This window comes from Solanum dulcamara, chromosome 8 (genome assembly GCF_947179165.1).
Source record: "Solanum dulcamara chromosome 8, daSolDulc1.2, whole genome shotgun sequence".
Taxonomy (NCBI): Eukaryota; Viridiplantae; Streptophyta; class Magnoliopsida; order Solanales; family Solanaceae; genus Solanum; species Solanum dulcamara.
In genome coordinates, this window is record NC_077244.1 from 40,755,277 (window position 1) to 40,827,365 (window position 72,089).

The following is a 72,089-nucleotide window of genomic DNA, read 5'->3' on the forward strand; positions in this document are numbered from 1 at the left end:
AGATTCCAGGGAAACTTGTTCAATAAAACTTCAAAAATCTTTATATGGGTTGAAACAATCAGGGTGAGTGTGGTACAATGGTCTTTGCTAATATTTGCTAAAAGAAGAATATAAAAATGATTCAATTTTCCCTTATGTCTTTATGAAAAGGTCTGGATCTGAATTTGTCATAATAGCCGTATATGTTGATGATTTGAATATTTTTGGAACTCCTGCAAAACTTTCAAAGACAGTAAAATATCTGTAAAGGGAATTTGAAATGAAAGACCTCAGAAAGACAAAAATTTGTCTTGGTCTACAAATTGAATATTTTGCAAATGGGATATTTGTCCATCAATCAACATATACATAAAATATTTTAAGGAGATTTTACATGAATAAAGCACACCCAATGAGTATCTCAATGACTGTGAGATCTCTTGATATTAATAAAGATCCATTTCGACATGATGAAAATGATGAAGAGCTTGTTGGTGCTGAAATACCATACCTTAGTGCAATTGGTGCATTAATGTATCTTGCCAATAATTCTAGACCAGATATAGCTTTCTTAGTAAACTTGTTAACAAGATTTAGTTCTTCCCCAACGCGAAGACACTAGAATGGAATTAAGCATATATTCAGATACCTCCGAGGGACCACAAATATGGGATTATTTTACTCAAATGAATCCACGTCAAAATTGATTGGTTATGCAAATGCAGGATATTTGTCCGATCTCCATAAAGGTCGATCATAGACAGACTACTTATGTACATGCAGTGGTACAACTATATCATGTCATTCAATAAAGCAAACTATGGTTGCTTCTTCTTCAAATTATGCAGAGATAATATCCATTCATGAAGCAAGTCGAGAATGTGTCTGGTTAAGATCAATAACTCAATACATTCAAGAAACATGTGGCATTTCTTTGACAAGTGACGCTCCAACAATATTGTATGAAGACAATGCTGCATGTATAGCTCAATCAAAGGGAAGATACATCAAAGGAGACAGAACAAAACGTATTTCACCAAAATTCTTCTTTATCCATGATATTCAAAAAAAAGGTGAAATAGATGTTCAACAAGTTCGTTCAAGTGATAATTTCGCAAATATGTTCACCAAAGCATTGTCAACTTCAACCTTTGAGAAATTGAGATACAAGATTCGAATTCGTCATCTTCAAGTTATTAAATGATGTCTTCATCAGGGGAGTATAATACGTGTTGCACTCTTTTTTTAGTCTAGTTTTTATCCCACTGGATTTTTCTAGCAAGGTTTTTTAATGAGGCAACAATCAATGTGTATTGAGAATACCTATATATATTTCTTCTTTCACTATTTTTTTTCCTTTTACATGGACATCCAAGGGAGAGTGTTGTAAAGTAATAGTGGTTGCCCAGGTGCCTGGGGCCCACCACTACTTTTTTATGTAGAAATTTGGCCATGAAAAGGCCAATTCTTTGAGAAATAATACACACCAAAATCTCTCAATTCTCCCTCTTTCTCTTACTATCTCTCTTTCTTATTAATTTGTTAAGTTTAGTTTAGTTTATAACAATATTCACCTATTTCTTCTCAAAGCTTGTGACAACCAATGATTTTCCTTTACACTGCATTCCTTTCGTTCTCTGCCTAACTGGATGCAATTTTAAGAAATATTGCTTAATAATTAAAAAATATTATTTTTAAAAATTTACTAAATGTCATTTTTACTTGTTGCATTTATACTTGACACACTCATTAAAAAAATGATTGACAAAACTATTTTAGCACACTATTTCTATTAATTAATAATAATTATTATATTTTTAAAAATAATTTGGAAAAATAAATAATTAATACTAAAGGTAAAATATGAAAAAAAATTGTACTTTTTTTGATATGTTAAAAATAACAAGTTAAAATAAAAATCTATTTTAAAATAATAGATAAGTAAAAGTAAACATAGAGTGTATATTATATTTAAATTTAAGTTTACAAATTCAATTCTTTAGGAAATTATGGAAGTTAGGATCATTAGGAAGTGGAGTAATAAATATTGTAATTTTCAAAGCTAGACGATTTAAGGGTAGACAAAGGAAAAGAAATAGATATTCCACTTTCTCCTTTCATTCATTTACCACTAGGTGGCCCATGCAAAGCACGGTCGTTTGTCGATGATAAAGAAAACATTAGTATTAAATTAAGAAAAAATTATCAAACTACACACCTTTTATTATTATATTTGCTAAAAGTCCCAACCCTTTAAAAAATTATCAAAATCTCTTATTTTTAGTTTTCCCCTTCATCTTCCGGATACATCACTCAAAAAATATTCTCTCTCCTCTAAATCCTTTTCTCTCGTTCTCTCTCCATTTTTAAGATCCAAAAATTTAAGAAATTTACTGAGCATATCCCTAATTTCTCACCTAATATCACTCACACGAGTTAGATGTTATAATCTATCATCTCCTTTTGATTCTCAACTGCATTCTCTCTCTATTTTCATAACTTTTACTGAGCATATCCCTAATTTCTCACTCATGATTCTGATTCTTCTAATAGCGGTGATTTTGATGAAAATAGATTCAAACACCGTAATAAGGCCTTTAATTATGAAGAAATTGCAAAAGGATGCTTGTTCAAGTTTGAAATCTCCAATTCTAATAAAGTTCAAAATCTATGGTTCCAAAAGCTTCCAAAAAGGAGAAAAAAAGTCAAAATAGTAGTTTATTTTCTATGTATCATGTTATTATATTTTTTATGGCTCGGTGAATGTCTTATTTTGAATTGGGGTTAATCTATCACATTTCATGATACATAAACTTATTGTTATGTGCCATGTCAATTATTTTTTTGTTTGATACAGAAGTTTACAACATCCTTCTATTTTTATCATATTCATAGTTACATATTTGATACATAATTATGTCAAGCTGTGTTCTATTTTTTTTTAAATCTCTATTTTTATGATACATTTCAATGTACCTTTCTTAATGTTCCTATTTTGATACTTAAGCTTCTGATATGGTTTTGTTATTGTTGTTCTGATACATAAGGTCTAATATTTTTTTTTATAATTTTCTGATGCATCAAGTACTAATCAAGATACATAAAGCGTTTCTAACTTTTGCATTATTTAGGATACATTAATTTATGCTTTTTCTATTGTTTTTAAAACCTAAAGGAAAAACAAAGTGTCTCATATCAATATACATAAGGTCTATATGTATAATGATTAGCCATGCATCTGATTCATAAGGTTACTTTTGTATCATCTATTTTAATGTATCATATCAGATGTACACTGTATCAAGTTCAAGTTATATTTAATCATTTTCTCTGTCAATGCAGGGACTGAAGTACGTCATCCTGGTCAAGGAGAACCGATGGGTGTTGAGTAATTTTTTAAAATTTTTTATAGTAGTAGAATGTATAATTTTATTTTTGTACCATCAGTAAATATTTTTTTTGGCTATCCAATAATTTAGCAGATGTTGTTGAATATAAATTTTATTGTTCGTATCATAATTCTTTGTATCAGTTATATATCTTTGGGGAATTTTAAAACTATGGTGTGTTGTACATATTAAGTGTAAATGAATATCAATTTTTGTTCATAATACATAACCTTTATTTTGATCTGATTTATTTGTTCTTTCAAGCTAATACACCAATTTTCAATGTATCAACCATAAATCTATCGAATGGTCATGTATCACTATGTATCTGGATTTGTCATATACTTGATATATAAGTTCGATATGTATCTGCTACTCTAATGTATCATATTATGTTCTGTTTCATGAAGCAAATTATGTAATGTATCAGGTAGTATTTTGATCTGATTTCATTTGTTCTTTTAAGCTAATACAACAATCTTCAATGTATCAACCATAAATCTATCGAATGGTCATGTATCACTATGTATCTGGATTTGTCATGTAGTTGATATATAAGTTCGATATGTATCTGCTACTCTAATGTATCATATTATGTTCTGTTTCATGAATCAAATTATGTAATGTATCAGGTAGTATTTTGATCTGATTCATTTGTTCTTTCAAGCTAATACAACAATCTTTAATGTATCAACCATAAATTTATCGAATGGTCATGTATCACTATGTATCTAGATTTGTCATGTACTTGATATATAAGTTCGATATGTATCTGCTATTCTAATGTATCATATTATGTTCTGTTTCATGAAGCAAATTATGTAATGTATCAGGTAGTATTTTGATCTGATTCATTTGTTCTTTCAAGCTAATACAACAATCTTTAATGTATCAACCATAAATCTGTTGAATGGTCATGTATCATTATGTATCTGGAACTTTCATGTACTTGATACATAAGTTCGATATGTATCTACCACTCTAATGTATCATATTATGTTCTGTTTCATGAAGCAAATTATGTAATGTATCAGGTAGTATTTTGATCTGATTTCATTTGTTCTTTCAAGCTAATACAACAATCTTCAATGTATCAACCATAAATCTGTCGAATGGTCATGTATCACTATGTATCTGGATTTGTCATGTACTTGATATATAATTTCAATATGTATCTGCTACTCTAATGTATCATATTATATTCTGTATCATGAAGCAAATTATGTAATGTATCAGGTAGTATTTTGATCTAATTCATTTGTTCTTTCAAGCTAATACAACAGTCTTCAATGTATCAACCATAAATATGTCGAATGGTCATGTATCAGTTATCAATGTATCAAACTCAAATATAAAATGAAAGTTTATGTATCAGATTCTCATGTATCAAGCTTTACTGCTTCTGATACATGTACAATCTATATCAATACAAAATGTTATGTATCAACCATAATTCAGTTGAAAACTAAATTGTTTTTTCATCAGTACATGCCCACTACAACAGGGTTTAATATAAAAGGCACACGAAAAAGCCCTAAAAAATTGAAAAAAGGAAAAAAGAAGAAAAGAAAATGAGATCCACTATCACAGTTTTGTTACAGCAAGAATCAAGCAGGATGCCTCTTCTACTTCTTCTTAGTCTTCAACCTATCACACAGGAAAGTTTTCTCTAATTGATCCACCCTCTGCGCTAGCGAATTCAACATCCGTGTTTGTATTTCATTTTTTTTGCATAATTCATTCATCTTTCTCATCATATTCTCTTTCTTTTCCACCATTTTCTCCAACAACTCTCTGTTTCTTCTACTATCCTCTCCCCTGTCAAGCCTTTGTGACTTTGTATCATGATAATCATCTTGATTCGATTGATGAAATTCAAATTTTGGATTAAAGTTTTTGTTTGATGTTATGCTCTGTTTTTTGAGTTTTTCATGTCCCTCATAACTGTTATGCTTTAAATGGATTATTTCCCTTATTTAGCAAACTAATTAATTGAAATAAGAAATCCTAACTTAAATTACATTGATATCCATAAATAACTCAACAACATTAATTATACTACTCCCAAAACGTGATGTATCAAAAGAACCAGTAATGTATTAGAAATCTGAGAAAAATCAAGGAAATTGGGTAGTTTAAGAAAAATTAGGGATAAGTTATAATTGAGATTTTTCACTATGAGATTTAGGTAAAGTTTACTAAATAAAATCATTAAAAGTTCTACTTGATTATGTCAAATCATTAAAAATCATAATCTTATTCACATAAAATCTGATATGCCCGCTCAAAAAATCTTTTTCCATTTTATGTTTCCAACTTAATGTGCTTTTTTATTTTAAAATTATTTCTTGTTTGAACTATATTAAAAAATTCTAACATTTAAGACTTCCAAATCAATGATTTTATCTTGTATAAATCTTACATAAATTATAATAAAAAAATAAAAATAAATGACAGAATTGAAAATATTAAAGAAAGAGGTTCACGATTGTTTGAATAACCTTTTAACCTTTTTGTATGAAATTCTTATCATTTTTCCTAAGTCAATTTAGATATGTTTATTTTATTCATTTTCCCCCTTTTAAAAAAAAATCTTCAACAATTATACTTGCACCAATTAAGACTACGCGTTCTCCTATTATTCTTTTTTCCCCCTTTGTTCTTTTATTTAATCTACAACAATTTGATTTCTATTACACGATTTTCTAAACTTTAACTCACTAACGATGTAAAATCTAAAACTTTAAGCCTGAAACTCACATACACAAAAATTTCAGATCAAAGATCTATAATAGACATCTTTTTAACTCCAAGGTCCTTCAATTGTAGTAATCATTCAACGTATGACTTCAAATCTACAAATCATGATATGCAATAAAATCTTGAAGTCTAAAAGATCCATATTTGTTTAACTAAAGAAAAAGAAAAAAAAGGAAAAAAAAGAAAGAGATCATAAATATCACACCCCGAGTTTACACCCTAGGCATGACCGGCACTCAAAAATCATTATTGGTCCTAAGCGAAGCTTTGGCCTGGCTGGCTCCTTAGCTGAAGACTAACTCAAATGCAAAAACTTAATAAGATGGTGTCACGATCCAAGCTAGACCCCAGACGTGACACGATGATTAAAATCCCGATAGACTCCAGCCAAGTCTCTTAACATACATAGCAATACATACATGGCATGAGATTGAAAATAAACTTTAAACGCGGAAGATAGTCTCAACATAAAAAATCTCGAATATAAGATTATTCAAACATAATAGCCAAAATAAATGAGACATATTTTTCTAGTCCGACAATCTCTACTATACTTAGATGGGGCATAGGACAAACCCTAGCTCACCCAAAACATAAGAAAATGAAGTAGTCTAAACATGAAGAAATAGCATAACGGGTTCGCCCTCGAATCATGAGGATTCACCAAAATAACAAACTCTAAATGAAAATTGGAACTAGCCACATGGATGGACGGGAGCGTCGTAACCTATATTATGAAAAAATATAGGCAAAAGTATGTGTATTAGTACATGAGTTGTACTAAGTGTGAGAGAAATATGCATAACATGAATAAAAGGATATAATAAGCATGAACATGTGATGCATGACCAAATAACTTGAAAAGCGTGAAGTAAAATATAAAATCACGAGACAAGGTCAATGTATCAAAAACATCATTTAAGAGCTTGTGAGAAAATCATAGTCATTTTTTGGGATATGGACCATAATCGATAATAAAACCATGTGAGCTATAACATGGAATCCGGTGTAACTCCTATACCAAAAATAGATAGGTTACTTTCATGGTAGACTCCGTATCATTATCGTCATGAGCTATTTGTGGATCCACTAGATAAGTCATTTAAGACAACCTATTGGGGCACATAGTTTGGAAATAGAGATTGCTATTAGAGACTCCCTTACCAAGCCTCCACCTCAAGCCCTACCGATGCTAAGTCAAATTTCAACTGAATAGATAAAAATACCATAGCATAACATTAGAAAAGGTAATAATCAAATACAAATCTATATCATGAAAATCACATGAGAGTATCTCCTTTAAGTAATAATTCATAACACCGTTCATATAGACACTTACCTTAGAATTATGTATGTGGTCTTGTTGTACCGATATATAAACATATGTAATATCTGAATCATGATTTCATTAATTTTGTGAGAAAACCTTTCACAATTCATAGTTACATACTTGAAAACATTCTTGAAACAAAATTGAAGATTCATTACTTTCATAAAACATTCGTAAATCCTTCATAAATTTTATAACCAGAGTTCATAAGTTTATACTTGAAAATCATAGACGTAATGCATGGGTCCCTGTAAAATCAATTGAAAATCATATATCATAGTAAATTCATACATAATAATAGATAACAATATCAATTGAATTAAAATAGAAAATACCCACAAATAATTGATATAAAACCATCATTGAGTTGGATGAAATTGATCTTGAATGATTGAGATCTTTTGGGACTCAATGAATGTAAGGAATCCATTGGTGAATTCCAACACACCTGAATAATCAAGGCCCTAAAAGCAATGTTCTAATAGTAGAAACTTGATCTTGATTTGAAACCCTAGCCTTGAATATTGAGAAGAAACATTGGAAGAGAATTTGAGTACCTTAGGTGAATTTTAGGAGATTAGGAGGGAATGAGGTTAGTTTGAAGGGTTTGAGTAGTTATAGGACGTCCAAAATAATCCAAAACAATGTAATTTAGGAGTTAAATGAAAGGAAATTATCCAAAATACCCCAAACTAAAATATGCCGGAGTGACCTATGACTAACACCTACGGGTGGTAGGTCTTTGTACGATATGTCAAAAGGGTTTATAAAAACCCATGTACAAAACAATCCAACTCCTATGAACCTTATCCTATGGGTCGTAGGATGTTCTACAGATTGTGAAACACCTTCGTAGAAATCATGCACCCAAAACAGTAGCTATTGAAATTTGCACATTGATCTTACAACTTCAATCTACTGGGCATAGAAATCTTTACGAATTGTCAAATAATTCATAGAATCAAACATAAATTTCAAGGCTCTGAACTTGCCTTACGACCATTTCTTACGAGTCGTAGGATAGTCTACAAATCGTAGACACCATTCATCATATTGCGCATAGAACCCAAGTCCCTGAACCTCTTCTAAGGGTCTTACCTACGATCTGTAGAACTTTCTACGGTCCATAGCTTGGCCTCGTAGGTCAACCCTCAAAGTACAATTTTTTACAAGTGTCCATGTTTTCTATGACCACCTTAACACGCTTCGTAGGTCTTCCTACAGCCCATAGGTCAGGTCGTAGAGACCTGCACTAGATCCTTTCTAGAGCATTTTCCTTTTCATTCAACCTTTCAACTTTTGAGGTCTTACAATATCTCCCTGTTGGGAACATTCGTCCTTGAATGGGACTCAAAATAGCATGGATAGAGTATGAAAAGAAATCTGCCAACCCAACAAGAATGCAACAACATATAAAAATGCATAAACGAAGGAGTAATCAACTCCAAGCTAAAACAGGACTTTAAAACTCACTTCATGAACATGCATGAATATGAAAACATGAGAATGACTGAAATGCATGAATTTATAAGAGTGAACATGAGGATATATAATACCACAAGATGAAATGAAGGCAAAGAGAAGAGGATAATGCGACAATATATTGGCTTTGGCCTTCCATGTAGCACCCTCAACTAGTGGTTCCTCCAAAGAACCTTCACGGATCAACTTCTTTATTTCTCAACTTCCAGACTTGATGATCTAAAATCTTAACTGCAACCTCTTCATAAGATAAACCTTCCTTCACACCAACGCTATCCAATGTCATAATAGAAGTAGGGAGCCAACATACTTCTTCAACAAAGAGGTATGAAACACCGGATGCACCAATGTGAAATTCGAAGGCAAATCCAACTCATAAGCTACTTTGTCATAGCGTCTCATAATATGATATAGGCCTACATAATGGGAACTAAACTTTCTTTTTTTACCAAAAAGGATCACACCCTTCATAGGTAAGATTTTCAAGTAAACCCAATCATCAACCTCAAATTTAAGCTCTCTTCTCCTTACATCCGAATACGACTTTTGTCGGCTTTGGGCAATCTTCAACCTCTCCTTAATGAGTCTAATTTTCTCCATAGCTTCACAAACTAACTCATTCCCTATAAAAGCAACCTCAAACCATCCAATCAGAGACCTACACCTACTACCATATAAGGCCTTAAATGGAGCCATTTGGATACTCAAATGATAACTATTTTTATAGACATACTCAAACAATGGTAAATAGTCATCTCAATTACCTTTGAAGTCGATCACACATGTTTTCAACATATCCTCCAAACCTTAATGGTACGCTCGACTTGACCATCATTCTGAGGGTGAAATATTATACTAAGCTTAACTTAAGTACCAAGACCCTTTTAGAACGACCTCTAGAACTAAGAAGTTAAATAAATAGCTCAATCCAAAATGATAGACAATGGAACTCCATGAAGCTTAACCAACTCTCGATTATAAAGTCTAGAATAATCCTCGACTGAATAAGAAGTCATAATGGGAAGAAAATATATCGACTTAGTCATTCGGTCCACAATAGCCCAAATAGAATTATGTTGCCTACGAGTATGAGGAAAATCCGTAATGAAGTCTATATTCGAATCTTTCCACTTCTAAGTAGGAATCGTAATGTCTTGAGCTAAACCTCCTTCTTTTTTTGATGCTCAAGCTTCACTTGTTGATAATTTATACACTTAGCCACAAACTCCGCAATATCCTTCTTCATGTTATTCCACCAATAAACCTCTCTTAAATCATGGTACATCTTTGTGGATACCGGATGAATAGAATATTGAAAACTATAAACTTCGGACCATAACATTTCCTTCAAACCATCAATATTGGAAACACATAAACAACCTTGTTATCTAAGTACACTATCTCCCTCTTGAGAGAAAGCTTCAATGGATTTTTTGACAACTTCTTTCTTCAACTCAACCAAAGTCGGATCATTATCTTGCTTTGCCTTCATATTCGACACAAATGATGATTCCAAACCATTTTGAATAACCACACCACCATCCTCGGAATCAACAAATTGAATACCCAAACAAGCTAGTCTATGAACATCACGAATTAACTCCTTCTTCTCATCCTCAATGTGGGCAACACTATTTATGGACAACCTACTAAGAGCATCAGTAACCAAATTTACCTTTTTGTGATGATAGAAAATACTCAAGTCATAATCTTTCAACAATTCAAGACATCTCCTTTGTCGAAGGTTCAAATTATTTTGCTTGAGCACATATTGCAAACTCTTATGATTGGTGAATACAACAACATGGATACTATAGAGATACTGTCTCCATATCTTCAAAGCAAACATAACCGCCGCTAGCTTCAAGTCATGAGTTGGATAGTTCTTTTCATGCACCTTAAGTTTTCTAGAAGCATAGGCTATCACATTATCATTTTTCATCAACACACAACTAAGATTAATTCTCAAAGCATCACAATACATAACGAACCATCAAATCCTTTTGGTAAAGTCAAAACTGGAGAAGAAGTAAGTTGGTCTTTTAACTCTTCGAACATGCTTTAAACCATTGGAATTTCACCTTTTTTGAGTCAAAGTAGTCAAAAGCAAAGCAATAGACGAAAACCCTTCCACAAACTCTCTATAGTAACCAACTAAACCCAAAAAAATCAAAATGTTTGAAGGAGAAAAAGGTCTAGGCTAATTTTAAACGCCTTAATTTTCTTATGATCAACTGGAATAACATCACCAAATACAATATGGCCAAGGAATGCAACCGACCTCAACCAAAATCATACTTGCTAAACTTAGCAAATAATTGACGGTCCTTGAGAATTTATAAGATAATGCTCAAATGATCGACATGCTCATCCTCACTCCGAAAATAGATCAATATATAATCATTGAACACAATGATGAATAATCCAAATATTGCTTAAACACCCTGTTCATCAAATCCATAAAAGCTACATGAGCATTTTTTAGTAAAAAAGACAACTAAAATTTCAAAGTGACCATACTAGGTTCTAAAGTTGTCTTTGAAATGTCGCATTCCCTCGCATGAAGTTGATGATATGTCATCTTCGAAGTTTGATCTTTAATAAATAACTTACACCATGGAGTTGATCGAATAATTCATCAAACCTTGTGATGGAATATTTATTCTTGATTGTGACCTTGTTCAACTGTCGATAATCAATACACATATGAAGAGAACCATCTTTCTTCCAAAAAAAAGAGAATCAGAGAACCCCATGGAGAGATACTTGATCTAATAAAGACCTTTTATAATAAATTCTTTAATTGATCCTTTAACTCTTTAAGTTCCAAAAGATCCATTCTATAAGGAAGGATAGAAATAGGTTGGGTATCGGAAAGAACATCAGTGCTAAACTTTATTTCCCTTTTGAGAGAAATACCCAAAAGATCATTAGAAAATTATTCTGAAAATTTATTCACCACTGAAACCAATTCAAAAGTAGGGGATTCAAAATTTATATCCATAACCCATACAAGATGGTAGATGCAACATTTAGAAATTATTTTTCGCGTTTTAAGGCATGAGAATAATTGACTCTTAAATATGGAATTACTACCTTTCTATTCGAGGATTGACTCATTAGGAAACTTAAACTTAACCACTCAGATACTATAATCAATACAAGCATAACATGCATGAAACTAATCCATACCAAGAATAACATCAAAGTCAGTCGTAGCTAGCTCTACATGATCAACTAAGGTGATTTTATGAAAAACTGAAATAGGAAAATTTCAATAGGAAATTTCTATAGACTCGTTTTACCAAAACTGAACCACCAACAAGAGTATAGACCAAAAAAGGCTCTAACAATATTTTAGGTCTGACATCAAATTTCATTGCAAGATATAAAGTAACAAAAAAAAGATTTGCTCTCGGATCTACCAATGCATAAACATCCAATTGAAAGACTCATAACATACCAGTGACCACATCGGTAGAATTCTCCAACTCATGTAGAGTCTATGGAGCATAAAGTCCATTCTGATTGTAATGATCTAGCCCGTCGTTACTAAAAATATCTGCGGTAAAGATATACGAGTTTCATTTATCATAATATTAAATCAATTCCTTGGTATGTGAGGGTGTTAATTGTGAATTAAGGTTGTACTATGCTCCTATCTTAAAGCTAAGTTGAGAGTATTTTTCCGATTCAGTTTTGAACTTGAGTTTAAACTATTGTCAAATTCAAATAACCATAAATATGAGCCTATAATGAATTAGGTAGCCCATGACCTATTTAATTAAAAATCTATGAGTCTTTTTTCCAACACCACCAAATTTATCTTATTTGGAGTTCAAAGTAGAAAGTTATACACATTTTACTAAGCATTATCTGTGCTGGGCTGTCAGAGAAGGATTAGGCTACCATAGCGGGATCTAACGGACCAGAAGATAAAAATGAGTGTTTTAATTATCTCATTCTTCTCATAAGTGCCAAAATAGATGAGGGTTACCCTAGAAACTCCCAAAAATCTATTCTAGGCTTGGAGAGAAGAGAAGAAGAGACTCTTAGTACAAAGAAGGCTACAACCCACAGATTTCAGGCTCATCACCATAGTTTCTCCTTTTGGAGGTCAGAAATCATGCTATAATCCTTCTATAATTTTTTGACATTCAGGTGGCTAGATTTTCTCAATTGAATAATTATAAATTCATCCCATTACTTAATATAATGTAGATTAATGGGAGATTTAATGCTTAGGCCTTCGAGCATAGAGTCTGGATGGTTAAATGATAGTCAATTATTGTTTAAAGTGAAAATGTATACCGTGGATCATGATTATTATGTGACTAATGATAAAGATCCAATCTTTGAATGTTAAACTTGGTGAAACTGTTTAGAAGGTCAATGACACTTGCGAGATTAAGTGTAGACAATAGTTGGGTCATAACAGAATTTTAACACTTGGGGATTATGGCCTATTGATATATATAGAGATATTTGTTTATACAAATAACTATTTGTGTTTATACTGATTATTCTTTGTGAATTACTTGAGTAATATGAATCATAAAATAAAGAGTGAATTTGAATGACTTAGTGTTGATAGATCTCTTGCCATGAACCTATTTGATTACCTATGACTATAGGTTATGGTTTAGTCTATATCATAGAGAAATTCTTAATAATGATTGAGTAATGTTTTGATGTTTACCATGCATTTAATTGTCGTGGTTGAGTGATTGATATGTTGTTGTGAATGGTCTATAATTCCAAGAGCGTGAAATCTATAATCTTGAACTTGCTTAACTAAAAGTGATGCCTTGAATAGAGAAGGCTTGATGAAATATTGTTATGAAACCAATGAAATGACTATTTGTGAACAATTACATGCAATGAACCTATTACTTGATTGTACAAGTATGTGAACTATTCTTTGTAGACCGTGGTTGTGGTTGTGATTGTGATATTGGATCGGGTGTCACGTTCTGACACATATATAGGATTGAGTGTAATTTCCCAACACATATATAGGACTAGATGTCACATTCTTACATATATATAGGATTGGGTGTCATGTCCCGACATATATATTGGATCAGGGTCATGTTCTGACATATATATAGTTTGGGTATGGGTTCCATAAGAGAAATATTGTGTGACTATCATTTGTGAATTGATCTTGACTATATTGATAGAGAAACTTACCTGAATATATTTGAGCATGCCCATCCTATGTAATAATTAATATGAAAGGACCGAAGGTCCAAGTGTTACCATGTTGACTGTTGTATTTGAGACTTACCCTATAAAACTGTATATTGCTCCTAAAATTATAAATTAATAATGTGTTCATATATATGCCTGTTTGAATTATGTTATAGGTGCTAGATGCGACTGCGTCATAGGTATGAGGTCATGGGTAAATAAGTGGAAAGCAGTTGATGGTTGTTAAGTGAGATTAGTGACTTAAAGTCAGGTATTGCTGATGTCCTATGGGCATATTTGTTAAATGGGGGAAGTTGGAGAGAATTCGGAGATTCTGTCTTCGAGTAAGCCGCTCTGGCAGGAAGAATCCCACTGTGGCGAGGCTGCCAGAGTGGGATAGGTCCCTCTATGGCGGGCTAGTATGATTATGAGAGGAGCCTTAGTCCACCTAAACATTTTCCTCTTTCAAGTGAGATGTTAATTATTCTAGGGCCAAGTGTTGGTGTGAAAGCTAAAGATAGTTGACTGGTTAGATAGAGTTAGTAGTGGCCCGTAGTTCAGAAACTTTTCTATGTGATAAAAAGGCTAGACCTTGATCTGATTTAGAGTTTGTAGAGGACCAATTAAGAGGGATGAGAGTTAAGCTTGAAAGAATTTAATGAGGTTAATGAGAATAATGTAAGTTTGTGCATAAAGGTTTGCGAGTGTATTTCCTTAAGAGCATGTTTTCTTTTTATTGATTTATTTATATTATGCGGTGGGTATCGGGTTGGACGATGATGCCTATTAGTACATATTTTTTTCACTAATACTACTCTTGTTATGCCACTTGGCATAATCTAGTTGAAGGGTCAGTGATGTTTTGTACGTGAAGACGAAGATGATTCTCCAACAGCTTTTACTCTTCCTTCCTTATGGTTGGAGTTGTGTCATTACTCTATTTATGCTCTGTATCATTAGAATCTCTTGTATCTATTTATACTAGTATCCTTGGGGGTGTTAGAATATTTCTTTTAATAAACCTTAGAGTTTTTTTATATTAATTTACAGTGTCTTCACTACTCTTTTAGTCTATTAATAATATTTTGTTAGACTTATGCATGATATTTCTGTAAGGGTTCTCCTATCTAGGTATTAGAGTAGGTGCCTACACGACCTGGTGGGTTGGGTCGTGAGAAGTTGGTAATAGAGCCCAGGTGTAAGACCCCGAAAGTTGAAAAGTCAAAAAATGAGGAATAAAAGATGAAATTTCAGAAAAAACTCAGCTTTTGGGAATCTGGTGGTCTTCACGAGACCCAATACTGGCTGTGAAAGGCTACCATGGTCCATTCCCTACTTAATGGTTATAGATGTGAGGACCATGAAAGGATACCATGATCTTTGGTGCGGACCACAGATAGTTATGGGTTTCGTGGTGGATATCTCTACAGACCCCTCTCAGAATCCCCTTCGTACCTCAAGTTCATGGACCGTAGAAGCCTCCATGGACCGTAAAGGTCTCCGTAGAGGAACTTTTGAAACTCCTTTGCAAACTCCAAAAATTTCAAGTCCAAGGCAACCACCACGGACAGTGGTGCCCTTCAGGGATGTGGTGTGTCCTGTGGTGGGCAGCCCTAGAATACTTTTTAGAATATCCCAAGTACCTCATCACAGAGGGGACCACAGAGAGTTATGCCCTTCATAGTCTATGGTGATGGCCCATTATGGTACCAAATTCAGTTTTAAGGAGGGTTATCTTAGTCTTTTCCCTATACCTCATTAATGTATGTGGACGTTTTTGGGACTAGATTCATTATGTAATCATCCTAAATACTCCCAAGTCTATTCTTTTCCCTCATTAACTCCCAAAAAACTTTAAGACTTCTCTCTCAAGGTTCCTTCAAAGTTCATCTTCTTCATCAAAGTTTTTGGCTATGGTTTCTTCAAGAACAAGTCTCCTTTCTCAATTCCAATCTTGAATTCATTCAAGGTATGTGAGACTTCATACATGGGCACTTTTCACCCATGGAATCCCAAATATTTCTTCTAAAATCTCTTATATATTTCAATGTTATTAGCGTAATTATGCATAATTCACATTATATAGCATGACTTCAAGTTGAATTTCAATGACCCATGATATATGCTAGTTTCAAGTATGATTTTGAGATCATCATGATTTTCAAATTATATTTTATAAGAGCTCTATGCTATGAATCAAAGATGCTTTATGCAAAGGAGTTATGAATGATGATTCTATGATGTTTCATGAAAAGATAAAAGTAGGGCAAGTTAAGTCCTTAAGAATATTTATGATCAAAGATATGTAATGATGGAAGACCAACAACCATCTTGCATGAGTTATATGATAGATGAGCTAATCCTATGATTTTACTATGATGATTCTAAATAAGCTATTTTATGATATTCTGTAAAGATGGATGTATAGGTAGTTACTATCTTTTCCTATGAAGTCCATGATTACTTTTTTATGAGTTTCATTGGGATATTGACTAAGCACTGAAAGGATGTTTAGGTGGGTTTCTTTCTGGTAACGTAGTTAGTTACCCAAGAAAATCCTAGTAGCAACCTTTTATCCCAAACTACATTGTCTATGTAGGCTACATACGCCAATATGGAGAAGCTAGTAGATCCACCTAGCCTAGTTAAATGATTTACTTGTGGAGTATGCCTTGGCAAGGTATCCTCCCCTGTCTCGATGTAGAAGTTATCGAACTCTATGTATTAGCTCACATGGTCTTATATGATGGTTAAAATTTCTATCCTACACAGTTTCAGTTGAGGTATGAGTTTTTATGATGATAATGAGATTTTTTTGATGCATTGACCAATGAGATAAATGTTTTAACATTTTCATGATTTTAGACATGTTTTAAAGATATTGGTCTTGCATCTCATGATTCATATTGATTATATCCTATATTTATTGTTCATGCATATTCTCACATATTTAGTGCATTTTATATAGTAACACATACTTTTTGCCTACATTGTATTATAATGTAGGGGCCAACAATCATATTCATCCTCCTCCCGCTCGTGGCTAGAGTTTGTTAGCTTTTACTGTTTGTGAGTCTTTATGTTCCGAGATGAGATATTTTACTTCTTATGAGTATTTGTACTTCCTTATATTTTATATTGGGTGAGCTGGGATATTGTCACATGCCCCCATCTAGTATTAGAAGCATGTTAGATAGTAGGAGTCTATGTTGTCATTTATTCTCCTTTGCGACTTATGATCTATTTGAGATGTTGCTTCTGTATTGCGATTTTGTTTTTATTTCATTTACCTTATGTGTGCTTTTGAATGTTATGCTAAGAATCTTGGTTGGGGTCCATTGGGATTCTAATCGTCGTGTTACAAATAGGCTCCTAGGTCGGTCGTGACCCAGGTTACCGGTCTCCCAGTATAAGAGAAAGTTGGAATAGACTCCTGCGGATTGGTGTGTTGATGTCTACATCTAATCTTTAGGAAGCTATGTAACATTCTAGGAAGTAATTCCATTTCTTCACTCCTTTCATGCTGTTTTCCACTTTTAGTATGTGTTGAGTCTAATTGGTATCTCTAAATCCTAATAGATATCTCAACGAAGTAAACTTGATGCCATTGTATCAGATAAAGGGACACAAGCAAGAAAAATTAGAACCGAGAAGGTTCCAATTGATATCTAGCCATAGAGGCTATGTAAGTGCATGGATGATGAATGAATGGTCATCCATAAAGTGAATTAAGTTAATGAGTTTGACTTGCTTGTGTGATGTGGTTCCAGATTTTTGTGATTTTTTGCATAGTGACGTCTGCCTAATAGACGATGTATGAATTATGCTTACATGAATAATATGATGTGTGAATTGTTCTTTCACAAATAATATGATGTGTTGTGAATTTTATGTTACCTGAGCTAAATAAAGGGTCATAACTTAGTTATGTGCAATGGTCTAGTGATAAACTATAATGTAATTAATGATCGAATTTTCAAACTTATTAAATGATATACATGTGTGAGAAAATACAACTCTTAATTATGCGTGGACTTACCATTGGTAAAGATGGTAAGGGAAAATAATGATTTATGACTATAGAGAAAATCTAATTTCAAGACAGTTAGGATTGGTTGGGAACCATGTGAGAAAAAAGGCTATTATTTTATAATAGCGAGATTTGTTGTCATGAAAGATTTCCTTGACGTATTTCATAACTGGTTTTAAATAATATGATGCTGAGTTCTTATCTATGCATTGCATAGTTTGGTCTTGAAATGATATTAAAGTCCATATTGTGATGTCATGTGTTTATTAAGTCAAGACTTGAGACTGGGAGTCCAGACTATATTGTACTTATGATCATGATTGTTTTAACTATTGGATTAAGTTTATGGGGGCTCAATGCTTTAGTTATTGCTAAATTATGTGTCTATTTATCATAATGATTTTGACTAGTGGATTCAATTTATGGGAATTCAATGCTTTAGTTATTTCTAGAACGGTGTTTCTATTTATCTTAATGTTATTGGTTTAAGGCGGGTAATGAATAGATCCCTGTAGTGTGCATGTTTGTTTATTCTAAGATAATGGAATTTTTTTTAAGTGTGTGACTGGTCATGGTTTTCTAGTGTCTAGTTGATAATGGCCATAAAAGTTATTGATTTAATATGGGTAATATTGCCTTATTGAGGTGATGGGTTGTGTATTCATATGAGTTGATCTTAATAAATGAACGGGGTTAGTAAAAAGGCAATGTGTCACTATGATTATGATTGAAAAGTGTGAAATGCTTGATATTGACATTGATGTGAATCTTATGGTATGCCTTCATAGTCCCATTGTGATTGTGATTTTGCTTGAACTTGCAGTTTCCTCATTATTGTGTGAACATGCTGAATAGTATTTTATTCTTGGACACCATAATGATATGGAGAGTGTGATGGGTGAGGTTATTTCAGGTAAGAGTATAATGCCGAGGGCATGTTCGGCGAGAGTATGATGCTGAGGTAATTGCCGACAAATATGACTAATGCTCGATTATTAATTATAGATGAGCATCCTTGCATACTTAATTGTGGTGTATTGATTCTTTTGTTTAATTTGTGAGATACTTTATGGTTACTTCTCTTTGAATGGGGATGATGTACTCGTTATAGCATTGGTTAAGTTGTAAGTGCCTAGATAAAGTTTTCCCTAGTATGAGAGTTGACAAGATTTCAGTTAGAATAAATCCCAATGAACTTTATGAATTGTGTGGTTTAAATATATTTGATATCTTGAGGTGCAGCGTTTGAAAAAAATTAGGGTAATATCATGATATGTGAAGGATATAGTATCCCACTGAAACTTTCAAAATGAAATTCGGGTTCGTAGATCTCCAGATATAGCTTTTGACGTAAAATAGGTTAGTCTGGGTTGTGATTTTCCCTAAGTTGTAATGGTGACTCATTATTTATTTCAAAAAACTCTTAGAACGGCTCATGCCCTCTCCTCAATATTTTCATTCAGGGATGAATAAGGGATAAATTGTTATCTATTATAACGATCTAGCTCGTCGTTACTAAACATTTCTGCGGTAAAAATATACAAATCTTATTTGTCATAAGATTAGGATAAATTCCTTGGTATGTGAGTGCATTAGTTATGAATTAAGGTCGTACTATGCTCTTATCTCAAAGTTAAGTAGAAAGTATTTTTTGATTTAGTTTTAGACTTGAGTTTAAACTGGGATCAAATTCAAACTACCATAGCTCTCGGTATATAATGAGTTAGATGTCCCATGACCTATCAAATTAAATATATATGAGTCTTCTTTCCAAATCCACTAAATTTACCTCGTTTGGAGTTCGGAGTAAAAGGTTATACCAATTTTACTAAGCATTGTCTATGCTAAGCCGCCAGAGCGGGATTAGGCTGTCAAAGCGGGATTCGACCAGAAGTTAAAAAAGGCATGTTTTTATTATCTCATTCTTCCCCTAAGTGCCAAAATAGATAAGGGTTACCCTAGAAACTCCCAAGAAGCTGTTATAGGCTTGGAGAAAAGGGAAGAAGAGATTCTTCGCGCAAAGAAGGCTAGAATCCACAAATTTGAAGCCTGTCACCATAGTTTCTCCTTCCGGAAGTCAGGAATCGCACTATAATCCTTGTACAATTGCTTGCGCCTAGGTAGACTAGGTTTTCTTAATTGAATAGTTCTAAATTTTTCCAATTGCTTAATAAATTGTAGATTGATGGAAAGATTTCACGCCTAGGCCTTTGGACACGGAGTCTGGATTGTTAAATGATTGTCAATTATTTTTTAGATTGAGACTATATGCTGTGGATCATGATTATTATGTGATTAGTGATAAAGGTCCAATATTTGAATATTAATCTTGGTGAAGCTATTTAGAAGGTCAATGACCCTTATTAGATTAAGTGTAGACAATAGCTGGGTCGTAATAGAATTCTGAGACTTGGGAATTATAGGCTATTGATGTATATAGAGGGATTTGTATATACAAATAATTATGTGTGTTTATGCTGATGATTACTTGTGAATTACTTGAGTAATGCAAATCATGAAATAAAGAGTGAATATGAATGACTTATTGTTGATAGATCTCTTACCATGAACCTATTTGATTACCTATGGCTGTAAGTTATGGTTTAGTCTATATCATAGAGAGATTCTTAATGGTGATTGAGTAATATTGTGATGTTTACCATGCATTTAATTATTGTGATTGGGTGATTGATATATTGTTGTGATTGGTCTACAATTCCAAGAGCGTGCAATCTATAATCTTAAACTTGCTCAATTAAAAATGATTCCTTGAATAGAGAAGGCTTGATGAAATATTATTAATGAAGGGAAATATAGAATGAAACTAATGAAATGACTATTTATGAACAATTACAAGCAATGAACCTATTACTTGATTGTGCAAGTATGTGAACTATTCATTATGGACTGTGATTATGGATATATATAGAATCGTGTGTCACGTCCCAACACATATATAGGATTCAGTGTCATGTTCTAACATATATATAGGATCGAGTATCACATTTCGACATATATATTGGATTGAGTATCATGTTCTGACACATATATAGTTTGGGTATGAGTTCCATGAGGGAACCATTATATGGCTATCATATGTGAATTGATCTTGACTATATTGATAGAGAAATTGACATGAATATAATTGAGCATGCCCATCATATGTAATAATTGATATGAAAGGGCGGAAGGTCCAAGTGTTACCATGTTGACTATTGTATTTGAGATTTACCCTATGAAACTATATATTGCTTCTGAAATGGTAAATTGATAACATGTTCCTATATATTCCTATTCGAATTATGTTATGAGTGCTAGATGCATCTGCATTGTAGGTATGAGGTCATAGGTAAATAAGTGGAGAGAAGTCGATGCGTTGTTAAGTGAGATTAGTGACTTAAAGTCAGGTAATTCTGATTTTATGTGGGCACATATGTTAAGGAGGGGAGTTGTAGAGAATTCAAAGATTCTTTCTCCGGGTAGGCCACCATAGCCGGAAGAATCCCATTGTGGTGAGGCTGCCAGAGAAGGATAGGTCACACCATGGTGGGCTAGTACGATTGTGAGAGGAGCCTTAGTCCACCTAAATATTTTCCTCTTTCAAGTGAGATATTAATTATTCTAGGGTCAGGTGTTAGTGTGAAAGCTAAAGATAGTGGAATGGTTAGACAGAGTTAGTAGTGGCCCATTTTTTAGAAACTTCTCTATGTGATAAAAGGGATAGACCTTGATCCGATTTAAAGTTGGCAGCGGACCAACTATAAGGGATGAGAGGTAGGCTTGATTGACTTTAATGAGGTTAATGGGAATGATAAGAGTTTGTGCATAAAAGTTTGGCAAGTGTGTTTTCTTAAGAGCATATTTTATTCTTGTTGATTTTTTTATATTATGCGGTGGATATCGGGTTGGCCATGTCACGCCCCGAGAGGTTACCCTAGGTGTGACCGGCACTTGAAGATCAATGCTGGTCTCCATGCAAATCACTTGATTCAATCACACATTCATTCATCAACATTTTATCAGTGGATGACTAAACTCTTTAAGAAAACTACTCATAAGATAAGACCAACAATCTTTCAAATAATCAAATTGACAAGACTAGTATGGATGAAACTAGCCAAAAAGGCAAACCAATTGACAATATAAATAATCTAGTCTATGAAGCCTCTATCAACTGTCTAAGTGATGCTAATGACAGGTTCATGTCTACCTCAAATCAAATGATGAAAACTAAACTCAAAATCTAGAAGGATAAATGTGATATCCTCCGGAAGAAAGGAGGACTCACCAATTAGCTGAATACGAATAGATCATCAACAATGTGCCTATTGATGATCTCTAGTACCTGTCTCTATATTATAAAATGATGCAGGCCCAAATGAACGTCAGTACATGGAATGTACGAGTATCTAAAATAGCAGAATAAAACATGTATAAGGTAGAATAATATCAACTCAAGTAACTTAATCAGGATGTTACAAGTCTGAAACAAGAGTAAGATTTAGACAAAAACCAATCTTATACAATCCAATCCAATTTAATCCAATCCAATCAAATCAGAGTACTATCGAGACCTATTTGAGAGTTTCTCTTATCTGACAACCATCACTTATGAGCCAACGATAGTACAACAAGCCGATGTTGTTTCCACATCTGTTCAATACATTTGCAGGATAAGAACGAATCAACCAATCATGAATCCAAAACCAATCAAGTCCTATCATATTAGGATAATAATTTAGAAAACATCTGACTTAATGGTTCAATCCTCTCCTACGTTTGGCGACGTAGTTATTGGGTTTGATTATTACTTACTTTTACCCAATTCAGTGATCGATACTCCTCTCATGACTCAAAGTTCATAAGATAATCAACCCAATCAAACCAAATCATATAAGTCTTAGATGGACTCGTATAATTTATCAGTTCTATCAAATTAATCCTTTCAACTGATAAATTTCCCAATCGTTCCAAATTATTTATTTAAGAGAATGTTTAAACAATTATTTATGACAACATTCAGTTAAAACCATTCACTTGGGTTCATTTATGATAATATAAGGGCTATTAATTTCATCAACACTACCCTCATTCTCACATCTCAATCACAATCATACATTCATAAATTCAAGGCTCTAGACTCAATCTTTAAGTATATATATGCAATATCTATTAATATGGTATTTGGGTTTATGAAACAAGTAGTTCAAATCATTTGTTCAAGAAACTAATTCGTAGAAAAACATGAATTTATCATAAATCAATAAAACATGTTGACTTTAAGAAAGAATTTCTCAAGAAACAAAATCATAGAGACTCAATCCATTTACAATCAATCTATCACAGTCATGGGCACATGGAGGAACAAAATCCATGTTTTAGTTCAACCTCTCATACATGGACTCGAAGAACAATCAAGAATTTACAGACCTTACTTAAAGAACTTGAACCCTAGCCCTCTTTCTCTTACCCTAGCCCTCTTTCTCTTTTTCAATTCTTGCTCTCAAATAATCTAAGTGTTAATGAGAGCTTTTGTCATTTAAAATACTGATAAAAGACTCAAAATAGTCCTAAAATATCAAGGTTTTGATTTGGGAAGGGTGGGAAAAGAACAATTTACCATCATTAAAACTAAAACTGGTCGTCTATTCATTATTACGACTCATAAGAACTTTGACAAATCATAGGATCCAATCATAGGGTAGGGATGGAAAAACTAAGGGTCTACGACTCATGTCTATGAGTTATTAGCCACTTGACGAGTCATAGATACGACTAGTCCTGCTGGTTTTCACAACTCTAAGAAATAATGAGTCTCTGAAGTTTCTCTATAGGTCATTGTTACGATTAATAGACACTTCTACTATTCGTCAACATCACTCGTAGGAGTGATATTTAAGTTTTTAAATTTGGTTCAGTGTCAAGTATTTCTATGATTCATTTCTACGACTTGTAGGAATCCTTACAAATCGTAATGGAAGTCGTAAGAAGGCTTCTCATAACCCAAAATTTCACCAAGTGCTGGCAGGGTCTACGAGTCATCCCTATGACTTGTATAACTCTCTATGGGTCCTAGAAGACACTCGTGGTCCATTGATCAATTTATTTTTCTCAGCTTTTCTCATGGTTCTCACACTCCGTCTAGGCTAGAATAACACAGGGTGTTACATGCCAATGATGCCTACCAGTACGTGTTGTTTGTATAATACTACTCTTGATCTACCACTTGGCATAGTCTGGTTGCAGGGTCTGTGATGTTTCATAGGTGAAGATGAAGATGAAGATGATTCTCCAATAACTTCTATTCTTCCTTCCTTATGGTTGGATTTATGTCATTACTCTATTTATACTCTATAATATTAGAAGCTCTTGTATCTGGTTAGAGTAGTATCCTTAGAGGTGTTAGAATATTTCTTGTAATAAACCTTAGAGTTTTTTTAATTAATTTACGGTGTCTTCACTACACGTTTAGGTTATTAATGGTATTTTTTTAAACTTAACATGATATTTTTTGAAGGGTTCTCCTATCTAGGTGTTAGAGTAGGTGCCTGCATGGCTCGGTTGGTTGAGTCGTGATAGGTGCTGACCATTATAAGAAGAAGAAGCAGTACCATGCTGTTTGAGTTTGACGACCACCTCCACCTTTACTTGAAACTGAAGAACAATCTCTCACTATATGACCCGTATTTCCACAATCATAACAAGCATCGAAACACGACAAACAATCACCTCAATGGCTCTTCCCACACTTCTTACATGCAGAGGTAGTATGACCACTCGGAGCACTACCTTGAGGCTTAAGGTTAGATATCCTATCCTTGTTGAACTTCAAAGCCAGAGTACTAGAAGAATTCTATCTAGAGAACTTTTAGTGAAACTTAAAACGACCAAGATTTCTGTACCTCCCATGTGAATAGTCACAACCATTGGTCATTGCCCTCTTTGACTTCCTATCTCTTTCTTTAAGCTTTTACTCCTCTATTTGTTTGGCATGAGTCATCAACCTTGAGATATTCATCTCTCTAATCAACATGTCCGTTCTACAATCTTTGGCCACCAAGTCTAAAACACCCAAAAAACACTTGCTCATACGAGGTCTAGCATACTCTCTCTCTCTCATATTACCTTAATTAACATTTATGAACTCTTAAAATTTAACCTTCCTCAACTCAAGGAGAAAGAAACAGGCAAGAAAGGCATCCTTAAACTCCTCCCAATCTAAGAGACCCACATCCATATATCTTTCTCCCTTCCATTGATCAAACTATTTCTGGGCCATGCCCTTCAATTGATATGCATCTAGGACCACCTTCTCCACTAGACCAACTCCCATGATGTCCATGATCTTGCAAATATCCTCTATGAACTCTTGTGGATCCTCATCCCCTTTGAACCATGAAACTTCAAAGGGTTTATCCTCGTGAAGTTATACCCATATTTAGGTTCATGAGAGCTACCACCTCGTGGTTGGACTATGCTGTCATAGCTTTGACGACACTTGGAAAACAGCTCTAAACTTGACATAAGAGACTTGCTCGGCCAAGGGATCATTAGGAGCTTGTGGAGCTTATTGCTCTTCATTGAAATACATATTTATATTCCTTCTAACATAAATTCTTCGGGGAGGCATGATTCTATTATCACAAAGAACAAAGGTTAGAAGATAAACTTAGAGAGTTCAACTCTATCGCACGACTTAAAAATGATGAAAGAAGTGAAGTTTCTTATATGAATCATAGCCTCCTATTCATAGATGTATCGTCTTCATACCGATAAATAAGACTCTACTCAATGCGGCATGTCATACACCCTAGGACACTTGAACCTTAGGCTCTGATACTAAGTTTGTCATGACCAAACTAGAACCTAGATGTGACACAATGATTAGAATCCCTAGGAATCCAACCAAGCCTCTTAACATACATTGCAAGACATATATGACATGAAATTGAAAGTAAACTTTAAACATGAAAGATAGTCTGAACATACAGAATCTTGAATATAAGGAAATTCAAACATAATGGCCAAAATGAATAGGACATACTCTCCTAGTACGAAAATGACTCTACTAGACTTAGATAGGGGTATAGGAAAAGCCCTAGCTCACCCAAAACATAAGCAAAAGAAGTAGTCTAAACATGAAGAAATAGCATTGAGGATTTTCCCTCGAATCATGAGGACTCACAAAAATAGTAAACTCCAAATGGAAATAAAAACTAGTCACTAGATGGCTGGAAATGCCGTGACCTATATTATAAAATAATATAGGCAAAAGTATGTGTGTTAGTACATAAAATGTACCAAATATATGAGAAATATGCATAACATGAATAAAAGGACATAATAAGCATGAACATGTGATGCATGAACAAATAACTTGAAAAGTGTGAAGTAAAACATAAAATCACGAGACAAGGTCAATGCATCAAAAAACATCATTTAAGATCTTGTAAGAAAACATAGTAATTTTATGAGATATGGACAGTAACCAAATGATCTACAACATGGAGTCTGGTGTAACTCCTACATCGGAAAAGGAGAGGCGAGTTGCCAAGGTATGCATCATCATGAGCTATTTGTGGATCCACTAGCTAAGTCATTTAAGACAACCTACGAGGGCACATAGTTTGGTACTAGAGGTTGCTACTAGAGACTCCCTTACTATCATGACCCGACCTAGGGCCTAGTCATAACACGACGATTAAAACCCTGAAGGGATCCAACCAAGCCTCTTGTATATATCACAAACATACATAAGGTAAAGCAAAAGCAAAAATATCGCAAGAGAGTCTAAACTATGAATAGAAATTTAAGAACGTCACATGGCAATTAAAACTCGAAACATTTATCCAACTAGATGCCTCTACTCATGAATATGGGCGGGGGATAAGACATGTCCCTAGCTCACCCCCAATATGAAACATAGCAAAAGTCTTTGAAAAAAATAACTAACTCGATAACTAGTCCCCGATAAATGAGGACTCACTATAAACACCGCTGAATAGGAAAGCTCAACTAGCCACGTAGATGAGTATGATCTTCATCCTCAACCCCTACATCATAGCATACATAAGATATCATACATATGTGGGATAGGAACCATAACCGACAAAAAGACCATGCAAGCTATAACATGGAATCCCGTTGTCTCCCCATATAATGAAGAAAAAGGGGAATTTACTTGTCAAGGTAGACTCTACCCCGCTAGAAAGGTCATACATATGCTATATATGGATCCAATAGCTAGGCCATGAAGGCAACCTACGGTGGCACATAGTTTATGGGATATGAAGCTGCTACTAAGGCTTTTGGTAGGGCCCCCACCTCAAGCCTACTCGGTGCTAAGTCAAATCCTACGGAATATATGCATAGCATAGAAATAATAATTACATATATCATAGTCATGATCATAGGTTTGAAATCATAGAGTAGCTCATTTTCATAACATACTTGTAATGTGAGAATTGTCCTTTCATCATTACAATCATATTTGCATAATACATATCGTTAGGCCTTAGGTCACCATATAGGGCCCTAAGTCACCTTACTTCATACCTTGAATTTAGAGTAGAACTCAATTGCATAATTAATTGACTTTGAAAATTATGTAATTGACTTGAAAACATGCATGATCATAAACTTTATATTAGCCCATACATAATTCATATAGATAATATTCCTTGGAAGTATAATTCAAAATACTCATAATTTACATCATGAATCCTAGAGATCAAAATAGGAGAATTCATGGAAAAACTCTTCAATTTAATGTAATAACCATTAATTTATATCTAAATAGATCACGATCATACTTTGAATCATAATTCATGCAATAGGAATAGAGATCATAAAACCCATAAAATACCATACTTTAATTTGATAGAAAACCTTGAGAAATTGATTGGGCTTCATGGATGAAAGAATCCATGAATCAATACCCACATACCTTAAGTGAGAACACCAAATAATTTGGAAAAACTTGAGAGTTTTGATGGAGAGCTTGAGTGAATTTACTTGAAGTCTTCAATGGAGCCCTTGAGAGTCTTTTATAGAGAGAGAAATATTTGAGTAGGTGAATTGTAGAAGAATGAATAGAATTAGAGGTTTAGGTCAATTTATAGAGCTGAATTAGGTCCTAAAACGTCTAGGTTCATTAGCTAACAATTAGAGAAAAGTCTAAAGTGCCCTTGCTAAAAACTAAATTCAGCGAGAAAACCATCCCCAAGTTTGCGATGCAGAGGCGAGCACATCCGCGATGTGGACTTGTCGTGCACCTTACTAGTTTGCACAGTTCCTTTGAGAAATCTATCTTTCGATCTACGAGTCCTAAAAATCCACTGAGACTATTTTCTGACAATTTTGACCCCCTGATCGATATTTTAAACTCGGATTTTCCAAAAAGATTAGGGATAATGCATTACATGAGCGCCTATTCCCAAGGCATTAAGACACTTATGAGCATTTTGAGGGATATTATAATACCTCCCCCTTGGGAATATTCGTCCTCGAATGAGATCCAACTAATATAGTAAGGATATGAAAAAAGGACTATCAACTCAATATGAATATGAGGACACTTCGAAAAATGCATATGACATATAAACTTCATATTCAACATAAAACATAGTCCTTGAGAAAAAAATTATTTTCATGAATCATGCATGCATATGAATGACATATGGAACTGAAATGTAGAAGTTTAATCGATTTGATCATGAACAACTTAGTACCTTTAGGCTCGAGTGAAAGGAAAGAGATACAAATAATGCTTCATCATGTCTGATTCCGCTTCCCACGTAGAACTCTCTACTTTTTGATTCCTCCATAACACTTTGACAGATGCAATGTCTTTATTTCTTAACCTCTTCACTTGCCGGTCTAAAATCTCAATCGGTACATCCTCATAAGTCAAATTCTCTTCATTACTTACATTCTCCATTGGCATAATAGAATTTGGATTACCCACAAACTTCCTCAATATTCACACATGAAATACCAGATGAACCAAAGCCAACTCAAATGGCAAGTCTAACTCATTTGCTACTTTGCCAATGCGCTTCAATATCCTATAGGGTCCTATATATCTAGGGATCAACTTCCTTTTCTTACCAACCCGCATTACCCCTTTCATAGGTTAAATCTTCAAATACACCATATCATCCACATCAAATTCAAGCTCTCTGCTCCTAGTGTACGAATAGGACTTTTGATGACTTTGAGCCATTTTTAATCTTTCTTTTATGAGACTTACTTTCTCCATTGCATCAACTTCCAAATATGGACCAATCAATGCCATCTCACCTACTTTAAACCACCCCACCATAGACCTACATCTTCTCCCTTACAAGGCTTCAAAAATAAGACATTTGGATTCTAAAGTGATAACTATTATTGAAGGCAAGCTCAATCAATGGAAAATGGTCATCCCAACTTCCTCTAAGATCAATCACATATGCCATTAATATATCCTCCAAGGTTTGGATTGTTCTTGTCACAACCCAACCTCATAGGCTGCGACTGGGGTCCAACTTGGACCCTCCTATATATATCTATCAGATGTGGTTAAGTCAAACTATAAACGACATAATACTATGCATCAGAACCCTATTGGGTGATAACATTTTCATAAACCTATAGCCTCTTTTACTTGTATTATATCATGAAAAGGCACGCAAGACAACAAGGCTTCCATAACATAATAACATGTACCACATATCATACAGATCCAACTGAACCAAACTGACATACACAACCCGCATATACATGTCTACAAACCTCTATTGGGTAGTGACGATAACATATGGCGGGACAAGGCCCCTGCCGTACCTTTGAATAAATAAAAGTAATTATATAAATCAGCGGTCAGTACTAAAAACTAGGCTTCGATACAATAGGGCCTCTTCTAACTGAGCTGAGCGGAATCCTAAGTTGACAGACTCCCAAAACCTGTATCTGTACTTGCGATCATGAAAGGTAGCCCCAAAAAGAAAGGGGGTTAGTACGACATATGTACTGAGTATGTAAAATATAACATAACATATCTTAGATAGAGAAGCAGAGGATAAGATATCATATAAGAAACTTTTGTACCTGTGCACCGTGAATCATAAAAAACATGCATGCTCAAATTATACAATATAGTCATCCCTTTCAGGGTCCGGCAAATCATATTTATAGGACCACCATTGTTACACCCCGCACTCTTGAGCTCAGAACGTCTTCTTAAGTTCCTTAGACACTATCATGTGAGCCGTATAAGCTACAACACTATCAAACAACTCTAAGGAAAGAAGATTGTGATACCTCGCGAGAAGGGAGGTTGGAGATAGAGTCATAAGAATCCGGAAAGAGTTGGAGGTTAAGAAACGAGTCGTAGGACTCAATTTACCTACGTAAGCCACTAAGTTAAGAGTCTTATACACTTAAGTTGCTTAAGGATATACCAAGCTTACGTAGTACGGATTACATAGGCTCTTAAAGTGAGATGAAATTACGAACCCGCGAGGAAGGGAAAAAGACGACGCGTGGCAGCCAATGGAGGAGCGACACGTGGCAGCACCTCAAGCAAGCAGGTGATGCACCTACTTAGGGTCAAGTAGGTGATGCAGCTGCTTGGGGGAGGTGGACCCCGCTGCCACGTGGCAGCCCCTAATTGGCAGCATGACACGGTGGCCAATTATGGCTTGACAAGTGTCATCCTTAGGGGATGACACGTGTCACCCCTTGGGACCACCCATATAAATGATATACAGCTCAAACTTCAGCTTGTTCACCAACATTTCCAGCAGAAACGTGAACAAAGAACCTTAAAGCTAAGGAGAAAAAAATTGCGACGGCTTGGAAAAAAAATAGGTAAGTCCCATTTTCGTTCCGTAAATTAATTAATTAGCGTATACTACGATGATATGGAAGTATTAGTAGTACAAAATTAGGATTTGATGCAGCAAAAAAATGGACAGCAAGCTGCCACGACGTTACAGCATGCTGAAAATATTTCCGAGGCGCGATTTTGGCGAGTTCTAGCCAATTTCGGGAAAGGTAAGTTCTTACCCTCTAATTTGAAGTTTATAATGTTACATTATGGTGTATTACAAACCTTAGGACCTTATGGAAGTTGGGGAAAAGGTTTGAAAAGTTCGGCGTTCGAAATAAACGAATTTAGAATCGCTATAGTTAAGTTGTTGTCGAAATAAAGTCTTGTACGCGTAGGGGCTGCTTCTGGTTGTGTTGTGGCGTGTTGCAGGGTCTAAAATTTATCTAAATGAGGTGTGGGAGCTTCTGGTTGCAGCCACAGGCTTTGCAATTAAAGAATTCGCGAAAGAAAGATTAAAAACTCTAGTTTTGGTATCTTAGTTTCGAGTGAATTGTTGGGGGTTTATATTGTATAATTTTGGTCGTAATATGTATATGTATGGGCTGCTGGTTGCATTGTTGGTTGGCTGCAGGTTCTAAGGACATAGTTGGGAATTCGGATAGGGCACATTATAGGGGAGGTGCTGTCCGATTTTCGTTAACATCCTAACTAGTTAAGGAACTAGCCGAGAAGGCGAGCGAAGGGATGAATGTTATGAATACTCGTGGGTAGTCTAAGTTGCTGAAAAGTCCAAGGTTATTAATACTTACATTACTTCCATGTTAAATAGGTTTCGAGGACAACGATGTGGACGTGATTAAGAGAAGTCCATACAAGGTATGTGAAGCTTTCCTTTGGCGTGTTTTTGGAATAGATAGGTAGAGCTATTCTTCTTTTCTTTTGGCATGTCTTAGATATAGGATATAAATGATATGTATATGATATTTGGGATTCAATCCATTCGTAAAGCCCTGAGTATGAGTCGAAACTCTTATTTACTTCTTGATGTTAGAACTTCTGCAATAGCTGAGTCATTGCCTTTTCGTCTTCTATGTGATGAAAACTAGTACATGTAAAGCCTATTTCTTCTTTCCTTTGGAGTGGCTTAACTTTAAGTGAAATGGTATATGATATAGGTTTAGAGGTAATTCCATTTATGAGCTCTGAATGTAACTCGTGACTTGTAGTCACTCCTGAACATCAAGAGTCTGAAAGTAGTCAAACTGATATTCTCGAGCCTGCTATATAATGAATAGTAAGTAGAGGTAATAGCTCCTCTTTTTAGAGGCTCTAAAATGATAAATGCCGTTGATTGCATGAGTTGAGTCTTTGACTAGATAAATTGTGTTTCTGATTACATAACTGTGTCTCTGATTGCATAACTGTGTCTTTGATTGCATAAACCATGTTTCTGATTGCATAAGCTATATGGCATTATCTGGATGCATGTCTGTGATTCTTGAGGCCCTAACTGATGTAAGCCCTAATAACATCTAAAGGGATACCTCGGATAATTACTCCCCAGTCTTCAGGTGACGGTTCACTTGACTGTTTCATCGAGTCTTAGATAATGACTTAGTTGCATATGGTTTCTCACTATTCTACTCGTGCATACTGTAACCCATCCTTCCTCGAGTCCCACGATGGTCCGGGATATGTTATCGTGCACAGTGTTACTACTTCTTTCACCGCGTCCCGGTCCGTATGTGTATAGTTCCACGTACGAGGAGACGATGCCGTACGTGAGGTGTGATATATGTTATATGTTATGACGATACGATTATTCACCGAGTCCCGGGCCGGCTGTAATATGATAGTATATGGGGTGAAATAAGGAAGGAACACCGAGTCCCTCCTTAGAGGGCCGGGTACATATGTATATTATGATGGTACGCTATAGACGTACACCACTCCATTCACCGAGTCCCTCACAAAAGGGCCGAATACTTTATGTAGGCATGCATATGAGATTAAAGCAATACATTGTGACCCTGAGCCCCGCAGTGAACCGGGTATGATACGATGATATACATGATAAGATGATACCGTATACGATGGTGTGATACCGTATACGATGATATGATGAAATGAAATGCATTATGATATGATGATATGTGATTATGAAGAAGTGATTATAACACCGAGTTCACTAGAGGGCCGGGCACAGCATATGATGATGTGTATGATTTACGTGTCCTAAGGTGCAGGTACAGTAGTTCATTTAGTTATTATACTTGTCCCCTGCATCCCTATTTCAGTTATGATCTCAGTTACGATGTGTTATGCTTTACATACTCAGTACATATATCGTACTGACCCCCCTTTTTTTTCGGGGGGCTGCGTTTCATGCCCGCAGGTACAGATGTTTATTCTGGAGATCCATCAGCATAGGAGTTCCTCTCAGCTGAGTCGAAAGTGCTTCACTGTTCTGGAGCCTAAATTTTGATGCTCGTCACTTAATGTATATATATTTGTACATTCAGGGGTACGGCGGGGGTCTTGTCCCGCCATATGTTGCTGTTACTATTCTTAGAGGTCTGTAGACATATGTATATGTGGGTTGTTTGTGAGTTAGTTTTGATGTTACCTATTCGATATGTTGTGAATGTTTTTGTTATAGCAGCCTTGTCGGCTCGCATGCCCTTTCATGATATGATACAAATGAAAGAGGCTACATGTACATGAAAAAGTTTTAAACTATTGGGGTTTTTGTATATAGTATCACATCACACACGGTTCAACTTAAGTGTAGTTGATAAATACGCATAAGAGGGTCCAGGTCGGACCCCAGTTGCGGCCTACGGGGTTGGGTCGTGACAGAAGTGGTATCAGAGCAGTTCGTCCTTGGAATGTCCACAGACCGTATCTAGTAGAGTCTTGTTTATCGGTGTGTTGTGCACCACATCTATAGACAGGAGGCTACAGGATATTTAGGATGTTACTTTCTTTCATATCTAAGATCGTGCGATAGAGCGGAGCTATAGGAAATGAAATTCCTCATACTAACCTGGAATTTTAGCAGGAAGACAACGCCGATAGAAGAAAATAACTGACAATATTGGATATTACGAAGCACGTAGGTAAGCAAAGGCACGAAATCCCTATGTCAGGTAAGGTATTGAAATGCGATTGACAGATACAATTGAAAAGTGAAAGGAAAGGTAAATAGGAAAGTATAACAGGTGCAGCTCGAGTGGACATAACAGGTAAGTTCATTTCCATACTGTTAATTATGGGCGCCCTGTGCGGCTGTGATATGAGATGATATGACTATATATGTGTGCCCTGTGTGGCTGAGATGTTATACAACATGAATGTATATATGTGTGCCCTATGAGGCATTGTTGGTATTTTCTGCGTACAGGTGTTGAGATAGTAAGAAATACAGAGGAAACTCTGCCCAAATTTTCCTAGAAATAAGAGGAGAATGAGATACAGGGCTATAGTATGTCTTAAAAGGTGGTTCTCACAACAATGATGAGATTTGACTAAATAAGTATGGCTGACCTCGAGAAATGAGTTAATTGCTGAATTAATGGCAATAGAAACTAGGAGATCGATATTGAATAGTAGAATAAGTTAGAAAGGAACTGTAAGCCAAAGAAAATGAATCAGAGAGGACCGATAGATCGAGATAAAATGAGATAGTAAGGCATTGCCTAAATTGATACATAGGGATAAACTATGACGAGTTATAGTTATGGGAAGTAACAGTATGATTAAGACAAGAGTATGAGGGATAAAGAATTGTGATGGATATGAAATATTAATAAGACAGCTTGCGAAACATTAAGGATAATACTAGCTAAGAAGGGTAAGTAACCCATAGTAAGAATCGTGAAGAAAGTCAAGCGGTATTATACTATGGGTCTGAATGCGAACAAGGTACCAGGTGAACATAGCAAAAACCATTATTAGAATAAGCAAAACTTAGTAAGGAATTAACTAGAAGGTATGATGTGGTCCATGTAAATGGAATGTAAAGATAGGTGTGGAACGGAAAAGCAAGCTATGGAACAAATAAGGAAGATTTATCAAGTTCCATAAGGAAAGTTTCGAATAAAGGTTATATGATGACGAAAAGGATGGCTAGTGCAAGGAAATAAAGGGTAATATGGAATTTCTTACGCCCAACCAAAAATGGAAATGAGTTGAAGGAATAATACAGAAGTTCTAATAGAGGCACTCAAGATAGATGCGATTAATTAAGTATAAGTATCGAACAAAAAGAGAAATAGACAGTTACGAACTAGAGGTATAGTACGATGAAAAAGTAATAAGATAAGGCCACTACTACCACGAAATTGATATGGTTTTAAGCAGGATTAGAAATGAGCCTTAAAGCACACAACAAAGATGCAAGCTCAGGAGGCGTAAAGAAGTATGGTGTACGCGTGACTCCACTCTAATGATTAGTGGTATCCACTGGAACAAAGTTAGTATAATGACGAAGCTCGAAACATGAGTCATTAAAGTATAAGTACATTCGAGTGGGGAATGTGCACCAATTATGAGCCCTCGCTAATTACTGATTGGGATGAATGGAATGTGGCTTTGAGTGCACTACTACATTACGGATACTACTCGAGTATCAATCATTAGATGAGATTCGATTCGAGATATTCCAAATATTACAGCACCCTACGATTGTGCTAGGGTTTCCTAGAAAGGCAACCTAACGTGGGGATGATTTAACAGAAGATGTAGATATGGTGCAACCCGTTAAATATGTTGGAATAGAATCATTCGCGTGTAAATAGCTGAAGATATACGGAGAATGACATAGGTACACCCTAAAGGGGGGAAGTGGACAAAATAAGTACAAGCGTAACATAAAATCAACTGATGCTGTCGCATGTAAATGGGGACGCTTAAACGTCAAACGAGACCCCATAAGGGATGGACGTGATCATACCCAAACTGATGCACCGGATTCCGTCAAAACTCCGAAGTTAAGCGTGCTCGAATGAGAGTAGCACTGGGATGGGTGACCCCCTAGGAAGTGAGAAAGAGAACAAAACAAGTATGACAAAAAGAGATTATAACAGCGGGTTAGTACAACGACACATATAGAACAGAGTAAGCCAAGAGCAGAAAAGATTATGACTGAAATACAACGCACCTCGTGAAAATGGCACAAAAATAGTTGTGCATCTTATGAATATTGGCATACTAAGAACGAGGTCAAATGATTACTCGATAAAAGAAAGTCAGTAATAACAATATGATGTATGGTAAGAAAACTGGAGAAAAGATCTGAGTAAAAGAGAAAGATAGCATACCTAAGGTATTATAAGTTGGATTAAGAAGAGTTGTACAATAGCTTAAGTTAAAAGAAGCATCAGCAGTCTGATAGCCTATCTCAGGGAATGAAAACCCCGACTCAGAGGTGGAAAGCAGTTAATATGTATTATAGTACGAGCTGACCTCGCATTTTAAGGAACTGGGAGTTCATACGGGCTATGGTAGATGGGCTGATAGAATAAACCTGTTCCCCTCCAGTTAGAAAGGCATATTCAGCTGAGGGTTCTGCGAAATGACATAGTAGGGAAACAATAAGATTTCACGGAGTCCCCACATCTATTATCTTAGATAGAAAAGTTCAATTTACAGCTAACTGCTGGAAATCATTTCGAAAGGGATTGAGGAACCCAGATGAATCTTAGTATGACATTTTGCCCTTCGATTAAGGGACAGGCCCAGATGTGATCCACTAAATTATTGATGAAGTAAAGCTTATTCCGGGACAAGATATCAATTAGCAGCCTAAAGTCAGCAAGAAGGGGATACATTGATCCTTCTCAGAGCATTTTTAGAATAGATAAAGCTGCCTACGAGTGAGACCTATCGTCCGATTTGAAACAATACATTCATTTTTCACAGATCAATGCTCCGTAAGAATGAGAACGACGCTCCCAGAATATTTCCCATGGAGGAGGTCCACATAACAGGGAGTTATCCTACGAGGGGCAACCTATCTCCATCCGGGATCAGCAGAGTAAACGGGTTGCGAACTAAGGACATAGTTTCCATCAAGGTACTGTGGCAGAATAAGAATCGTGAAGACATAAACTGGGAGGTTGAAAAGGACATGAAACACAAGTGTCCGTACCTATTCCCGATGTCTACGGATAGCCCCAGTCTTGGAACTCGTATATTAATTACTTGTATGAAAATGTATGTCATTCCAGTAGAAAGGCATCTCCCTATGATCCGTATAAAGTCTTAAGGAAAGTTTTATTCAACATTCGGGGACGAATGTTCTAAAGGGGGGAAGGATGTTACACCCCGCACTCGTGAGCTCAGAACGTCTTCTTAAGTTCCTTAGACACTATCATGTGAGCCGTATAAGCTACAACACTATCAAACAACTCTAAGGAAAGAAGATTGTGATACCTCGCGAGAAGGGAGGTTGGAGATAGAGTCATAAGAATCCGGAAAGAGTTGGAGGTTAAGAAACGAGTCGTAGGACTCAATTTACCTACGTAAGCCACTAAGTTAAGAGTCTTATACACTTAAGTTGCTTAAGGATATACCAAGCTTACATAGTACGGATTACATAGGCTCTTAAAGTGAGATGAAATTACGAACCCGCGAGGAAGGGAAAAAGACGACGCGTGGCAGCCAATGGAGGAGCGACACGTGGCAGCACCTCAAGCAAGCAGGTGATGCACCTACTTAGGGTCAAGTAGGTGATGCAGCTGCTTGGGGGAGGTGGACCCCGCTGCCACGTGGCAGCCCCTAATTGGCAGCATGACACGGTGGCCAATTATGGCTTGACAAGTGTCATCCTTAGGGGATGACACGTGTCACCCCTTGGGACCACCCATATAAATGATATACAGCTCAAACTTCAGCTTGTTCACCAACATTTCCAGCAGAAACGTGAACAAAGAACCTTAAAGCTAAGGAGAAAAAAATTGCGACGGCTTGGAAAAAAAATAGGTAAGTCCCATTTTCGTTCCGTAAATTAATTAATTAGCGTATACTACGATGATATGGAAGTATTAGTAGTACAAAATTAGGATTTGATGCAGCAAAAAAATGGACAGCAAGCTGCCACGACGTTACAGCATGCTGAAAATATTTCCGAGGTGCGATTTTGGCGAGTTCTAGCCAATTTCGGGAAAGGTAAGTTCTTACCCTCTAATTTGAAGTTTATAATGTTACATTATGGTGTATTACAAACCTTAGGACCTTATGGAAGTTGGGGAAAAGGTTTGAAAAGTTCGGCGTTCGAAATAAACGAATTTAGAATCGCTATAGTTAAGTTGTTGTCGAAATAAAGTCTTGTACGCGTAGGGGCTGCTGCTGGTTGTGTTGTGGCGTGTTGCAGGGTCTAAAATTTATCTAAATGAGGTGTGGGAGCTGCTGGTTGCAGCCACAGGCTTTGCAATTAAAGAATTCGCGAAAGAAAGATTAAAAACTCTAGTTTTGGTATCTTAGTTTCGAGTGAATTGTTGGGGGTTTATATTGTATAATTTTGGTCGTAATATGTATATGTATGGGCTGCTGGTTGCATTGTTGGTTGGCTGCAGGTTCTAAGGACATAGTTGGGAATTCGGATAGGGCACATTATAGGGGAGGTGCTGTCCGATTTTCGTTAACATCCTAACTAGTTAAGGAACTAGCCGAGAAGGCGAGCGAAGGGATGAATGTTATGAATACTCGTGGGTAGTCTAAGTTGCTGAAAAGTCCAAGGTTATTAATACTTACATTACTTCCATGTTAAATAGGTTTCGAGGACAACGATGTGGACGTGATTAAGAGAAGTCCATACAAGGTATGTGAAGCTTTCCTTTGGCGTGTTTTTGGAATAGATAGGTAGAGCTATTCTTCTTTTCTTTTGGCATGTCTTAGATATAGGATATAAATGATATGTATATGATATTTGGGATTCAATCCATTCGTAAAGCCCTGAGTATGAGTCGAAACTCTTATTTACTTCTTGATGTTAGAACTTCTGCAATAGCTGAGTCATTGCCTTTTCGTCTTCTATGTGATGAAAACTAGTACATGTAAAGCCTATTTCTTCTTTCCTTTGGAGTGGCTTAACTTTAAGTGAAATGGTATATGATATAGGTTTAGAGGTAATTCCATTTATGAGCTCTGAATGTAACTCGTGACTTGTAGTCACTCCTGAACATCAAGAGTCTGAAAATAGTCAAACTGATATTCTCGAGCCTGCTATATAATGAATAGTAAGTAGAGGTAATAACTCCTCTTTTTAGAGGCTCTAAAATGATAAATGCCGTTGATTGCATGAGTTGAGTCTTTGACTAGATAAATTGTGTTTCTGATTACATAACTGTGTCTCTGATTGCATAACTGTGTCTTTGATTGCATAAACCATGTTTCTGATTGCATAAGCTATATGGCATTATCTGGATGCATGTCTGTGATTCTTGAGGCCCTAACTGATGTAAGCCCTAATAACATCTAAAGGGATACCTCGGATAATTACTCCCCAGTCTTCAGGTGACGGTTCACTTGACTGTTTCATCGAGTCTTAGATAATGACTTAGTTGCATATGGTTTCTCACTATTCTACTCGTGCATACTGTAACCCATCCTTCCTCGAGTCCCACGATGGTCCGGGATATTTTATCGTGCACAGTGTTACTACTTCTTTCACCGCGTCCCGGTCCGGATGTGTATAGTTCCACGTACGAGGAGACGATGCCGTACGTGAGGTGTGATATATGTTATATGTTATGACGATACGATTATTCACCGAGTCCCGGGCCGACTGTAATATGATAGTATATGGGGTGAAATAAGGAAGGAACACCGAGTCCCTCCTTAGAGGGCCGGGTACATATGTATATTATGATGGTACGCTATAGACGTACACCACTCCATTCACCGAGTCCCTCACAAAAGGGCCGGATACTTTATGTAGGCATGCATATGAGATTAAAGCAATACATTGTGACCCTGAGCCCCGCAGTGAACCGGGTATGATACGATGATATACATGATAAGATGATACCGTATACGATGGTGTGATACCGTATACGATGATATGATGAAATGAAATGCATTATGATATGATGATATGTGATTATGAAGAAGTGATTATAACACCGAGTTCACTAGAGGGCCGGGCACAGCATATGATGATGTGTATGATTTACGTGTCCTAAGGTGCAGGTACAGTAGTTCATTTAGTTATTATACTTGTCCCCTGCATCCCTATTTCAGTTATGATCTCAGTTACGATGTGTTATGCTTTACATACTCAGTACATATATCGTACTGACCCCCCTTTTTTTTCGGGGGGCTGCGTTTCATGCCCGCAGGTACAGATGTTTATTCTGGAGATCCATCAGCATAGGAGTTCCTCTCAGCTGAGTCGGAAGTGCTTCACTGTTCTGGAGCCTAAATTTTGATGCTCGTCACTTAATGTATATATATTTGTACATTCAGGGATACGGCGGGGGTCTTGTCCCGCCATATGTTGTTGTTACTATTCTTAGAGGTCTGTAGACATATGTATATGTGGGTTGTTTGTGAGTTAGTTTTGATGTTGCCTATTCGATATGTTGTGAATGTTTTTGTTATAGCAGCCTTGTCGGCTCGCATGCCCTTTCATGATATGATACAAATGAAAGAGGCTACATGTACATGAAAACGTTTTAAACTATTGGGGTTTTTGTATATAGTATCACATCACACACGGTTCAACTTAAGTGTAGTTGATAAATACGCATAAGAGGGTCCAGGTCGGATCCCAGTTGCGGCCTACGGGGTTGGGTCGTGACAATCATAGGCCCGACTCTATCACCACCTTATCACATCATATCATCATATATATACATATGTACCCAACCCTCTAGTGAGGGACTCGGTGAGTTTTTCATGTCATTGCATTATCATATCCTTGTATAGCATACTCAGCCCTTTAGTGAGGGACTCGGTGGATAATGCAGTGAATTGCACACATCTACGTACCCAGCCCAGGACTTGGTTATAGAAGGGTTACAGTATGCACGAGTAGAGTAGTGAGTAACTATATGCAATTTAAAATATTATCAGAGACTTGACTGTATAAGAAGATTAAGCTTTTGTCTAAGGACCCGAGTAGTAGTGTAGTCATCTCGAGTGCCCTCTAAAGGCCATTAGGGGATATATCAATTAGCATATCGGGGACCCTATACATGTACTAAAGTAATGCTAATCGCTTAAGGAATCTGAAATACTTGTTATCATATAGTCTTTAAGACTTGGAGCCTGTACATTTGTCACCTCTTTAACATATAGAAGTTTTAAGGAAAATAGTTCAACTATTACACGAGTTCAATATCCAAAAGTAAATAGGAGATGCTTAAGAGTGGAATTACCTTAGAGATTGTATCATATTCTACTTACATCTAAGACATGCCAAAAGAAGGAAGAGGATAAACTTTACACAGTCTATACTTTCCTTTATGGGGTTATTATATAAACATTTTGTACTTGGCCCATTATGGGGCTCGGTGAACAGCTATGGCATCATAACCTCATTTTCATGCCAACTACCTCTCAGGAGAAAGGAAGGATAGGCTTACATAAACTACTTCTTAACATGTGAAAGCCTTGAAAGGCAATACTCAATTTTTATAAGGGTTCTAATATCAAGTAGTGGATAGGGATTATGAGGCGTACTTGAAGTTCTGGGAATGGAATTATCCTCATATTTCATACACAATCCACTTTAGGCTAAGATATGCCAAAAGGAAAGAGAGATAGCTTTACATACCTCTTACAGGTTACTCTTTATCACATTTGCCTCATCGTCCTTTGAACCTATTCAACACAAAAGACATACGAATATCAACAACACTTGACTTTTCAGCATCTTAAGTTGCACACAAGTATTCATAGAACTCATTTCCTCGCTCATCTTCTCGACTCGTTCTTTAGTTAGTTAAGGCGTTAACGGAAATCGGGCAGCACCTCCCCTATAACATGCCCTATCCGAATTTCCAATTACATCCATAATCACTACAGACAACCAACAAAAACACCCTGCAGCATATATACAAGTAGTTCACATCAACATTACACCATAGAAACTCCAACCGACTCGCTCAAAATTATGATATTCAAAATAGGGTTTCTAGTCTCTATTTTTTAAAACCTTTAACTATACGAAATGGAGGACCGTGTGGCTGAAACCATAAGATATCACACCTCTTTTAGAATACTTTTCATCCCTGCAACACACCACCATACCACCTACAGCCACAACACCACAAGCACAACACCCTACTCGACTTCAATTTAACTATAACGACTTCAATTTAGATTGGTTCTAACGTCAAGAATTTTTATGACATTTTCATATTTCCAGCCTCATAAAAGACGTGTAATACACTTCACAACAACACCATAAACTCCAAATTTAAAGGAAAGACCTTGCCTTACCCGATGTTGAAAATTAGCGGACTATTTGTATCTCTTCCTTGCTTCCCCAAAATGAAATTTTACGTTATTAAATACCTCTATATAACTGTAGGATATCTTAAATAATTAATTCACGGAATAAAAGTCGGGACTTACCTTAAACTTGGCCAAAGCCGTAGCTAGTTTTTCTCTAGCTTTCATTGTTTCCTCTCAACTCTCTCTTATTTTTCTCTAAGTTGCAAGGCTGGTTATGAATAATTAAACATAAAGACACATGTATATACATGTCTTTAGGAGGTGACACATGTCATCCCCTAAGGATGACACGTGTCCAGCCCTTATTGGGCCAATACAACCATGCAACCAATCCAAAGATGCCATGTGGCGGGGTGGGGCCCACCCCCAAGAAGGTGGGTCACCTACTTGACCCTAAGTAAGTACATCACCTGCTGCCACATGTCACCTTCCCTTGCTTCCACATGTCTCCTTCTCTTGCTGCCACGTGTTGCCCCCTCTCGCTGCCATGTGTCACTCCCATGTACTTCCATGTGTACCTCTCACGGGCTGCCATATGTCAAGTACATGCATCACCTACTTAATACAATTAGGTGCATCACTTGCTTACTTATTCTTCGTGGGTTCATAATCTCATCTTACTTTATAGACCTATGTGATCCTTGCTACGTAAGCTCAGCGTGTACTCAAGTAGCTTTAGTATGTAAGACCTCCGAAGTGATAGTTTACACATATAAGTCGAGTCCTACGACTCATTACTTGGCCTCCAACTCCTTCCAAGTTTTCATGACCCTATTTCCAACCTTCCCTACTATGGGGTATCACATTTTCCCTTCCTTAGAGTTGTTTGATAGTGTTGTAGATTATTCGGCTCACATGATAACTTCTAAGAAGCTTAAAAAATATTTTGAGCTCAAGAGTATGGGGTGTAACAACCTTTCCCCCTTTAGAACATTCGTCCCCGAATGTTAAACAAAACTTCCCTTAGAACTTTATACAAATTGTAGGGAGATTCCTTCTTATTGCGATAATACACACTTTTATCTACATAATTAATATACGAGTTTCCGAAGTTGGGGTTACCTGTCGATATTGGGAATAGGTACGGATACTTGTGTATCATGTCATCTTCTGCTTCCCAGATCATTTCTTTATGATTCCTACTTCGCTAGAACACCTTGAAAGAAGCTACATCCTTAGTCCTCAATCTTCTAGTTTGCCGATCCAAGATGGCGATAAGTTGTTCCTCATAGGATAACTCTTCCATTTTGTGGACATAATTTATGGGACCTACTCTGGGTGGGTTACCAATACATTTGCGGAGCATTGATACATGGAAGACTAGATGTACTGCTTTCAAATTCACTAGTAAGTCCAGCTCGTAGGCAACTTTGCTTATTCGGTGAAGGATTTGGTAAGGGCCAATATATCTCCTACTCAGCTTCCCTTTCTTACCGACCCTCATAACCCCCTTCATGGGCGACCCCTTCAAGAACACCTAATTGCCCACTTGAAATTCCAAGGGTCGACGTCGATTATCTGCATGTGACTTTTATCGACTCTGGGATGCTACCAGTTTCTCCTAAATGGGTTTCACTTTATCAATAGCCTGTTGGCTCATATCTGGGCCCGTTAGTGGACCTTTATCAACCCTGAACCCACCAGTTAGGTGTTCTGCACTTTTTGCTATATGAAGCTTTCTATGGTGCCATATAGATGCCATTTTAAGCAACTTCAATAAGTGACAGGTGATCACTCCAGCTACTTCTGAAGTTAATAATGTATGCCCGCAACATATCTTCTAGCCTTTGCATAGTGCGCTCGGCATGTCCATCAGTCTGAGGGTGAAAGGCGGTACTAAGACCTATCTATGTTCCCGATCTCTTCTTCGATTGATATTCAAGCGCTAGCTGTACTTTAAGCCTCTCTACTTAAGACAATAGCTGTGGGGACCTCATGAATTACTCCTCAACTTCCTTAGAAGACTTTAACTGGTACTTTACCCTTTGGGTTTCGTCTGTTTTTTCTTTTCTTTTCCCAATCCTTAGGGTTGGCTACTGAGTAGTGTTAAAGTTCATTCATACAGTGACCTTTATAGCTGCTTTGAGTTCTTTCTATCATTAGCTGGCATAATTTCGAAGGAATTTGGCATATAAGCTCGCCATCCTATAGTAACCAACTAGTTCTGCTCGTCTTACTTACACCATTTCACAATTTTCCTTACCCCCGCTTGTAACCCTCTAGACACGTTATCTCGTGTCATTTTTTTACCTTTGCAAGAATATGAGAGGGTTCATGAAATACCTTAGCATTATCTCGTTAGTTCTCATTTTTTACCTTTCCTTTTCCTTCCTTCTTCCACAATTAGTATCGAGATAGACCTTTGGTCCAACCATGACCATGTCCTGTTCTTCCCATAGTACTAATTCCCTCTCGGTAGTTGACTCAATCCATCTTTGCACCTTTCTACAACATATCCACAATATCCTAACTCTTTTTATCATGTACTTCCTTACTTGGACCTATACTTACCATATACAATCATAGGTTGTCTAACCATTCTGATAGAACTTGTATGAGGTAGACGTAATCTTTTCATCTCCTGGTTCATTCTGCTGTATTTACCTTCTTCACATTGAAACTCGCTCGTCCTACCTTGTCACACTTTTTCCTTTTTCCTTATTCACTCTTTTCTCTTCTTATCTCCTACCATAGGAGGCTTTCTATTCCTTTTCCTTGGTTATTTATCTATCGCAACATCATTTGTGACCAACTCTATAGCCAACATTTTAGGTTTTGCTCTAGCATGCTGTTATTATCCTTCATAGTGTCCCTTAAGTTATTCGATATCCTTTCATTGTTATGCCCTTTTCTTTTTATACTCACCCACCTTCTAGCATTATGTCATTCAAGGTCTTGTTAAAAACTTCTTAACACTGTCTTACATAGCATTTTGACTTCTATCCAGTTATTGGTGACTTCCAGACCTTCCTAACTTGGTTCAGCCAAGGTTCTTATTGAAATTTAATCATCCATCTCAAATATGTTTCCATATCAATTGTCTCCACTTTACCCTTGTAGTTATTTTTCATTTGCTTCCCCCCTTTAGAGGGTACTTATACCATTATCTGCCTATACCTTGCTCTATGTCTCTATGTCCAGTCTCAAATTCGTCCAATCTCCTTCCCTAATCTACTTGGTACTGTATTATGTCATCATCTTTCTGCATATTATTTTAACCTGATTATACATGTACAGAACCTTGGCTAAATAAGGAAGCGACAAGAGCCTTCCCATACATAGTGCGACATCTCATATATTAATCTGTACTTGAGTAGTGGGACCCATGGAACAACTCGTCCAAGGCCACATTCTACTTATCTTCATCAAAAATTAATTAGCACTTGTAGTCGTTCCAATTTTAATTAGGCAGTACTAGTATTCCGACGATAACTGTTCAAGGTTCTTTTGAAGTAGTAGCTTTACCCCCACTTATATCCTTTGTTTCCTGGGGTAAATGGAAATTGCGCCATTTATTCCTTAAGTTTACCGTCTTTGTCTCTTAAGTATTCCATTATTTTTGGGGCGACGTTGTGTACATGCATCATTACTTTATACCTTCTACCCCTTGCCCTTGTTGTGTACCCAGCACAGGCTTTTAACTTAGTCAACATCTATCAAGTGCGCCGTACTAGCAGTCTTACCTTATCCCCGTATTGTTGTACCACACCTTTAAATTCATACTTGCGTATCCCCCTTTTAGTTCATACTTATTTTCAATTCATGAACTCTCTCTAGGGTGGTTCAGTTAGAATTTCTTTCTCCAACTAGTTGGTGGAGAATTAATAAACTATTATCATAGAGCACTTCCCAACTGTCTTTAGAAGAAAACTAGAATCCCTTAAACATCACAGTACTTCTTAACACTTGGCTCACGTGGTCTCCCCCTAAGTTTATCCTCGAGTCATGAACAACTTATCTAATTTTTTTTTTTGGGGGGGAACAGACCCTACACGAGGCTCCCACATCTCGTGCACAGTCAGGGGTTGAGCAGCACCCCCAAGCCTTAACATAAATAAATAAAGTAAAAATATACGGAGGGGGACATAAACCTTACCTACGATCCTATGTTGGTTCATAAGTCGGCTAACCTACTAAGGTCGGCTAACTCATTCCCGTTACAAAAAAAAGGCTAACTAAAACTAGAAAGCATTAAACCTATGGGAGGACTCCTCCCGGTACAAGTCGAATAAGTAAGCATAAATGAGGGAGACTCTCCCTTTCCATGAGAAAAAAAACAAGAAAGTAACCTACACTAGTCCTCTTCAACTACGCGATGAATCACATAGTTAAACTGAAGCAGAACAAGTATACAAAACTTCTATCTCGCATGGGATGAGAAAGTTCTATTCATCTTGCCCTTTTTAGTCTTGTCATACCAAGTAAGTCCAAATGGAGAGATGCATCAACTTCAATATCATGATTATAGCAACTATGGAGGATGAAAACTAGAAGGAAGTGTATCAGTCAACCACTTTGGAGATGTATTAGTCAGCAGGTTTGGAGATGTTGTGGATTGGAGATCCAACTGCAATCTTGTAGTAGGTTTAAAGGAGGCTTCAACTTCTTGTTGCCTTTCTAAGCTATAGTATCCTGCAGTAGAAATGCACATTAAGAGGTGCAATTCTGCTGATTCATGCTGCAGTTCTGCAAGCTTCTTGGATGCTGCATGTTGCTGGAGGTGTTGTGTATTGAGGCTTGTATCCCCAAATGTTCTCCAACTACCTGCAACTGCATAAAACTAAGCCAACAAGACCAAAAAACAAAGATCCACAAACAGAACTGCTGTGGATGGACCAATTGCTGTGGATGTAGCTCCTCATGTTGTTATTATTGTTGAAGTAGTTGTACCTATTGCACCATGCTTTTGCTGTTATATATTGCAACCTGTAGGAGAAGTAGCCTTGGTTTGAGTGTTTAACTGATGGAGCCTTGCCTTTTGGAAGGTTCCATTGCTGCTGTATTATGTGTCTGCACTCCAATAAATAAACAAACAAGGAGTTCCAAGTAGCTTGGATGTAATGGTGTTGATGCAGGTAATAAAGAATGGAATCTGGCATGGTTGGATTGTTGGTGAAGGCTGGTGATGCTCCTGCATCTCTAGAATTTGTCTCTCTTTGTTTGGATCTCTGTATACCTGCACAAACAAGTAGCCAAAGAACCAAACGAATGTGGGGGGAGTATAGTCTGCTGCAAACCTGTAGCCAGCTTCCTGGTGCCTCCATAGTGGAAATGCTCAGTTGTTTGTTGTTCCAAGTTACCTTCAGGAGAAGACCTTTCCTCATGATAAGTTCCTTAGAGCACCTGCACATACAAAAAAACACAAAGCAAAGAAAGGAACAGACCTCAAAGAGTGCTTTGGAGCTTGTTAGCTTTAAATCGGCTAACTTTTTCAAGGCCGCTCGACTAACGTCTCCAATTATCCGATTGAGGTGAAACTTTTTGGGCTTTGCAATTACTATATTTGCTATATTCCTGCAACATTTGGGGTTTTTTTGTACAAGATGGAGACTCCAAGTTGTGAAGTGCATCAGTTGGAGACTTAAGTCGACTAACTTTTTCAAGGTCGCTCGACTAACGTCTCCAATTATCCGTTGGAGGTGAAACTTCTTGGGATTTGCAAATACTATATTTTCTGTATTCTTGCAACATTTGGAGGTCATTTGGACAGGCTAGAGGCTCCAAGTTGTGAAATGCTCCATTTGGGGACTTAAGTCTGATAACTTTTTCAAGGTCGCTCGACTAACATCTCCAATTATCCATTTGAGTTGAAACTCCATGGGATCTTTAGGAAATGTATTTGCAGTAATTCTGCACAATATGGAGGCATTTTGGTGATGCCTGATGTATCTGTTGTTTATCAATTGGAGTCACTACTGCTATGCAAAGTCTGCTAACATTTGAATTCCTATACCTGTTAAGCCAAGAAGGAAGAGAAGACAAAATACAAACTATTCTACTCCTTACCTCTAAGGTTAGACTGGTTATTCTAAGAAAATAATAAAGATAGTAATAAGGAAGGGAGATTTTCCTTTTGCCAGGAGTTCTAACTGTAAGATCTTCAAGGTATTTATAGCTATGCATAGACAAAACCATGTTGAAGTTTGAGTTAGAACCAAAAAATGAAATGAGTTAGGGAGGTTTCTTTAGTCTCCTGAGTTTCTTTCTTTTGAAAGAAGGCATTTCCAGCTTGTCCATCTCAAGGTATGCCTTAGCTTGTTTGGGGAGATCATGCACAGTGAAATAGAGTTCAGGAGATTTGCATTTGTGGCTGTGTTTGGATAAGACATCAGCTGTGTAGTTTGCTTCTCTAAAGATGTGTTTACAGCTGAAAGTTTGGAATTGGTTGATGATGTTGTTTAAATTGTCCAGCAGCTCCTTTATTGACCAAGGGGGTTTTGCTTCTTGTTGTAACCACCTGATTAGGAGTTGAGAATCTACCTCTAACTCTACCTATAAATAACCAAGATGAATACACCAAGATAGACCAAATATAGCAACCCTGATTTCTGCTTGGTTGTTAGTTCCTTCCTCAATGGAACTGCATAGGCAAAGATAAGGTCACTATGAGTATTTCTAAGTATTCCTCCTCTACCAATGTTGCCTGGGTTGTTAAGGGCACTACCATCTGTATTTAGCTTTACCATGTGATCAGCTGGTTTGATCCAGCATATAGGGGTAATTTTGGTATCATGGTAGCATTGTTCCACTGAAATGACTAGGTCCTTCCAGTTATTTGGCCATTCAATATATGGAAAAGCTATGCTGAGCAGGTTAGAGATGCCTTTGTAGACAGAAAATTTGACTCTTGAAAGGTTAGATTTCTTCCCACCATATTTGGAAGCACATCTATTCTTCCATAAGTTCCAACAAATAAAGATAGGGATTGCTTGTAACAGGAGTTTATGTGCTGCATTCTTGTGTTTAGATGTCCACCATCTCATAAGCATATTTATAAGAGGTGTGTAATCCTTTTTTATGCCCAAAGAATCAACAAACACCCTCCAAGTATTCTTGGCAAAGGTTCCTGCAACAAAAGTGTGATCAATGGTGTCTTGGCCAGGGGTTTCACAACAATGGCACTGAGAGGGGGCTTTGCCAAAGCTGGTTATTTTCTCATTGGTAGGTAATTTCCTTCTAAGAGCTCTCCAAATAAGAAAGGAGCATTTGAAAGGTATTAGTTGGTGCCAAGTACATGCATTCAACATAGTATTTGTCCTCTTGTCTCTAATGAGCTCCCAGGCAGAAGAACAACTGAACTCCCCATTGGTAGTAGGAATCCAGCATGGATGGTCCTATTTGAGGGGGTGGTAGCTGAATTGAGTTGCTAAAATGTTAGGAACAAACTGAGGAGGGGCTTTTTGGATAATGAGATCAACATTCCATTGGCCATTAGTTAGAAAAGCTGAAACTTGGGTGTGGTTAAACCTACAACTGTTAGCAGAAAAATGAGCTAAAGGGCCAATACCCAGCCAGTTATCCCACCAAAAAAGGCAAGAGCCAGACTTAATTTTCCACTGAATGTGAGGCTCAATGTTGTGTTTGTTGTTCATGAGGTGCTTCCAAATTAAGGACTGACCAGTGTCCCACATTTTTGTAATAATATTGGCCCTCTAACAGTATTTGGATTTAAGGAATTCTCCCCACAAGGTGTTCTTGGTTCTAAGGGTCCACCACTGCTTGTATTGAAAAGATTTAACCACATCAGTGATTTGTCTAAAACCTATGCCCCCTTCATTATAAGGATAGCTAATGTTCTTCCATGAGGACCAGTGGTACTTCCTCTTGTCATTTTTCCATCCCCAGAAGAAGTTTGCAGTGATGCTCTGAATCTGCTTAATGATGGTTGAGGGAGGGATGCTGGCTGAAAGCAAATGTATTGGCATGGCTTGAATAACATACTTCACAAGAATAGCTCTACCCCCATAGCTCAGGATTTTAGCATGCCAACCAGTTATCCAGCTTACAACTTTTGCAATAAGATCAGAGTAGTATGGAAGTATTGAAGTCTCACCTTGGCTATGCTTCCCCTTATTTTTTGTATGGAAGCAGTGTCTAGATAAAGTACCTTCCATACAGAGGCTAGCAGGGCAGTGGTGAACTCCATGTTATAGCAATGCCAAGGTAGTTCTGGTAAGGCTACCCAGATTGGCACTATTGGGGTTTGTTTATCCGGTTTAAAAGTAGGTGTCCATGTCTGAATCCTCATGAGTTGGCCCTCTATTGTCATTCTTTGTTTGGTCCAGACAGTATTGTAATCCAACTCATTGTCCAAGTCAATGTAGACATGTCTAGCATTGAAATAAGCAATTTTTACACCTCCTGAGAGCTGAGTTTGAATGATAAAGCTCCTTCTTATCAACTCTATCTTTGGCATGGTGTGGGTAAATTTGCCAACCAAGGTGTATTTGCATCTTTGAGCTAGTTTGTGCATAAAGTCTTCTTTTTGAAAAAACACAGCAGGCAGGCCCTGTTTGGTTGTGTATTCAGGGGTGGCTAATTCAATAGGAGCCTCATTTTTTGCTTGATTATTTCTGAGCTTGGCAGCAAAGGTCTGAACTACAGTGTAAGGGGCAGGCTGAAGGACCTGGTCCTGTAAGTTGGGAAAAATATTTTTCTGGGGGTTTTGGTTAGTGGAATTTGGTTGAGGTTGGGTATTGACTGATTTAGGTCCAACATGTCTAGGACCAACATTTGCATAGCTGATGGGCACCTTAGGTTGGCTAGTTTGAACCTGGATGTCAAAATTACTAGACACCTTAGGGAAGCTATTGTGGGTAGTGGTAGGCTGTTATGTGTGTAGCTGGTTGCTAGTTTGAGGAATAGAATTGTTAGGCATTTTGGTAGGAATTTCAGGGCTGCTTTTAGAAGTGACTTTGGTATGATTAGTGCCCTGCAAAGAGTTACCTACAACATTACTAGGAATTACATTTGCATTAGGTTGCAAAGGAACTCCACTGGATATCAATTTGGCAGTCTCAGAGTATATCAAGTTGGAAGGATTGGTCTTACCTTGGGGGTCTGTAACATTGGCACTGTTACATTGCTGTGAAGTTCCTGAGGCAGGTTTATTATTTTTGGAAAAAGGATGCATCAACTTTGCATTATCAATTGTTTGCATATTATCCTTTAGTTGATTGAATTGACCATATTGTTGATATTGGTCTTAAACCAATGTGTGTTCATCAGCTTGACTATCAGTGAAAATGTGCATATCACCTTGACGAGTGTCTCGACGACTTTTTGAATTTGAATTTGTTATTGCTGATTCAAGACACCTCTTGTGGATGGGAAGTTGCGCATTGCCCTTAGGGACATTTTGGATTTGATCTTATGACAAATGGTTCGCCGGAGCTCCGGCGCCCGCACTCTGACAGTGACCCTATAGATTTGGCAAATTCGAGCTAATTTGAGAGGATTTGAGTCCTTCTCTAGTGTTTGTGAGTTGCTGGTAGGGTGTTTTGCATTGGTTTCCACCTGAAAATGTTGCCTGAGCTCCGACAACCTCGCCGGTACCATCGTCCCCAACAATTTCACCATCCATTTGGGTTGAAATTTTGGTGGTAGGAGCGCCATGAGTTGGGGAACAAACCCCAGGGGGTCCGCCGTCTCAAAAGTCACCGGAGCCCCTTCGAATATGAAGGCGCAACTCTGGCGACTCTGCGATGTTTCTCTCAGGCGTCGCCTGATCACTGATCTCAAATGGTGCGGTGGTTTGATCCAATTTTTGGACTGTATGTAGTCCAAAAGATAAGGAATCATCTACCACGGTTCTTGATACTCGAATCAAACCATGTTTCTGAAAATTGATGATCTTGTGTGCAATTCTCAGCTCCTCTTCAGAGACAGTGATTGCCGATTGTTGTTGATTCAAACTAGTTTCACTTGAAATTGCAGTATTATTTTGCAGATTCAGAGTGTCATTAGCTAGCGATGTTTGTTGATCTATATTCGGTGGCCACGGGAGCTTCACCGGCGGCGGTGAAGCCATTTAGAACTGACCGGAGATGAATAGTGTGAGATAGAGAAGGAGGAGATGACCGTTAGAGATGAGAGAGCGTACTTATCTAATTTATAACTAGGAGTTGGGGGATTGGTAATTTTCAAGGAAAGTGAAACTCAATTGCTGGAAATCTTACCCTTTAACCTGAGTTTTTTTTCCTATGACACAAATACGGATGGAGATGCCGTGGTCTAAACTTTAATATCCAGATAGGCTTTTGTTTCTTCGAAATAAAATTCCCCAAGTAAAAAGAGTGCCCCTTATCGATGACATGGAGAGTACCTCTTACAACTTTAGTTAAGCATAATGGGGGTACTCGGTACCCACTTCCAAGACATATTAAGAATCTATGTTTCATTCCCTTTCCCTTTTCTGGGAAAATTTCGGCAGAGTTTCCTCTATACTCCTTACTATCCAAAAACCTGCATGTAGAAAATACCAACAATGCATATATATATATATATATTTATATCATACCATAGCCACATAGGACTTTCAATATCATCTCATATCGCAGCCACACAGTGCTTTCAGTATCAACAATAAGATAAAAATAATGGACTTACCTCATATGTCCAACTTCAAACTGCATCTATTACACTTTTTGGTCTACTTTACTTTTAGGTTTCAGCTTTACATTTCAATCATATGTCAATACCTTACCCAACAGATATCTTTCATGCCTTTACTTACCTGCATTCTTCATAACTTTCCATATTGTCAATTACTTCCTTTTATTGATGTCGTCCTTCTGCTAAAGTCCAAGGTTAGTATAAGTAGGTTTCCTATGACTTGGATCTATAGCACGATCTCAAATGTGAAAGAAAGATAACATTCTAAATGTCCTGTAGCCTCCTGTTAATAGATGTGGCGCGCAACACATCTATAAACAAGACTCTACTAGACACGATCTGTAGACACTCTAAGGATGAACTTCTTTGATACCACTTCTGTCACGACAAAACCCCGTAGGCCGCGACTGGGATCTGACCTGAACCCCCGTATATATATCTATCAGTTGTGGTCAAGTCAAACTATAAATGACATAATACTATGTATTAGAACCCTATTAGGTGATAAGATTTTCATAAACTTGTAGCTTCTTTCATTTGTATTACATCATGAAAGGGCACGCAAGACGACAAGGCAACCATAACATAATAACATGTACCACATATCATATTGACCCAGCTGAACCAAACTGATATACACAATCCATATATACATGTCTATAGACCTCTATTGAGTAGTGACAATGACATATATGTCACGACCCAATCTCGTAGGCCACGACTGGAGTCTGACCTGAACCCTCGTATACATACCTATCAGCTGTAGTCAAATTGAACTATGAACAAAGTGATACTACACACAAAAACCCCAATGAGTTAAAAGTTTTTCGTGTACGTGTGGCCTCTTTCATTCGTGTCATATCATGCAAGGGCATGCAAGCCGACAAGGCTACTGTAATATAAAAGCATTTATAACATGCCGTATAGGCACAATCGAAACAAACTCATAAACAACCCACATACATATGTCTACAGACCTCTGAGAATAGTAACAACAACCTATGGTGGGACAGGGCCCCCGCCGTACCCCTTGCCAAATAAATATACATATATTAAATGACCAGTATCAAAAGTTAGGCTCCGGAACAGTGGAGCACTCCCAACATCGCTGAGTGGAAACCCTAAGCTGGCGAATCTCCAAAATGAACATCTGTACCTGCAGGCATGAAACGTAGCCCCTCAGAGAATGGGGGGGTCAGTACAACATATGTACTGAGTATATAAAGCATAACATATCATAACTGAAACAACAACTGAAATGGGGATGCAGGAAACAAGTATGACAGTTAACAATTCACTATACCTACACCTTATGAAAAGAGGGCATGCATATCATCCTCACATATCACTTCTATCCCGCTGTGGAACTCGGTGTTACCATATCATCATATATGGCATCATACCTTCGTATACAGTGTCATTTCATACATTACAAGTACCTCACTATGTCTTCATATGCATGCCTATCTAACATATCCGACCCTTTAGTGAGGGTCTTAGTGAAAGAGTGGTGTATATATCGTACCGCACCCGACCCACTATGGGACTCAGTGCTATTATTATATAGTAAAATATACTGAAGAACGTTTGGCCCGATCCATACTTTAAAATAGTGTCGAGGAACATATGGCCCGATCTATATTTTAAAACAATGTCGAGAAACATATGGCTTAATCTATGTTGTAAAACAATGTCGAGGAACGTACGGCTCGATCAATATTTTCCATCATATCATTATGTACATACCCATCCTGGGACGTGGTGATGAGCATCATCACATACGGCGTAATCATATGCTTCACTTCATCATATATGATATTTCATCATCGTATACTTCTACGTATATATATAGCCGTCCTGGGACTCAATGAGCGAAGAGTAAAGCTAGGCACGACCGCATTCCTGACCCCTCAATGGGACTCGGAGTAAGATGGGTTATAGCGTGCATGATTAGAGTAGTGAGAAACCATATGCAATTTACATCATCATCAGAGACTCAATGAAAAAGTCAAGTGAATCGTCACTTGAAGACCATAGTAGTAATCGTCTTAAGTACCTTCTAAATATCATTAAGGATCATATAACCTGGAGTTTTAGGAATCGTAGACCTCTGTCGCGACAAGGTTAAACAGCTTGTGGAATTAGAGACATTTTTCATCATAGAGATCTTAGGAATAGGGTCTTATGCATTCAATTATTATTCATTACATAGGGGACTCGAGGGTAGTAGTTCAACTACTTTAAGAATTCTAATATCAAGTAATGAATAAAAGTCACAAGTTATACCCGGAGCTTATAACAAGAACTACCTCCTCCTCATATCATATGCCATTTCATTTATACTTAAGACAGTCCAAAACGAAAAAGAGACAGGCCGTACATAAACTACTGTTCATGATCTAGCAGCCTTAAAAGGCAATAACCCAACTATTACAGGAGTCTTAACATCACAAAGTGAATAAAGTTTATGAATTACACTTGGAGTTTCATGAGTGGAATTATCCCCACATTTCATATACAAACCATTCATAACTTATACCTAAGATATGCCAAAAGAAAAGGAGAATAACTATATATACCTGTTATGGGTTAATCGCATCCAGACTCGCTTCGTTACTCCTTTGACCTATTTAACATGAAAGTAGTACTAAGGTTAGTGACTTTTGACTTTCCATCCCCTAAACCTACTACCCATTATCCATAGGAATTACCTCTTTGTTCCCTCTACTCTACTAGCCTCGACTAATCTATTAGTTAGTTAAGCAGTTAATGGAAATCGGGCAGCATCTCCTCTATAAATTGCCCTATCCGAACTTCCAATTTAACCCCCAAACCTTATAATCCAACCAACAAAAAATATCAGCAACATATATACATGTAAACCACTTCTACATTACACAACACAAACTCCAAACAACTCGCTTAAAACTATGATACCAAAATAGGGTTTTTAATCTTTATTTCGTAAAACCTTTCGCTATACGAAGTGAAGAGTCATGTGGATGAAACCAGCGGTACCCACGGCACATTTATACCATGTTTTATCCCTAAAAAAGACTACCACACACTTGCAGCCGCACACCACCATCACAACACCTTGCTTCGATTATAATTTAGCTATAGAGACTCCAATTTAGTTTATTTCGAACGTCAAGTATCCATATGAAATATTTATACTTCCAGACACATAAAAGGAATATAATACACTCCATAACCACCCCATAACCTCCAAATTTAAAGGAAAGACCTTACCTTACCCGAAATTGGCCAAAGCTTGCCAAAATTCACCTCGGAAGTTCTCTAGTTGCGGCTGAAATGTCGTGGCTGTTTGCTATCCATTTGGTGATGATCCAAACCATAAATTTAAATAATTAACACCCTCATAACATTTCCAAACCCTTAACAAAACGTGGGAGAATAGAACCAATCCATACCTTGCTAAAACTTACTAAAACTTGTCTTGGAAGTTCTCTTAATATGTTGAAAATTAGCGGACTGTTTGTATCTCTTCCTTACTGCCCCAAAATTAAATTTTAAGTTATTAAACACCACTATATCACCATAGGATAACTTAAATAATTAATTCACAGAGAATAAATCGGAGCCTTACCTTTCCTTGCTCAAACCCGTAGCTCCTCTCTCCCTTAGCTTAGGGTTTCTTTTTCTTTTTTGGTCTTAAATTTTGGATGAAGAATGAACTAAGAGTCATTAAACATACATATATAGGCTGACTTAGGAGGTGACATGTGTCATCCCCTAAGGGTGACATGTGTCTAGCCCCTATTGGGCCAATCCATCCATGCGGCTACTCCTAGGCTGCCACGTGGTAGGTGGGAGTCCACGCCCCCAAGTAGGTGGGTCACCTACTTGATCCCAAGAAGGTGGGTCACCTGCTTCCATGTTTCATTTCCCTATGTTGCCATGTGGTGCCTCCTCTTGCTGCCACGTGTCACCTTTCTCCCTCTTTATGGATTCGTAGTCTCGTCTTACTTTTAAGAACCTATGTAGTCCTTGCTACACAAGCTTGGTATGTACTCAAGTAGCTCAAGTATGTAAAACTTCCAAGTTGGTACCTTACGTAGGTAAGTTGAGTCCTACGACTTATTACTTGGCCTCCAACTCTTCCTGACTTCTCTTGACCCTATTTCTAACCTTTCCTACTATGGGGTATCACATTCTTCCTTCCTTAGAGTTATTTGATAACGTTATAGATCATCTAGATCCCATGGCACTTTCTAGGAGGCTTAATCACCTTTTAAGAAGTTTAGAACCCTTTCAAGGTACAAAAGTCTTTTGAGGTACAACCGTACGGGGTATAACATCTTTCCCCCCTTTAGAACATTCTCTCTCGAATGTTACACAAGCACCTTTCTTAAAATCGTAGATAGGCTACAGGGAGAATTCTTTTCATTGCTATAACATATACTTTTATCAAGCTATCATTATAAGAGCTCCAAAAGTTGCGGATATTTATATCTGATAAGGAATAGGTGCGGATATTTATATCTCGTCTTCTCTTTAGCTTCTTAAGTCATCTTCCTGTGCTTTTTATGTTGTCATAATACCTTGATGGAAGCGACATCCTTAGCTTGCAACCTTCTAATTTTCCGACCTATGATGGCAATAGGTCGCTCCTCATAGGATAACTTCATTGTTATGTGGACCTCATCCACAGAGACTAGTCTGGGAGGGTCGCTTATATATTTGTGAAGCATTGATCCGTAAAAATAAATATATTGCTCTAAACCGGATGGTAGGTCCAACTCATGGGCAACCTTGCCTATTCTATGAATGGTGTGATAAGGGCCAAGTTTCTCTTTCTTGTCGAGTCCTATTACACCTTTCGCTGGTGACGCTTTCACGAATACTCCACCCCCAACTTCAAACTCGAAAGGTCGACGTTGATTATCTGAGTATGACTTCTGTCGACTCTGAGCTGCTACTAGTTTCTTCTAAATAGGTTTCACTTTATCAATAGCCTATTGGCTCATGTCCGAGCCCATCAATGGGCCTTCATCAACCTTAAACCCACCGTAGATGCTCTGCGCCTTCTGCGATACGAAGCTTTCTATGGTACCATATGGGTGCTATTAGAAGTACTTTACTAAGTGACAGACGATCACTCTAGCTACCTCTGAAGTTAATAATATAGGCTCACAACTAGTTTCTAGTGTTTGCATAGTGCACTCGGCCTATCCATTAGTCTGAGGGTGAAAGGTTGTGCTAAGGTTCACCTAAGTTCCCATTCCTTTTTTGGAATGATCCCCAGAAGTTAGGTGTAGATTGATCTTCTCTGTCTGAGATCATAGGTATGGGGACCCCACAGAGTTGTACTATTTCCTTATTATATAGTCTCGTATAGTCCTTAGCTGAATACATGGTCCTAATTGGAAGGAAGTGGGCTGATTCTTGTAAGCCTATCCATAATAGCCCATATGGAATCGTTCTTCCGTACCCCACGAAGTAAGTCTGCAATAAAGTTTATATTCTGGAATCATCAGCCCCATGTATTGTCTCTCGCCTTTTTTCAAAAAGCGTTAATTGTCATTCTGCTCTATAGATCCTAAGCTCAATCCTTAGGGTTGGCTATCAAATAATGTTGGGATTTAGCTACTCTACACGCTGTCTATTATCTTGGCTTCTACCGGTCTATTTCTAGCTTTTAGATCTTGCCAACTTGTTCCAACATGGGATTTCACTTAAAGTTTAAGTGTTCACATGAATATATTGTAATGTCGGTTAGTTTCATCTCATGCTCGTATGTCTCATATCCATTTCCCCCCTTTAGGGTGTATCTATGTCCTTGTCTATTTATTCCAAACTTTTCAAATGCATATGATTCTTTTCCAACACATTTAGTATATTGCACCATATTTATACCTTAGGTTACCTACGTATGAAACCTTAACATAATTAGAAGGTGTTTATCATCGTTCCAAATTCCCCATTCTGGAGTACTTATATTTTGATGACGTATATTTCAAACTTGGTTATAATACTATCTTGGGTACCTCTGTTAGAACTTCCTTATCATTTCTCCCGTAAGTTAGCCAAGGTATGACAACTATTTACCCTCACCGTACTTTTCCACAATAAAGTCTCCTATTAGTGTGGCTATCTCAAACGGGTCCATTAATTCAGGTTTCCTTCCGACCCGACTAGCAAAAAAAGGGGATACATATATGATAAAGTGGAGCCTGGGTCTATCAATATATATGTATCCTGGAAAAAGATTTATAACATACCTGTAGCCATATTTGGTGGTGCCTCCTGTTCTTGTCTGCTAGCTAAAGCATAAATGCGACTCGAAGGACCGCTAGAACTAGAAGGTCCACTACAGCCCCGACCACGGCCTGCTGATATGTAAGTACCCTGCTCCACAGGGTGTGTCACCACTGAAGAAGAAGAACCCGCAACTGTCCCCATAGGCGGAGCTGCACCACTTAACCTACCTCTGAATCGACATGTTTTTATTAGATGGCCTTGACGGTCACACGTAAAACAAGCACCCGTCCCCAAACAACATTTCCCAAAATAAGCCCTATCACAATGAGGACACTGAGGTAAAGGTGGCCTCGACTGATGCGAACCCTTGTCCATCTGTGGACCTGGCACCTTGGAGTTCTGACTAACTTTTGGACCTCCCATGCTATCGAATCTCCAACCTGGCAAATGAAGGGGTGCACTCCAGGCTGGTTGGAAAGGGTATTCACCATACTGTTGAGGCTGTCCGCCTCGAAACTCCCCTGAATCCCCAACCGACCTAGTTTTCTTATGTTGGCCTCTGTCATAATCTCTATCAGGCTGTCGGCCTCTGTGTTGAACCTTTCTCCCCAGCCTATGCCTTCGAGCCTGCCCTGCCACTAATCTGGTTAGCAACAAAACTGCATCTCTCATCGCCCTATCCTCCGGACCTGGCTGTGGGGATGAAGGCTCAAGTACTGGGGCTTTAGGATCTGCGACTGCTGCTGCCCTAGGCTCCTCTAGAGGTGGCGGCATAGTAGAGCTTACCAACTAGAATACAACCCCCGGCATAGACTGGGCACGAGTCCTAGTGACCTTCGAGGTCTGACCAGTTTCTTCCGCTACTGACTCTCCCTTCTGGGCAGTGGTTGCTTTCCTTGGAAACATCACTGCAAACATATTGGTATGTTAGTAAGAGATCATCCTAACTTCTACTACCATTAATTCTGCAATTAGCTTATTTCTCAGGGCCAACCACACTCGTAGTTTAGTCAAATCTCATTTTTATTATGGACAAGGCATACTACAACCCTGTATCTTATTCTCCTTTTATTTCTAGGAAAATTTGGGCAGAGTTTTCTCTGTATTTCTTACTATCTCAACACCTGTACGTAGAAAATGCCAACAATGCCTCACAGGGCCAATGCATATATTCGTATTGCAGCTACACAGGCCTTCCAATATCAATGAAAGTATAAAATAATGGACTTACCTCATATGTCCACTCAAACTACACCTGTTAACTTTCCTGGCTACTTTTCCTTTCAACTTTGTATGTCAATCGTATTTCAACATCTTACCTGGCATAAACTTTTCATGCCTTTACTTACCTACATGCTCTGTAACTCCCAATATCGCCGGTCACTTCTTCTATCGCTGATGTCCTTCTGCTGAAATCACAGGTTAGTATAAGGAATTTTATTCCCTATGACTCGGCTCTATCACACGATCTTAGATATAAAATAAAAGTAATATCCTAGATGTCCTGTAGCCTCTTGTTTATAGATGTAGTGCACAACACACCAATAAACAATACTTTACTAGACACGGTCTGTAGACACTCCAAGGATAAACTACTCTGATACCACTTCTGTCATGACCCAATCCCGTAGGTCGCGACTGGAGTCCGACCTGGACCCCGTATACATACTTATCAGCTGTAGTCAAATTGAACTATGAACAAAGTGATACTACTCACAAAAACCCCAATGAGTTAAAACTTTTTCGTGTACGTGTGGACTCTTTTATTCATGTCATATCATGCAAGGGCACACAAGCCGATAAGGATACTGTAATATAAGAGCATTTACAACATGACGTATAGGTACAATTGAAACGAACTCACAAACAACCCACATATATATGTCTACAGACCTCTGAGAATAGTAACAACAACCTATGGTGGGACAGGGCCCCCGCCGTACCCCTGGACAAATAAATATATACATATTAAATGACCAGTATCAAAAGTTAGGCTCCAGACCAGTGGAGCGCTCCCAACATCGCTGAGTGGAAACCCTAAGCTGGTGGATCTCCAAAATGTACATTTGTACCTGCGGGCATAAAACGCAGCCCCCCGGAGAATGGGGGGTCAATACGACATATGTACTGAGTATATAAACCATACCATATCATAACTGAAACAACAACTAAAATGGGGATGCAGGAAACAAATATGATAGCTAACAATTCACTATACCTGCACCTTATGAAAAGAGGGCATGCATATCATCCTCACAAATCACTCCTGGCCCGCTATAGGACTTGGTGTTACCATATCATCATATACGGCATCATACGTTCATATATGGTGTCATTTCATACATTACAAGCACCTCACTATGTCTTCATATGCATGCCTATTTAACATATCCGGCCCTTTAGTGAGGGTCACGGTGAAAGAATGGTGTACATGTCGGACCGCACCTGACCCACTATGGGACTCGGTACTATTATCATATAGTAAAATATACCAAGGAACATTCGGCCTGATCCATACTTTAAAATAGTGCCGAGGAATGTACGGCCGGATCTATATTTTAAAACAATGCCGAGAAACATATGGCCCAATCCATATTGCAAAACAATGTCAAGAAATGTACGGCTCGATCCACATTTTCCATTATATCATCATGTACATACCCAGCCTGGTATGCGGTAACGAGCATCATCACATACGGAGTCATTGTATGCTTTACTTTATCGTATATGGCATTTCATCATCATATACTTCTACATATATATATAATTATCTCGGGACTCGGTGAGCGAAGAGTAAAGCTAGGAACGACCGCATTCCCGACCCCTCTATGGGACTTGAAGGAAGATGGGCTATAGCATGCACGATTAGAGTAGTGAGAAACCATATGCAATTTACATCATCATCACAGACTCGATGAAAAAGTCAAGTGAATCGTCACTTGAAGACCAGAGTAGTAATCGTCTTAAGTACCTTCTAAATATCGTTAAGGATCATATAACCTGGAGTTTCAGGAATCGTAGACCTGTGTCGCGACAAGGTTAAACAGCTTTCGGAAGTAGAGACATTTTTCATCGTAGAGATCTTAGGAATAGGGTCTTATACATTCAATTATTATTCATTAGATAGGGGACTCGAGGGTAGTAGTTCAACTACTTTTAGAATTCTAATATCAAGTAATGAATAAAAGTCACAAGTTATACCCGGAGCTTATAACGGGAACTAACTCCGCCTCATATCATATGCCATTGCATTTATACTTAAGACATTCCAAAAGGAAAAAGAGACAGGCCTTACATATACTACTGTTCATGATCTAGCAACCTTAAAAGGCAATAACCCAACTATTATAGGAGTCTTAACATCACAAAGTGAATAAAGTTTATGAATTACCCTTGGAGTTTCGCGAGTGGAATTATCCCCACATTTCATATACAAACCATTCATAACTTATACCTAAGACATGCCAAAAGAAAAGGAGAATAGCTCTACATACCTGTTATGGGTTAATCGCATCCAGACTCGCTTCGTTATTCTTTTGACCTATTTAACACGAAAGTAGTACTAAGGTTAGTGAATTTTGACTTTCCATCCCATAAACCTACTACCCATTATCCATAGGAATTACCTCCTTGTTCCCGCTACTCGACTAGCCTTGACTAGTCTATTAGTTAGTTAAGGAGTTAACGGAAATCGGGCAGCATCTCCTCTATAACTTTCCCTATCCGAACTTCCAATTTAACCCCTAAACCTTAGAATCCAACCAACAAAAAACAATCAGAAAAATATATACACATAAACCACTTTCATATTACACAACACAAACTCCAAATAACTCGTTTAAAACTATGATACCAAAATGGGGTCTTTAATCTTTATTTTATAAAACCTTTAGCTATACGAAGTGAAGGGTCGTGCGGCTGAAACCAGAGGTACCCAAGCCCCATTTAGAACATTTTTCATCCCTGCAACACACTACCACACAGCTTCAGCCGTACACCACCAGCACAACACCTTGCTTCGACTATAATTTAACTATAGCGACTCCAATTTAGTTTATTTCGAACATCAAGTATCCCTATGAAATATTTATACTTACAGCCACATAAAAGGAATATAATACACTCTATAACCACTCCATAACCTCCAAATTTAAAGGAAAAACCTTACCTTACCCGAAATTGGCCAAAGATTGCCAAAATTCACCTCGGAAGTTCTCTAGTTGCGGCTGAAATGTCGTGATTGTTTGCTATCAATTTGGTGATGCTACAAACCATAAATTTACATCATTACCAACCTAATAAAATGTACAAACCCTTAACAAAACGTGGGAGAAGAGAACCAATCATTACCTTGCTAAAACTTACTAAAACTTATCTCGGAAGTTCTCTTAATATACTGAAAATAAGCGGATTGTTTGTATCTCTTCCTTGCTGCCCCAAAATTAAATTTTATGGTATTAAACACCGCTATATCACCATTGGATACCTTAAATAATTAATTCACGGAGAAGAAATCGAAGCCTTACCTTTCCTTGCTCAAACCAGTAGCTCCTCTCTCCCTTAGCTTAGGTTTGTTTTTCCTTTTTGGTCTTAAATTTTGGATGAAGAATGAACTAAGAGTCATTAAACATACATATATAGGCTGACTTAGGAGGTGACATGTGTCATCCCCTATGGGTGACATGTGTCCAGCCCCTATTGGGCCAATCTATCTATGCGGCCACTCCTAGGCTGCCACGTGGTAGGTGGGAGTCCACCCTCCCAAGAAGGTGGGTCACCTACTTGACCCCAAAAAGGTGGGTCACCTGGTTCCACGTGTCATTTCTCTATGCTGCTATGTAGCGCCTCCTTTTGTAGCCATGTGTCACCCTTCTCCCTCTTCGTGGGTTCGTAGTCTCATCTTACTTTTAAGAACCCGTGTACTCCTTGCAATGCAAGCTTGGTATGAACTTAAGTAGCTCAAGTATGTAAAACTTCCAAGTTGGTACCTTACGTAGGTAAGTCGAGTCCTACGACTCATTACTTGGCCTCCAACTCTTCCTGACTTCTCATGACACAATTTCTAACCTTTTCTACTATGGGGTATCACATTCTTCCTTCTTTAGAGTTATTTGATAAAGTTATAGATCATATAGATCCCATGACACTTTCTAGGAGGCTTAAGCGCCTTTCAAGAAGCTTAGAACCCTTTCAAGGTATGAAAGTCTTTTGAGGTACAACCGTACGAGGTATAACAATATGACAGGACAAGGCCCCCGCCGTATTTTTGAATAAATAAAAGTAATTATATACATCAGCAGTCAGTACTAAACACTAGGCTCTGATACAATGGGGCCTCTTCCAGTTGAGCTGAGCAGGATACTAAGATGATAGACTCCCAAAACCTGTATTTGTACCTGCGAGCATAAAACGCAGCCCTCCGAAGAAAGGGGGTCAGTATGACATATGTACTGAGTATGTAAAACATAACATAACATATCTGAGATAGAGAAGCAGAGGATAAGATATCATATAAGAAACTTCTGTACTTGTGCCCTGTGAATCATAAAAAACATGCTTGCTCAAATTATACAATATAGCCGACCTTTTCAGGGGTCCGGTGAATCATATCTGTAGGACCATCATAGGCCCGACGCCATCACCACCTTATCACATCACATCATCATATATATACATACGTACCCATCCCTCTAGTGAGGGACCCAGTAAGTTTTTCATGTCATTGCATTATCATGTCCTCGTATAGCGTACCTATCCCTTTAGTGAGGGACTCGATAGATAATGCAGTAAATTGCGCATGTCTATGTACCCGGCGCGAGACTCAGTGATAAAAGGGTTATAGTATGCACGAGTAGAGTAGTGAGTAACCATATGCAATTAAAAAACATTATCAGAGACTTGACCGTATAAGAAGATTAAGCTTTCGTGTGAGGACCCGAGTAGTAGTGTAGTCATCTCGAGTGCCCTCTAAAGTCTATTAGGGGCTATATCAATTAGCATCTCAGGGACCCTAGACACGTACTAAAGTAATGCTAACCGCTTAAGGAATCAAAAATACTTGTTATCATAGAGTCTTTAAGACTTGGAGCCTGTACATTTATCACCTCTTTAACATATAGAAGTTTCAAGGAAAATAGTTCAACTATTACATAAGTTCGATATCCAAAAGTAAATAAGAGATGCTTAAGAGTGGAATTACCTCAGAGATTGTATCATATTCTACTTACATCTAAGACATGCCAAAAGAAGGAAGAGGATAAGATTTACACAGTCTATACTTTCCTTCATGGGGTTATTATATACACATTTTGTATTGAGCCCATTATGGGGCTCGGTGAATAGCCATGGCAGCATAACCTTATTTTCATGCCAACTACCTCTTAGGAGAAAGGAAGGATAGGCTTACATAAACTACTTCTTAACACGTGGAAGCCTTGAAAGGCAATACTCAATTCTTACAGGGGTTCCAATATCAAGCAGTGGATAGGGATTATGAGGCGTACTTGAAGTTCTGGGAATAGAATTATCCCCACATTTCATACACAATCCACTTAAGGCTAAGACATGCCAAAAGGAAAGAGAGATAGCTTTACATACCTCTTACGGGTTACTCTTTATCACGTTCGCCTCATCATCCTTTGAACCTATTAAACATGGAAGCAAAAAGAATATCAACAACCCTTAAATTTTCAGCATCTTAAGTTGCACACGAGTATTCATAGAACTCATTTCCTCGCTCGTCTTCTCCACTAGTTCTTTAGTTAGTTAAGGCGTTAACGGAAATCGGACAACACCTCCCCTATAACATGCCCTATACGAATTTCCAATTAAATCCCTAATCACTAAAGACAACCAAAAACAACACCCTGTAGCATATATACAAGCAATTCACTTCAACATTACACCATACAAACTCCAACCCACTCGCTCAAAATTACGATATCCAAAACAGGGTTTCTAGTCTCTATTTTGTAAAACCATTAACTATACGAAACGGAGGACCGTGTGGCTGAAACCAGAAGATCCCACACCTATTTTAGAATAATTTTCATCCCTGCAACACACCACCACACCACCTAAAGCTGCAGGACCACAAGCACAACACCCTACTCGACTTCAATTTAACTATAACGACTTCAATTTAGATTGGTTCTAACGTCAAGCATTTTTATGACATTTTCATATTTCCATCCACATAAAATACGTGTAATACACTTCATAACAACACCATAAACTCCAAATTGAAAGTAAAGACCTTGCCTTACCCGAAATTGTCCAAAGCTTGCCAAAATTTGCCTCGAAAGTTCTCTAATTGCGGCTAAAATTTCGTGGTTGCTTGTTATCCGCTTGGTGCTGATAAAAAACTTAAATTTACATTATTAACAGCCTAATAAATTGTCCAAACCCTTACCAAAATGTGGGAGAATATAACCAAGCCATTCCTTGCTAAACTGTTTGTATCTCTTAATAAACTGTTTGTATCTCTTTCTTGCTGCCCCAAAATGAAATTTTACGTTATAAAAACCTCTATAGCACCATAGAATACCTTAAATAATTAATTTACAGAACAAAAGTCGAGACTTACCTTAAACTTGGCCAAAGCCGTAACTAGTTTTTCTCTAGCTTTCAACGTTTGCTCTCAACTCTCTCTTATTTTTCTCTAAGTTGCAAGGCTGGTTATGAATAATTAAACATCAAGACACATGGATATACATGTCTTTAGGAGGTGAAACATGTCAGCCCCTAAGGGTGACACGTGTCCAACCCTTATTGGGCCAACACAACCATGCAACCAATCCAAGGCTTCCACATGGCAGGGTGGGGCCCACCCCTAAGAAGCTGGGTCACCTACTTGACCCTAAGTAGGTGCATCACCTACTGCCACATGTCACCTTCCCTTGCTTCCACGTTTTTCCTTCTCTTTCTACCATATGTCTCCCCCTCTTGCTTCCATGTGTCACTCCCATGTGTACCTCTCACGTGTTTCCATGTGTCAAGTAGGTGCATCACCTACTTAATCCAAGTAGGTGCATCACTTGCTACTTCTTCTTCGTGGGTTCGTAATCTCGTCTTACTTTATGGACCTATGTGATCCTTGCTACGTAATCTCAACGTGTAGTCAAGTAGCTTAAGTATGTAAGACCTCTGAAGTGATAGCTTACACACGTAAGTCGAGTCCTACGACTCATTACTTTGCCTCTAACTCCTTCCGACTTCTCATGACCCTATTTCCAACCTTTCCTACTATGAGGTATCACATTCTCCCTTCCTTAGAGTTGTTTGATAGTGTCGTAGATTATCTGGCTCACATGATAACTTCTAAGAAGCTTAAAAAACATTTTGAGCTCAAGAGTGTGGGGTGTAACAGTTCTTTCGGCTTGTCTATCAGTTTGAGGATGGAAAATGGTACTTAGCTTGACTTTAGTGCCAAGACCTTTATGAAATGACTTTCAAAAAAGTGAATTAAATTGAGTACCTCTATTCGATATAATCAATAAAGGAACACCATGAAGTTTTACAAGTTCACGAATGTACAACTTAGCATAGTCTTCGGCATCATAAGAAGTCTTGACTAGTAGAAAATGTGTCAATTTGGTCATTCGATCCACAATGACCCAAATAGAATCATGTTGTCTTCTAGGTTAAGGATAAACCCGTGACAAAGTCCATATTCACATCTTCCCACTTCCATGTAGGAATTTTAATTTCTTGAGCTAGACCTCTCGGCTTTTGATGTTCAACTTTCACTTATTGACAATTAGGACACTTAGCCACGAAATCCGTTATGTCCTTCTTCATGCCATTCCACCAATACACTTCCCTCAAGTCACAATACATCTTGGTGGATCCCGGATGAATTGAATACCGAGAACTATGGGTCTCATTCAATATCAACTCTCTTAATCCATAACATAGTACCCCATCTTCTCTTAGGGAGAAAGCCTCAACGGATATTTAGGCAATCGACTTCTTTAATTCGACCATAATTGAATCATTGTCTTGTTTGGCCTTAACGTCTACCGTAATAGATAATTTCGAACCATTATGTATAAGAACGCCTGCATCATTGGAATCAACCAAGCGCACACCTAAACATGCCAATCTATGGACCTCTTTAACTAATTCCTTCTTACCTTCCTCAACATGTGCAACACTATCCATAGTCAACCGACTAAGAGCATCGGCTACAACATTTGCCTTACCTAGATGGTACAATATGCTTATGTCATAGTCTTTTAGGAGTTCAAGCCACCTCCTTTGACTAAGGTTCACGTTTCTTTGACTAAACACATATTGAAAGCTTTTGTGGTTGGTAAACACATCAACATGCACCCCATGGAGATAATGACGCCAAATTTTCAATGCAAACACAATCGCCGCAAGTTCAAGATCATGGGTTGGATAGTACTTTTCATGCACTTTAAGTTGTCTAGAGGCATAGGATATAACCTTACCATGTTGCATCAAGACACAACCCAAACTAACACGCAAAGCATCACAATAAACAACAAATCCATCCGAACCTTTGGGCAATGTCAAAATAGGAGCCGATGTAAGACGATCCTTCAATATTTGGAAATTTTTCTCACATTCTTTCGACCATTGGAATTTTTCCTTATTTTGTGTCAACTTAGTTAAAGACGAAGCAATAGATGAGAACCCTTCAACAAACCTTCTGTAGTATTCGGCTAAGCCCAAAAAGCTTCTAATGTCCGAAAGAGATAATAGTCTAGGCCAATTCTTAACCGCCTCCATTTTCTTTGGATCTATTTTAATCCCATCACCACACACCACATGGCCAAGAAATGCAACCTCCCTCAGCCAAAATTCATACTTATTAAATTTAGCGAATAATTTCTTTTCTTTCAATGTTTGCAACACAATCCTCAAGTGACCCATATGATCTTCCTCATTTCTAGAATAAATCAAGATATTATTAATGAACACCACTACAAACATGTCCAAATATGACTTGAAAATATGATTCATCAAATCCATAAATATAGCGGGAGAATTAGTCAAACCAAATGACATTACTACAAATTCAAAATGACCATACCTTATTCGAAAAGCCGTTTTGGGAATATCACACTCCTTACCCCCAATTGATGATAACCGGAACGGAGGTCAATCTTAGAAAAGTAGTTTTCTTCTTATAATTGATCAAACAAGTTATCTATCATTGGAATTGGATATTTGTTCTTTATGGCGACCTTATTCAATTGCCGGTAGTCTATACATATTCGGAGTGACCCATCTTTCTTTCTAACAAATAACACGAGAGCACCCCATGGTGAAATACTTGGTCTTATAAAAACCTTATCCAACAAATCCTTCAATTGTTCTTTCAACTCCTTAAGTTCTGCCGGAGCCATATGTGTGGTGCACTTCACACTCATGGATAAGACTCTACTTAATGTGGCATATTGGACACCCTAGGACACTTGAAATGTGCTCTGATACCAAGTTTGTCACAACCCGACCTAGGGCCTTCTCGTAACATGGTGATTGAAACTCCAAAGAGATCCAACCAAGCCTCTTCTACATATCATAAGCATACATAAGGTAAAGAAAAAGCGAAAACATCATAAGAGAGTCTAAACTATGAATAGAAATTTAAGAACATCACATGACAACATAAACTCAAAATATTTGTCCAACTAGATACCTCTACTCATGAATATGGGCGGGGGCTAAGACATGTCCCTAGACCCTCAATATGAAACATAGCAAAAGTATTTGAAAATAATAGCTAACTCGATAACTAGTCCCTGATAAATAAGGACTAACCACAAACACCGCTGAATAGGAAAGCTCAACTAGCCACGTAGATGAGTATGATCTTCAACCTAATTCCCTACATTATGAGACAATTTAGGTAAAAAGTATGTATTAGTACGTTGGAATGTACTAAGTATGAGGGCGTGACATGCAATGTAAATCATGGAATGCAATGGTTAAGTAAATCACATGATAAGATAAGGTAAGTAAAGTCATGAGAAAATCATATTGACCAAAGCATTTAAAAAGCATAATTTAAAATTATAGCATACATAAGAGATCATACATATGTGGGATAGGAACAATAAACGACAATAAGCCCATACGAGCTATAACATGGAATCCCATTGTCTCCCCATACAATGAAAAAAGGGGAATCTACTTGCCAAGGTAGACTCTACCCCGTTAGGAGGGTCATACATATTCTATATGTGGATCTAATAGCTAGGCCATAAAGGCAACCTACGGTGGCACATAGTTTATGGGACATGAAGCTGCTACTAAGGCTTTTGGTATGGACCCCACCTCAAGTCCACTCAGTGCTAAGTCAAATCCCACGGAATACATGCATAGCATAGAAATCATAATTACATATATCATAGTCATGATCATAGGTTTGAAATCATAGAGTAGCTCATTTTCATAACATACTTGTAATGTGAGAATTGTCTTTTCATTATTACAATCATATTTGCATAATACATATCGTTAGGCCATAGGTCACCACATAGGTCCCTAAGTCACCTTTTAGGCCTTAGGTCACCACATAGGGCCCTAAGTCACCTTACTTCATAACTTGCATGAAATTCATACCTTGAACTTAGAGTAGAAATCAATTGCATAATCAATTGACTTTGAAAATTATGTAATTGACTTGAAAACATTCATGATCATAAACTTTATATCAGCTCATACATAATTCATATAGATAATATTCCTTGAAAGTATAATTCAAAATACTCATAATTTACATCATGAACCCTAGAGATCAAAATAGAAGAATTCATGGGAAAACTCTTTAATTTAATGCAATAACCATCAATTTATATCAAAATAGATCATGATCATACTTTGAATCATAATTCATGCAATAGGAATAGAGATCATAAAACTAATAAAATACCATATTTTAATTTGATAGAAACCTTGAGAAATTGATTGGGCTTCATGGATGAAAGAATCCATGAATCAATATCCACATACCTTAAGTGAGAACACCAAATAATTTGGAAGAACTTGAGAGTTTTGCTGGAGAGCTTGAATGAATTTACTTGAAGTCTTCAATGGAGCCCTTGAGAGTTTTATAGAGAGAGAAATATTTGAGTAGGTGAATTGTAGAAGAATGAATAGAATTAGAGGTTTAGGTTAATTTATAGTGCTGAATTAAGTCCTAAAAACGTCTAGGTTCATTAGATAACAATTAGGGAAAAGTATAAAGTCTTGCTAAAAACTAAATTTGGCCAGAAAACCATCGCCAGGTTCGAGATGCAGAGGCGAGCAAGTCCTCGAAGTGGACTTGCCGCGCACCTTACTATTTTGCGCAGTTCCTTTGAGAAACCTATATTTTGATCTATGGGTCTTAAAAATCAATTGGGACTATTTTGCATAGATTTTGACCCATTGATCGATATTTCGAACTCGTATTTTCTAAAAAGATTAAGGATAATGCATTACATGAGCGGCCTATTTCTAATGCATTCTTAAGGAACTTGAGAATTTTGAGTGATATTACACTTACCAAGCCTCCAAAATAGATAAAAATGTCATATCATAACATTAGGAAATGCAATAATCAAATATCAATCCACATCATAAAAATCATATAAGAGTAGCTTCTTTAAATCATGATTTATAACATCGTTCATATAAACACTTACCTTTCTAAGCATCTAAATCATGATTTCATTCATATTGTGAGAAATTCTTTCCCAATTCATTGTTACATACTTGAAAACATTCTTGAAATAAAATTCACCACTTTCATAAAACATTCGCAAACCCTTCATAAATTCGATGATCATACTTCAT